The sequence below is a fragment of the Tursiops truncatus genome, chromosome 15 (genome assembly GCF_011762595.2).
Source record: "Tursiops truncatus isolate mTurTru1 chromosome 15, mTurTru1.mat.Y, whole genome shotgun sequence".
NCBI lineage: Eukaryota > Metazoa > Chordata > Mammalia > Artiodactyla > Delphinidae > Tursiops > Tursiops truncatus.
The window spans coordinates 67,044,753-67,116,841 of NC_047048.1; the positions used below are offsets into that span (position 1 = coordinate 67,044,753).

General features: G+C 42.0%; 3 long non-coding RNA genes across 3 annotated transcripts in view; 1 reads left to right on the forward strand and 2 right to left on the reverse strand.

The window, feature by feature from the left end:
- The window catches only part of LOC141276612 (uncharacterized), a 4,269-nt gene extending 205 nt beyond the window's left edge, over positions 1-4,064 (reverse strand). The window contains exons 1-2 of the long non-coding RNA XR_012326508.1: positions 4,000-4,064; positions 621-674 (exon numbers count right to left, since the gene is read on the reverse strand). This is a non-coding gene — a long non-coding RNA (uncharacterized lncRNA). The remainder of the gene's footprint in view (positions 1-620; positions 675-3,999) is intronic.
- Positions 4,065-13,862: 9,798 nt separating this feature from the next.
- LOC141276613 (uncharacterized) lies at positions 13,863-26,294 on the forward strand. The gene is made up of 3 exons (XR_012326509.1): positions 13,863-14,155; positions 24,588-25,021; positions 26,189-26,294. It is a non-coding gene; the product is annotated as an uncharacterized lncRNA (long non-coding RNA).
- A 15,961-nt stretch (positions 26,295-42,255) lies between these two features.
- LOC141276614 (uncharacterized) lies at positions 42,256-43,986 on the reverse strand. The gene is made up of 2 exons (XR_012326510.1): positions 43,881-43,986; positions 42,256-42,532 (listed from the first exon to the last, which is right to left on the reverse strand). It is a non-coding gene; the product is annotated as an uncharacterized lncRNA (long non-coding RNA).
- Between the last annotated feature and the right edge of the window lie 28,103 nt (positions 43,987-72,089).

Sequence of the window (72,089 nt, forward strand, 5' to 3'; positions counted from 1 at the left end):
CTAATGCCCCATCCTGACCTCCAGTTCATTTGGCTTGGGCCCTGACACCTGTCCGCTCTCTCCCCGCACATCAATGCCATTCCCCAAACTAGGCAGCCTGCCCAGAGCCTGACCTGGCTTGGCTGTCACTCCTAGGAGACGCCCGCTGTCCTCTTGGGCCGCCAGATCAGACTTTTTTAGACTTTCTTTCCAAACTGGCTCATGTCCTGATCACCATGCCCCTTTCTCGTCATTCAATACAAGCCCTGCCCCAACCTGGTTACGTCCTTTCTCAATAAGCCTGAGCTTCTGAATCGCCAACCTGACCCCGGTCAAGGCTTGATATTGGGGACCTTCGAATTCCAAGCTCCCTGCTTTATAGATGAGGATCTGTGGCTTAGGGAGGGGAAGTACATTCCCCCATGTCACACCCTGAGTGTGTGACAGATGTAGGAAATATAACCCCAGGCCCTGAGAAACATTTGTCTTGGAATATTGTTACGATTCCAAAGAGCTATGGCTTAGTTTCTTCAGCTTGTCCTCGTACAACCTCTGAAAGAACTTCTTTCTGAGACCATACTTAGCAGGTAATTCCTTCCCACCAAGTAGTCAAGATCCTCAGATGTAAATATCCTTCTCACCTCTGGTGTTCAGGAGTTGTCAGAGCGTTACAGTCTGTCAGTAGCCTGTGGTGGCTGAAACAGAGAAAGAGAATAATCACTGGGATCCTCGAAGCAGAAAAAAACATCAAGTTCTTCCCTTGGTTTTCTGTGAGCTGGTGAAATCAGGTAGAGGACCAAGGTATCCACAGAATTGTTTCAAATCTCCGCAGTGTTTTGGCCCTTTGTCAGAGCCTATTAACTGACACACTGAGATATTTGACACATCCATAGGAGCCCTTGTGGTCATTTCCAGAATGGCCAGGAGATGTGCCAGGCAAATGTACAGAAAGCCCTGATTTAGGAGGGCTGTGGTCCACTGGGGCTTGGGGGCCCTTCCATATTTGACTCTGTGCTGCCACTGTGTTCACAATCCTGGGCATTTCCACATCTGGCCGTCTTCTGAATTAGGCCAAAATAAAGCACCAGAGGAAGGAGTCTTGGACTTGAAATAATTTTGAGTACTGCTTCCTCCATCTATTGGTATGTGGTTTCTCCCCCATGTATTTCACATAACTCCCAGGGACTGCAGTGTCATTCTCCAAGAAAGAGAGAAAGAAAGGAAGAAAGGAAGGATGGAAGGAAGGAAGGAAGGAAGGAAGGAAGAAAGAAAGAAAGAAAGAAAGAAAGAAAGAAAGAAAGAAAGAAAGAAAGAAAGAAAGAAAGAAAGGAAGGAAAGGAAGAAAACAATTCTGTCTTGCTCTGCACACAGACTTCAAACATCCAGCTACACCAACTATGCAAAGGTGCTTTTGCATGTTGCAAAAAGTCCAACAAAAATGTCAACTTCCTCTTCTAATATGCAGCACAGATCCTCCAAAGACAGCAGAAGATAGAGGATGTCAAATGCGAATGGGTAGTGGGAATACAGAGTCTCAAACGTTCAGTTTCTCATCTGCAACAAGGAAGCAAGAGTAGTATCACCTTATAAGGATGCTTTAAGATTCAGAAGATAATGATGGGCTATGGTGACTATTTTAAAATACGAGTCATGGTTTGAAAACATGGACTCTGGAACATGCCTTGCTACTGCAGCTGATCTTGGGAGGCACTATAGTCTCTATAACTCCCCTGAAATGACGAGGCGAGGACCTTGCCTGAATTCAGAAGTGTTTTGGAGATAAGTTTGTAAGGTTCCAAGGGGTCTTTTCTAAATGCCTTAGGTTAACTGAAGGGAATGAACAGGCGAGAAATAACCAGACAACTTAGGGCACAGAGCAGACCAGCCATCACACCTCCCCATCAAGGAGGTGATCTTGAACCCCTGAAACTCTGGACCACCCTAAGGATATCAAGACTCCTCAAAGGCTGAAACTAAAGTGGAGAGACTGGGAGGTCCCTTCTATGTCTCCTAAAATGGAATTTTCTAGTTAGGCATGGCCTGGTCCCTATATGGTTAACACTGGCTGTGCCTCCTTTCTTCAGGGGACACTAGGCCCACCCACAGGGACATAGATTTACCAAACAGGCTAGAAGGGATGATTATCAACGTTCTGCAGCACAGAACTTAGACACACACAGTGAGGAGCAAGAGAAAGGTGGGTTCCCCAAAAAAGTGCTATACTGATGCAAGAGGCTAGGATCAACTAGGTATTCTTTTAATCTTCCCTGCAAGAAACAAAAACGGAGAAAATATCTCCATAGAGAGAAAACCTACATCTCAACAAAATATATAAATTATTAGATGTTAGAACCAAAAAGCTGGAAAAAAAGGAAATCAGTCCTCCAATTTAGGACTAAGCCACACTCATGCCCCCGGAGAGAAGATGACCTGGCAGGAGGAGACTTTGAGAAGACAGAGGCCCTGTGGAAGGATTGTTCTAGAACATATGAGAAATCCTTGGTCTCACTTCACTTCCCCACACCCTAGCTGGGCTGCGTTGGGGTCTATGCATATATGTATGTATATGTCTGTCTGTCTTTACAGCGGAGACAAGATAAAGGGAGAAAAGCGTTCCTGCCATGGGACTTTACCCACATCCCCACATAACATTCATAATAATGACCCCATCACTCATCAGAGATGCTCCCCAGGCCAGACCTCACCAGCCTGGCAGCTCTTTGATCCCTCAGCCAGCTCTGGCTGTAATTGCAAACACCCTTCCCTCGGGACCTGTCCGCTGATGTGAAGACACTCGGGCTTTGCTGGTGTCTGTAAATGCAAGTTCAAGGGGACTTTTTTACATCAGAAGTAAAAACATGAGAGTCAAGAGACAGGTCCCCTGCGCCCTGTAGAAGATCACAGTCAAGAAGTGGGAGGCAATTACTCTGAAGGTGGGAAAAATAATTTGAAGGCAGCAGAACAGACACAAAGTAATTACCACCCAGACACAGCACAGGCAAAGAGGCCCTTGCTTCTAGGGAAATAAGAAGTGAGCAGACCGAGCTGGGAAGAGAGGCCTGGCTCTCCTAAGTGGGGTGAAAGGTCAGTGCTTACTTCCTGATAGGAAGGTAGGCAGAGATAGAAAATGACCCCCCAAATGCCCTTAATGAGGTTGTGAGCCATGCTAGTTACAGGCTTTTATCTTTTTCTCAACTTTTCTATTCTGTTTTAGAGGAAACGTGTGTGTGTGTGTGTGTGTGTGTGTGTTCTGAGATGATGGAAGGGGCATGAAGACTTGGGGAAAAGAAGAACAAGAAAGAGACTTTGAAAATACTGCATACTGTCTGATTCTAATTATATGACCTTCTAGAAGAGGTAAAACTACAGAGATGGGAAAAAGGATCAGTGGTTGCCAGGGGTTTGGGGAGAGGAGGGAAAGATGAGTAGGTGGAACTCCAGAGATTTTAGGGCAGTGAAAGTCTTCTATTTGATCCTGTATTCATGGATACATGCCATTATGCAATTAGCAAAACTCATAGAATACACAACACAATGAGTGAACTATAGGCTTTTGTTAATAATAAGGTATTAATATTGACTCATCAGTTGCAACAAATATACCACCCTCGTGCAAAATGTTAATAAGGGAAACTGCATGGCAGGGGAGAGGGGTATGTAATAACACTCTGTACTTTCTGCTGAACTTTTCTGTAAACTAAAAACTACTTTAAAAAAGAAAGTCTAGTAATTAGAGAGAGAGAGAGAGAGAGAGACAGAGAGAGATGTAGGTGGGAATGTGGGATTAAACATTTAAACAGTCCCTCCCTATCCAGACAAAATGTTGGCAGTCTTGTAACCAGAAGAAAGTAGGACATTAGGTTCCAAGAAATACACTCAAAGTAAAAGATTAGAAGTGTCTGAAACTCAACTGTGTTGTAATCTGATTTCACTAAAATCCAGAAAATAACTAAAATTCTCCTGCCCCAGCAAAGAAAAAGAGAGAGAGAATGTCACAGGGAACATGACGTCCATGCTTACTGAATTCTCTCCGGTGAAGGGCTGGTTGAATGTGCTCGTTGTTTGTTCATTTCATCCTCATCCATTACCTGCAACTACTTTTATAAAATAAAATAAAAATCAGTTACTAGATCATGAACTTGGATACCAAATACTTATTAAAGTTTATGAATGCTTATACTCAGCTTCTGTGCTTCTCTTATAGAGGGCTGGTAACGAAAGTCCACAGACAAGCTCCAGTCAGAGGCAGATCACACTTTGAGAAGCGCTGCATTAGAGGAGAATGAATCTACCAGAAACCCAGGCACTCCACAATCCCAGGCAGTCAACAAAAGAAAAGAAACCCAGCCAGGAAACGTGGTATTTACCAACAAGTTTTCTTGAAGACCGAGGGCGCCATCCCTTGCTTGGATGGTCACAGTGTCCTCTAGCCTTGCTCCCTTCCAGTCCATTTCACTCAGAGCCATGGAGATATCATTCTCAAGTGCAAGCATGATCGTGTCACTTTCTTACCTGGCCTCGGGTAGGTTTCTGATCTCTCAGGATGACCTGGGCACTGTTCAGCATCTCACTCATAGCAAACTGGCCCCTACTTGCCTCAGTCCTGGGGTTTGAGGAAGGAGGGATGGGATTTGATCCAAGTAATCACACCCAAAAGTCAATACCCTAGTCCACTAACATCTGTTACCAAGTAAGTGTATGTCTGATTTTAAAAGCATAGAGTCAAGGGTAAGTACTTAACTAACTCTGATGATGGGGGAGGGGTGGTGAGAAGGCTCTGGGAACATTCACCAAAGGAATTTTTTTTCAGATAAATGAAGGCATCCCAGGTGGAAGGACCAGCACCAATAAAAGCATGGAGTCATGGGAAAGCTTGGAGTATCTAGGGACCCTCAAGAAATTCTATGTATTTGATAGTCAGAGAAGAGTTCTGAGTCTTCTTCCAGTAAAGGGAATGGCAATAATTACTGGAGAAAGCCTCGAGGTTTACTTGCTCTGAGTATCTGGCATGAAGATGAGCTTTTCTTGCCTCAAATTGAAATAGAAGACACTTATTCTAAGAACTTGCCAGAAACTAGGAAAAATCTATTGAGGAAAGAGAAATTTCTGAGTTTTTTGAGCAAGAAGATTTAACCTTTACATCAATCCTTTTCTCCCCATTTTACAGATGAGCAGACTGAGGCTCAGAGAGAACAGCTGATCTCAGCCAGTCACACAAAAGTATGCAACACACCTGACTTTCAAACCAAGGTCTACCTGCCACTGAAAGATGTGCGTTTTGCACAAGGTACTGTTTATGTGCAAGGAAGGTGGTTATTGAGAGGAAAGAGGAGAGTAGAAGGCAAAGAGAAGCACATTTTAATTCTATGTTTGCAAATATGTATTAAAGTTGGGCTACTTCATAAGAATTGACTTTTGCAGAGTGTTTACTGTGTCAGACACTGTTAGGTGCTTTGTATGTTTCATTCACTTAATTCCTGCAGAGATTCTGCAAGGTAGATGTGGCATATTTTATTAATGTTTCCAACTATACACTCTCTCCCATGGTCATATGACTCATTGTGCCTCTTTGTAGATAGAATATATTTTCCTCTCCTAATAACAGATTGGGCCATGTGACTTTCTTAGGCCAATGGAATGAGAACAGATGTGCTATTTGCCCTGTCTAAGAAGCTCTCAGAGGCTTACACATTTCTGCCTTCTCTTTTGCTCTCTCCTTCTGTCCCAAGAATAGCTCACAGCCTAATCCTAGAATGAGAAAGCACATGGAGCAGAGGCATAGCAGGGGACATACAGCTGAATGACAAATAAAAGTTTCTTGTAGGTCAATGAGATATTGGGGATGCTTGTTACATCAGCCAAGCTGACTAATACAATTGCCATTTTACAAATGAGGAATTGAAGCTGGGAGACACATCTTTCCCTAGCTCACACAACTTGTAGAGGTAACACCTAAATTTAGACCCATTTCTATTGGATTTAAAAACCTGCACCTTTTTAATTAGAGTTTCAAAACTGCCATACAAAGTCCAGGGAGTTTAAAGTAACTCATATAAAGGTACTTCCCAGGAAACCAGAGCACTGTCTCTGGAATCCCCATTCTTTCTATGGTTCCTGTGGCTTCTCCATCCTCCAAATCCCTGCCAGAAGCTCTGCACTCTCTGTGAATTGCTCCTTGGTTTACTCCCTGGCCAGTGTCCCTTCTTCCTTCTCTTCACTTCCTTAGCACTTCCAGTTCACGCCCCTTGGCCAGACAGAAGCTCGATAATAGATGCTTGTGCTTAGAAAACAGACACAAACCAATATGGTATTATACACAGAAGAATGACACAATAAACAACTAATTAATGGAGCATAGGGGAAATGAGTATTTGATCTGTAAGGAGCAAATTTCAGCATGCAACCTCCACTCTGTTACTTCTGTGATTTAGAAAATGGAAATACAAACGCTGACACTACCACCTATTCTTAGCCACCATCATCTCCTACCTCACATCCTGTAACAACCTCATGAGTGGTCTCCCTGCTCCTATTATTCCCCCACAGACCCTTCTCCACACTGCAGTTAGGGTGAGCTTCTAAAAATGGTCACAACAGTCCTGGCTTAAAACATTTTGATGGTTTCTTTTTTTTTTTTCAGAAGATGTTGGGGGTTGGAGTTTATTAATTAATTTATTTTTGCTGTGTTGGGTCTTTGTTTCTGTGCGAGGGCTTTCTCTAGTTGTGGCAAGCGGGGGCCACTCTTCATCGTGGTGCACAGACCTCTCACTATCACGGCCTCTCTTGTTGCGGAGCACAGGCTCCAGACGCGCCGGCTCAGTAGTTGTGGCTCACGGGCCTAGTTGCCCCACGGCATGTGGGATCCTCCCAGACCAGGGCTCGAACCCGTGTCCCCTGCATTAGCAGGCAGATTCTCAACCACTGCACCACCAGGGAAGCCCATTTTGATGGTTTCTTACAGCTCTCGGAAGCAAATCCTAAATGACCTGGCTCCTGCCAACCTCTCCTAATTCATCTCATAGTTTTCTCTTCCTTGTTTATTATGTGCTAGACATAATGATATCCTTTTAGTCATCAAGGGCCAATTTACTTTCCCCTAGCTTATAGTCTTTCCATGTGGGAGTCTTTCTAGATGCTTCCATCTCATCTTTATGGTCTTGGCTGAAACATCAGAAATGATGCTATATAAGGGTCTACCAAATCCTTTTCCATGTCCCTCTTCTAAGTCACCCAAGAAATGTACTTTCCAGCCTGCTGGTCATTCATTCAGTGTGATCATGTGACTACTTCTAGGCAAATGAAATGTAGGGTGATGTGTATCTAGCAGTCGGGCTGTACTACCCTTCAGCCTCCTTCTTCCCCTGCCTCGAATCCAGACCACACCATCTACTTATATCTCTACCATTACAATGTCTTTGCTTCATGGGTAACATTTGTCATCTTCTTAAACTTTCTTCTTAATTTATGGTTACCAGGTCCTTTTCTGTCTTCCAAGCCAGACTCCAAGCTCTAAGAGGGCAGGGCCTTTGTCCATCCTGTTCATAGTTGTATCACAGTGTTCAGCATAGTGTTAGCCACAATAGATGCTCGATTAATATTTCTGAAATATGTAATATTTCAGAATATTATGTATTAAATAAATATGTAATATGTACATTATAAATATGTATATGTATATATACATATTTATATGTATTTACATGTATTTACATGTATATGTAAATATGTATAAATATAATATAAATATTATAAACATGTAATATTACATATAAATATGTAATATGATAGAATAAGTGAATAGCCTTAGGCATAAAAATCACACAGGTAGGCAGAACAGGAGTGACCTGTAAGAACAGACATGAGTCAAAGTAGATGGAGGGTGAGAAGGCACTCCACTCCATGAGTAAAAACATTTCCTTATAACATCAGCATGACACTGGAACTGTTAGTAAGGGTCTGAGATGCCAGAGTTAGGATATCACCCACCTTCTGCATCGGCACCCCAAAATTATTGCATACATTCAGCATGTACTTATTGGGCTTAGACTACATGCCAGATTTTGGCTGGGTTTTGCCATTAAGGTATAAATAAATCTCTATCCCTTCCCTCAAGGATCCAGAGGGAGAGACAGACATGGAAACAAATAATTAAAAATAAAATATGACCCATAGTACGACAGAGGGCTGGGCGAGAGGAGACTGAAGTAGAGAAAACAGAAGGAACACCTCTGTCTATGGATTCACAAAGGCTGAGGAGACAACCTCTCCACTGGACCTAAATAAAAGTACAAGTTTCCCAGGAAGACATAGTGGGAAGGGCATCATAGGCAGAGGGAAGAGTATATGCAAGGCATGGAGTCATAAATAGCCTCACAAATCAGGAAAGGCAAGAAGTTCTGGTGATTAAAGCATGAGGTGAGGATATCTTATACGTCCTTGAATGTGTGGAGTTGCCTTTTGCATTTAAAAGACACATGGGAAAGAGACACGATAAAAAATTTACACACAGAGAAAAAATTAATCTACTGGTGAACAGTAAAAGACTTAAAAAAAAAAGACTTACTGATTGTGTTGGGATATTTTGTTTTGTTTGTTTGTTCAAACTGAAAATAGAGATAATTTCTGAGGTCTGATCTCATTGGGGTTCTTTTTAAAATGTATTACTCAAGCATTGTTATACCAGCAAAACAGAAAACTCAAAATTAGAAAACAATGACCCAGAATACCTCCTCCCTAATAACCACATGTGTTCATATTTCCATATTACTTCAAGGCTTCACTTTGACTGGCCCATCCCTCTCTCAGGGGACAAAACAAATGGGAACAGGATAGGACTGCATTTTAATCATGGTAGAACACCGCAGGGCCCCTTGAAGGAGATACTTGGAATTCCTGTCCCTGGAGGACTTAGACTAGAGATTGATTATGTATAAACCTGCCTGAAAGAGGGCTGCCATTGTCCACTCTTCAAGGTATGGATTTCTAGAATATGGAGAGTCAGCGTAAGTCTCTAGTTTATAGATTTTTAAATCGTGGCTGCAGACTTATGACGTTCCCAGTGATGGTCAGGATCTGAGGCAAGGGAAGAAGGAAGCTGGAGGATGATACAACCTGGATTGCTACATACACATCACTTCCACCTGACATTTCATGTAGGGGGACGGAGGTCCATGGAGGGTCTTTGGGGATCCAAACATCAACTGAAATTGTACACCAAAATTTTCCTAAGTATACATGTACATTTTCCAGAGCGAGCGTCCTCTGCTTATCAGAGACTTGGTGTGTGATTTAAGTCTGATTTTTGTTTGTTTGTTTTCTGTCTATTCCCCAGACCACATTGGGTGAACACATTTCTCACTCATTCTGAGTCCCAGGATCTGAACAAGGCTGACTCCTGGTTCTTGGCAAAGGATTGAGCTGTTTCCTATGTAGCCCTTCAGAAAGTTCCACTGGGGACTTCCCTGGTGGCGCAGTTGTTAAGAATCTGCCTGCCAATGCTGGGGACATGGGTTCGATCCCTGGTCCGGGAAGATCCCACAGGCTGCAGAGCAACTGAGCCCGTGTGCCACAGCTACTGAGCCCACGTGCTGCAACTGCGCACCTAGAGCCCATGCTCCGCAGCAAGAGAAGCCACTGCAATGAGAAGCCCATGCACCACGATGAGAAGCCCACGTACCACAACGAAGAGTAGCTCCCGCTTGACGCAACTAGAGAAAGCCTGCATGCAACAACGAAGACCCACCGCAGCCAAAAATAAATAAAATTAATTTTTTTAAAAACAGTCCCTCTGTTCCTACTTCCAAAACACACCTCAAATATGTCATGTGTCTGCATTTCCATCACCTAACCTCTGGCCAGACCACCATCATCATCTCTCACCAGAACAAATGCAACAGAGTTCAAGCAGTTCTCCTTGGTTTCACCCCTCCACTGCTTCAATCTAATTTTCATAAAGTGTCTTGAGGGACTTTTTTTTATTAACTATTTTTTTTAAATTGAAGTATAATTAACTTACAATGTTCTGTTAGTTTCAGGTGTACAGCAAAATGATTCAGAATCTGAAAAGGAGTATATACATATCCCTTTTCAGATTCTTTTCCATTATAGGTTATTACAAGATATTGAATATAGTTCCATGTGTTATACAGTAGGTCCTAGTTACTTACCCATTTTATATATAGTAGTGCATATACGTTAATCCCAATCTCCTAATTTATCTCTCGCCACCACCACCACCTTCCCCCACTGCTATCCCCTTTGGTATCCATAAGTTTTTTTCTATGTCTATGAGTCTGTTTTTGTTTTGTAAATAAGTTCATTTATATTATTTTTTTAGATTCCACATGTAAGTGATGTTATATGATGTTTTTCCCTTCTGACTTACTTCACTTAATATGATAATCTCTAGGTCTGTCCATGTTGCTGAAATGGCATTATTTCATTCTTTTTTATGGCTGAGTAATATTCCATTATGTATATATATAATACATTCTCTTTATCCATTCAACTATCAATGGATGTTTAGGTTGCTTCCATTCTTGGCTATTGTAAATAGTGCAGCTATGAACATTGGAGTGCATGTATCTTTTCAAATTAGAGTTTTCTCCAGATGCTCAGTAGTGGGATTGCTGGCTCATATGGTAGTTCTATTTTTAGTTTTTTAGGAAACCTCCATAATGTTCTCCATAGTGACTGCACCAACTTACATTCCCACCAACAGTGTAGGAGGGTTCCCTTTTCTCCACACCCTCTCCAGCATTTATTATTTGTAGACTTTTTGATGATGGACATTCTAACTGGTGTGAGGTGATACCTCATTGTAGTTTTGATTTGCATTTCTCTAATAATTAGCGATATTGAGCATCTTTTGAGGGACTTTTTTTAACGAAGAAAATTATGTCAGCACCATACGGAAAATTCTCAGGCAGTTTCTCATAGGCCTCCACTATAACGCAAGTTCCTCAGTTTGGCTCAAAAAGCCCTTTTAACCCATCTCCTTCCCACTTCTACAACCTTATCTGATGCCACCTTCCGCCTCACTCACTAGGATCCTACTGGGATGGACTCACTTCTGTTCCTGAACTTGCCCAGCGATTTCTCCCCTGAAGAGCCCCACACGTGTTGTTCTATCTTCTGGAATGCTCTCTTCCTCTCTTCATATGGTTAGCACCTTGGCATTAGTTTGGTAGCTCTTAGCTTCAAAATATCTCCTCCACAGACACATCTCCACTGACCTTCCTATCTTGGCAGATCCCCATTCTCACCATGTTTATTTTTCGATTATGAAGTCTTATTCATTTGTCAAAATAGTTATTTTTACAATGTATTTTATGCTTGCTTGTTTTTTTGTCTGTTGTCACTTCTAGATGCTAAGCTCCATGGGGGCATAGGCATTGACTTTTCTCTTCGTGGACACATGCCCTGTCCCTGACACAATACCTGCCACATAGGAGGTTGAACGGTTGCATGGATAGAGCACTAGATGAATGAATGAATGAATGAAGAAAAAAAAGAGAGCCTTAAAAGCATCGTCATGCCACATCTTTATGCATAGAACTAAAGTCACAACACCACTATGCCAGGTTCTCAGGTATGCTGAGATGGCAATGGTGGTCAGTGGGATTGAGAGTTAGCGAGAGCTGAGGAGGGTGTGCTGAGGACCATTAGAGGTTGCCCCTTAGTGGGTGTGCCTCCAAGTCCCTTGGAGCTTTCAAGGGGTTCAAGTGGATTTCCAGCTCCCACAATCTGTATTTATAAGACTGAAGGTCAACATGTCTGTTTTTAAAATTTGGCCAAAACTGCAGAAAGTTTCTGTGTGTGTGGGGGGGGGGGGCGTGTATGTGTGTGTATGCATGCACACAAACACACAGAAGGCTGGAAGTGCTAAAAATTACACCTTCGGCAACAGGCTTCAAGCAGCAACCTTGGCATCCAATGTGTTGATACCACGGCTCCCTCACTCCTCATGTGGGATGACTGAAATGCATGTATTACACAGTGCTCCAGACTTTCCCCACAGGGGTAGGCTCCAATCCCCCCCGATGTTAACTGGTGCGATACTACACTCTATCCTGCTGCCTTCATTTCTTTGTCTCATTCCCCCATTTCCTTATTAGGGAGGGTTGGACCTCCCTAATAAACGACTTGTCCTGGAATCTTGGTCTTGGGGTCTGCTTCTGGGAGAACCCACCCCAAGACAAATCCTCAGCATAGCACTAGGTTCTTTCTAACCCTCAGTATTAAATGGCTCAGCTATTAGGGGTTACAGGAGAAGCCTACACCTCACCTCAGTGGGAGAAACCTCACTCCCTGCCACCCAAACACTGACATTGCTCATCAGAGTGAACTATCAGCCTGGGTCAGCCAGCAAAGCCCAGTCCTTTCCGCATGTATCACCAGCCAGGCTACCTCCATGTGCTGTGAGCTCAGTGCCTGCTGAGGGAGACCACCAAGGCGCTCCTCCAAGGTACGACCCTCCAGCCTCCAGGGAAGGCAACTACAGGCCTGTGAATAAACCTGTCTCTTCAGGTAAGGCAAGAAGCTTCCCTAACCTGCCCTGGCTGCCAGAACATGCCTGGCCAGTTGCTTCTTTGGTCCAGATGCCAATCAAAGGTGAAGTCAGGACACTTTGTCCAAAACTTGGATTCAGCGCCTCAACTGGACACTCCCATGACTCTGTCTGTACATTTCTTTTCACCTCTTGCCCATTTGGAAGCCTCAGAAGTCACTCCCTGGAACTTTATCTCCCATGGAAAGAATTGCAGGAGGGATCACCACCAAAGACTCTTCAATTTTGCAGGCAGGTTTGCAAACTCTGCAAACTCTGAGCCCAGCCCAACCATCCTGGATGCACAGTCTTTACTCCCTTGAGAAGCTCTAAGGCTGGATTCAGGCTGAGCACTTGCAGACACAGGCTCTGAAGAATCACAGAAGTTCTTCGCAAACTTCAGCCTCAGGTCTTCTGGGTTCTCCCAGTGTTCATGGAAACAGAGCCACGAACTCTTTGAGCCAACTGGCTGGTTCCTGGCCACCATGCGTCTTTTCAACTATGAGGGCAGGAACTTTTCCATAGTGTAAATGCAGAGACTTAAATAAAGAAAATCTCGGGCTTCCCTGGTGGCGCAGTGGTTGAGAGTCCGCCTGCCGATGCAGGGGACGCAGGTTCATGCCCCGGTCCGGGAAGATCCCACATGCCGGGGGGTGGCTGGGCCCGTGAGCCATGGCCGCTGAGCCTGTGCGTCCGGAGACTGTGCTCCGCAGCGGGAGGGACTGCAACAGTGAGAGGCATCTCTTTGATTCCTCTATAGTTTGAAGGCGTCACGGCTTTAATTTTGATCGTGAAAACACTCATGTTAGCAAACACTTTTGAAACTTCCCTTTCACAGCCTGATTCCAGTTGGTCACCCCTCTTTCACTTACTCCCTAAACAACGCTCCTTGTCCATTTCTTGGTCTGCCCTATAGATAGATAATGTAAATTAAACTGAATCATATTTTACTTACATAAATTTAACATCTATTTCTTGTCCAGCAATGCTTGAAGTATTGTACGGTTACTAAGAGAGAAAGCTCCTGGGGTCAGATTACCTGGCTCCGTATCTTTGTACTGCCTCTTCCTCGCTCTGAAATCTTGGCCAGGCTAGTTAACCCCTCTGGTGTAGTTTTAAAACATGGTACCCAGTTCTTTGACTCTTCCCCCATTGAAAGTTGAAGATTATGTTCCTTCCCCTCAAGTCTGAGTGGACTTAGGACTGCTTAGAGATCTATAGAGTTTAATAGAAGTAACGCTATGTCACAGTTCCAAGGTTAGATCATAAAAGGCCAAGCAACTTCTTCCTGGTTTCTAGGAACACTCACCCTGGGACTCCTGGGCCACCATATAAGAAGCCTGACTACCCTGAGACCACCACGTTGGAGTGGCCATGGTAGATGCTCCAGTCTACATTTCCAGCTGAGCCCAGCCTTTGGCCAACCCAGCCCAGGGACCAGGCATGGGAGTGAAGAAGCCATCCTGGAAGTCTTAGAAGCCGTCTATTCCAAACCCCAGCTGTTTGGATTACTCCAGCCACGCACGAAATCCCAGGAGAGGCTCCAGACCTCATGGAACAGCGGAATACTGCCCTGCTGTGTCCTGCCCAAATTCCTGATCCACAGACTCTACGAATCCACTAAGACAGGTGTTTTTTTTATGCCATTAAGTTGTGTGATAGTTTGTTATGTGGCAATAGCTAAGCAGAACATACCCTAATCCTCAGTTTCCTTATCTGTAAAATGGTTCCATTAAGGTGGCCGCCTTGTTGAGTTCTATGAAAAGTAAATGATGGCCATGCATCTGGCAAACTGGAAGCACTCAAATGATGGTAATTATTATTATCATCACTTTCACCGTTTCAGTTAATTGAAGAATATATGGGTTAAATATATTTGATGAGAATCCCCCAATTATTTTTTTTGCGCAAACAGCCTCTCCTAATTAGATGAATAAGAGATATTCATGGAAAAGAGCCCAATTTTCAGCTAAAAATAATTCGTCTGCAAGGTTGCAGAATGTTATTAGTTTTTTTAAAGATGCTAACATGGATTTGGTACACGTATTTGTGTTGGGAGGTGGTATGTGCGTGTAGCTGTGACTCCACGTTTGTTTGACATCTTCCCCAGGAAGAAGCTTACAAATTGATTGACGTAGACATAACAAGAGGCACAGGGATCGTGCAGATATACACAGCCATACACTCACGGATGCCACTGCAGCATGCAGAGGACCCAAAGTGGTAACTGACACCCCCATTAGTGGGCTTCATCCTTCCCTTCCAAGCTTAAACGCTTTTATTTTCTCATCCACAGATCAATAGGGCTGGCAGGAAAGTGTCTGTCTTCCATGTCAGAACAGTGAGACCCCAGCAGGTCAGAGGGCCCCAGCCCCTCCTTGGGGTCCTTACACCCAGCCTAGCTGAGCAGGAGTCCGAGACGCAGGCTGGACCACACTTGAGCATCCAGCCGTCAGCGTACAAAATCAGATCTGATCGGGCCTGCGGAAGATAAATGAGCTGGAGTCCCCCAGCTCCAGATTTGGTCATCTCTTTATGAGCTCTGAAGGGCCTATTAGCAGCTCTGACGAAGACTGGGTGAGATGAAGTCGGCCTTGAACAACGTTAGCTGGCAGAATCAAATCAGTCCCAGTCCCCCTGGGGAGAAGGAGACTGGCGGGCTTTCAGACACAGCATCCTCTCCTCTCCATTGCCCAGAAGGTTTATATAAACACTCAGTGGGGGGGAAAAAAAAAACAGGTAAGCACTTTTTTTCCAGTAGAATCGCCTAAGAATTTCCTCATATATCTAATAGCTTCTCCTCGGGCAATTTGACCTCCCCGCTTAGACAGGTGTGCTCTTATTTTCCCTCTCAGAGTCTCTACTTAGGAGGGGCTGTCACCATCTAGAGAGGCCAGCTGAAGCCAGCTCCCTCGTCACCGCTTCTGAACCCTGCATCCCACTCAATTCTTTAGAAACTGGACTGGTCTTCAGGGTGCTGAGGCCATGTGGGGTGGGGGATACAGGACAGGGACTGGAGGTCCAGCTCTTCGTCGCTGGGAGACTGTGGGCTGTCGACCCTCTCCAGCCATAGTTAACTCTTCTGTAAAATGGGACAGTTTGTTGCATCCCAGGGTGGCTGCCATGAGGAGCAAATGGAATCATGGAATCATGTGTTTACAGCTGATGAGACATTCATTAAAGATCCCTCAGTCCTTCCCCTCTTAGCCAGCGTAACTGATCAAGGGGCATCTAGAGAAGACAAACAGCTCCACCAAGGTAATTAAGATAATTAAAAGGTAATTAAATCTAGGACAAGATTTGGGGAGAAGGAAACACCTTCCTGAAGAAAATGCAGGCCATACGTGGGACTGAGTGAACTGATGAGGATGATTATAATTTTTGTAACTTTCAGTTTGAATTAAAAAAAAGAAAAAATCCCACAAGGACTCAGAGGCAAAAAATATACAAATCAATTTTCACTACAAAGTAAAGGAGCTGTTACAGTGGAGGATTCCTGGACTGAATGTCAATATTATGACATAGTGTGAGTGTGTTTCGTGTTTGGTAATTGCAATCATTGTTCCTTCTGTTGTGGTCATCCATTTACGATGCTTGGTGTCAGTTTATTTCTCTCTTGTAAAAATAAAATACAGTGTGTATGTGTGAAAAAAAAGAAAAGAAAATGCAGGCCTATTAATGAATACATTGCCCCTACCCTACATCTCAGGTCACATGATATATAGACCAAAGAAGACTTAGGTATGAATGCTGACTTCCCAGCTGTGTGACCTTGGTCTGGTCATTTACCCTCTCTGATCCTCCATTTTTAGCTGTAGAATTGGTACAATAATACTATTTATGTTGGAAGGTTGTTGAAAGAAAAGTATGCATAATTCCTGACTGAGTAGCTGACACCAACATCACACTCCATAAATATCAGTTACCTTCTCCTCTCTTTTCTTGTTTCCGTCTGTGGAATGTGAGATGTTTGCCCTCCTGCCTTGCCCCACACCCTTGCTTCTCACTGTGTGTCTGTCTCTTTACCTTCCTTTATTCTTTACCCACTCTGGGGCTACTTGCCTCTCTCAGGCTTCTTGCTCAGAAATCCCTCCAGCCCTCTATTATTCAGACATATGGCAGTCTTAATCCTCCTCATGCTATAAGTTGTGATTATGCGTCTAACTCCCTTACTTAATTGTGAGCTCCCTGAGGTTGGGGACTGTCTCTTATTGATCAAATAATGATTGATTGAGAGGTTTTAAGTATTTGCTTTTTAAATCCAGAGACCACTATTTGTGTGCCAAAAAATAGGAGTGAGCAGAGAGTGAGACAGACAAGGAACCTGCCCTCTTAAGACTTAAATTCAAGGGGGGCTGGGGGGAGGGAGACAGAAACCAAAACCAAAGTACAAGTAAACAATAAGATAATTAATATTTGTAATATGTCCTTCCAAAGATGGAAACCAAAGGATTGAGATGAAGTGGAAGTGGCTTTTGATGGGAAAATCTTTCCAAGGAGGCTCCATTCAACCAGGATGTCACATGAGACACAAAGGGTAACATCTGAGGGGCTCCATTGTTGACAGAAAGAATGAAGAAACACAGTCTTGGCCAAAAGCCAAGGCGAGAGAATTTCTTCAGGGAGAAGGAATAGGATATGCAAAGGTCCTGAGGCAGGGAAGAGCTTGGTGGCTCTCGGAATAAAAGGAAATTATCGTACCCAGAGCAGACCGTGTATGGTGAACCCGAGGAAGCAGGTTACAGGGCTCAGTAGGACAAAGTAAGGTATTGAGATTAGAGGTCGGCAAACTACGGCCCTCAGGCCAAGATTGGCCTGCTGTCTGTTTCCATAAATCATGTTTTGTTAGAACACAGCCACACCCATCCATATCTATACACATCTACATGCCGTCTATGGCTGCTCTCAGGCTAAATGGCATGGCCAAGTACGTGCAACAGACACCTCATAGCCCACAAAGCCAGGAAACACATACTCTCTGGCCCTTTACAGAAAAAGTCCGCTGATGCAAAAAAGTTTGAGGATGCAGAAAGAAGCCAGTGTGAAGGGTTTTTAACCGAGGAGGGATTTATCTGATCAGACACTCAGTGCCTGGTGCCGACTAGCTTCTCAAACGTGCTTGTTGAAGGAGTGAGTGGATACTTAGATGAATAACCCTTCATTATCCACAGCCATATAATACAATTCCCTCTGGAAGCACAAATAATTGGGGGTTTACGGGACTGAGTGGGCGGCCCCCAATCTATCCATCCGGGGAGACTCCGTTTTTCACAGCGCTAGCAGCTGAAGGATACTTAGAAAATTGAATGTTTGATGCAGCTTCAAATTGGAAATAGCAGTGTGGTTTTCACCACAGGGAACCCTCTTAATGTAAATCCAACCCAATTACACACACGCAGGCAGGCGCCGAGTTTGCAGTAAGACTGAGTTTTGCCCAGCAGCAAACTAGGCACAGCTTGGGAGAGGGAAAGGAGGGCTGCCGGAGAGGGTGCAAGAGCTGCAGAAGGCACTTCCCCCCGCCAACCCAGGAGTCACTCGTGTGACTCACGTGTGGGGGGTTGCTGGGTGGCTTACAGAACCCCAGAGGAAAAGGATAGAGTGGTTTATGCAAAGGCACGCCAAGCTGCACCCGGCAATTGCAACATCACGAATGGGGGAAATTGCTTGAAAATCGTAACTAACTTTTGGACCCTGAAAGCCATTCCTCTGGCCAGTTACTGATGACCAAAGCCTTAGGGAAAGTTGAGACTGGGGCTTTTTTTTTCTCGATCAGTGGCAACAAGCTTTGTGGGTTGTATGCAAGACTAGACGTGTAGAATGATGGGTGTTCTCAGGCTGAGGTAGGCTGGACACAGAATTGGGTAGATTAAACATCTGTGCTGTGGTCATGGGGGTTCTTATGAGGGTAATGCCTTTCTGAGTGCTACAGGGTCCCCCATTCAATGCCCACTTCCTGAAATATAGACATGGGGGCCCTTGCCACCACCTGCTAAGTATCCAGGGTTCCACTGGATTCTCCTAAGAACCTATGTTAGTCAGTTTGGGCTACCATAACAAACTACCACAAACTGGCTGGCTTTAAAACAACAGAAATTTATTTTCTTTCAGTTCTGGAGCCTAGAAGTCTCAAATCAAAGTGCAGGCAGGGTCATACTTTCTCCCAAGACTTGAAGGGAGGATCATCCTTATCTCTTTCCTAGCTTCTGTTGGTGGCTGGCCATCCTTGGTGTTCCTTGGTTTGTAGTTGCATTATTCTCCTCTCTACCTCCATGGGCACATGGCCTTCTCCCCGTGGGTCTCTGTGTCTGAATTTCCCAATCACTGGATTAGGGACCACCCTAATTCAATATGACCCCATCTGAACTTGATTATATCTGCAAAGACTCTATTTCCTAATAAGGTCATATTCACATAGGTGCCAGTGGTTAGTGTTTGAACATATATTTCAGGAGACATAATTCTACCCATGATAGAGTTGTAGGTCAAGGTCCTGTGGAAGGCTCCTATAGAAGGAAGAACCCACCCATGGCGTGGATTAGACATTATTCTCACTGGCTAGAGAGGGCATTTGGAGAAGGTAGTTGTGTTCCCACTAGTATGAAGGCTCTGGGTGTGGGTAATCTTGAGTGTCCAGCAGACCAGACCAGCTCATGGAAGACTTGACCTCCAACCCAACACAAGTGCTGGGCACCCAAATCAACCCCTTCCCAGAGGTCCTCTTCTCAGCTCTTTCTCTAGCACCTCCCCAGACAGACACCTCACTTTCTATCTTTTGCTGACCCTCTACTCCCCTGTGCTCCCCAGCCTATCTGCCTCTTACCCACATCAAAGGCTAATTCTCTTCTTTCCCTCTGCAGCTTTTGGTGGCTCATGGAAGAGTCAAATGATGCTCAAAACATGAGCTTAAATGGTTTTCCCTTCATCAAAGGTAGGAAGGGCTCCATTTTTTTAAAGTCATAATAAAAATAATAATAAACACTGATTTACCTTCCTGGAGTGAAAACATTTTTCTTCCATCTTAGAAAAGGCATCTTTCTGCCCAAGACATGTCTGATCGACAATGTCTGATGCAGCAAAGAAAAACTAGATTGAGTGCCACAGTAATGAAGGTTTGAAGTTCCTATGCCCCTGCCAACCTTTGACAAGTAGTGTAGTCAGCACCTAAACTCTGAAATGTACAGAGAGGGAACTCCGTGAAAGGCCTATAGCTTAATTTCAAATGGAAACCTCCACTCAAAGCTAAAGGCTCAGGGAAAAAAAAAACATCCGCATCAGCTTGTCTCAAGCTGTAATGTGAACACAGGTCACCTGGAGCTCTTGTTAAAATGCAGATTCTGTTCTCTAGTTAGGTCTGGGCTGGGGCCTGAGAGTCTGCTGTTCTCACAAGATCTTAGATGCTGCTGTTGCTGCTTGTCGCCTGACCACACCTCGAGTATCAAGGATCTATATAATTGCTCACCCTGGAGCATCTGTATCCAAGTCATGAGACAGCCAACAGCCATGCTGATCCCTCTTAGTCAATATAGGAAATCATCCAAGAAAAATGGTTCCCATGAGAGTCTACAAAGCTACCTTCAGCTTGAACAACAAGTGAGGGTTTGTAAATATGGTTATGTTTTCCTAAATTGGCATTCATGCCAACCAAGTTTCTACCAGTAACTACACAATTTCTATAAAATCCTATGATTCTAGGAAAAATAAAAATTTTGTCATTTTACAATGATCCTGATTATGGCAGGAAGTGGGAGAAAGGTTTCATATTGAGGTCTGCGTCCATGCAGATGTATTGGACCCTCACTAAAACCCTACAGGAAAGGTGAAGAAACTGAGGCCCAGGGAAGCGAAATCCAAAATTGGCTCTAAGCGCCAAAATTATTTCACTGGAACGCATCGGTCCTCATGGTCCCTGTTGATTGGTTCCTCATTGGTTTTCCCTCTCTGATGCTCAAGCCTGATTTCTCCTTGTGCGGACCCGATTAGAGTTAGACAGCAAGCAAGTTTGCATCCTCACTTTCTCTGAACCTCAGCTTGCTCCCATTAAAACTGATAACTGGGCTTCCCCGGTGGTGCAGTGGTTAAGAATCCGCCTGCCAATGCAGGGGACATGGGTTCGAGCCCTGGTCCGGGAAGATCCCACATGCCATGGAGCAACTAAGCCCATGCGCCACAACTATTGAGCCTGCACTGTAGAACCCGTGAGCCACAACTACTGAAGCCCGCTTACCTACAGCCCGTGCTCTGCAACAAGAGAAGCCACCGCAATGAGAAGCCCACGCACCGCAACGAAGAGTAGCCCCCTCTCGCCACAACTACAGAAAGCCTGCACACAGCAAGGAAGACCCAACGCAGCCCAAAATAAATAAAATAAAATAAATTAATTAAAAAAAAAACAGGGTAACCATAGGGTCTACTCCATAGAGCTGACAGGAGAATCAACCTGAGGGGAATCACCCTGCATGGATCCCATAAAAAGGAGCACAAAGCCTATCCCACTCCCTCCACTCAACCATGGAGGCAGAAGGAAAGGAAGGGCAGGAGCCCCAAATCACTGTTCTGGTCCCAGAAATCCACTGCCCAGTCATTTCCTGCATGTGCTAACTTCCCCTCCATGGTGCTCAGTTACAAGACTCCTCGCCCATGACAGCAGGGAAGGGAGTGGCCAGAGCTGACATAAAATTGTGACTAACTTCTAAATAAACCACGGGGGTGCCGGGATTAGGATTTCCACCCCCGTTCCATAACTCCTTGACCTTTTCTGAGTGGGGATGTTGGGGAAATGACCAAGGAAGTGGTGACTTGTATGTATCTGGGGTATCTGAAAGTTCTTATTCCTTCTAAACCTGCACAGGGTGGAGTTTACTGGTTAATATCTCAGCTCCAGAACCCAGCCTGGAATCCTGATTCTAACATTCCAGGTATATGACCTGGGTCAAAGCTCTTAGCCTTTCTGTGCCTCAGTTTCCTCATCCGTAAATGTCATAATGTTATTGTAAAGGGCAAGTGAAGGAACTCATATCATACACTTACTTTTTTTCCTGGCTCATAGTAAACATTCGATAAATAATAGTGATCACTATTATTTTTATTTTGTTATCATCATTGGCAGCTCTCCCTGCCAATATAGCTTAAACCTTTTCCCTGTAACTCCTGTCTTTTCACAGTCTGGGTTTCGAGAATCAAACACTGTTTGATTTCTCTTTCTCTTCTCTCCCCCAGTAAACATAGTCAGAGTTCTGGAGTTTTTTGTGAGGGTTTTTTGTTGTTGTTGTTGTATTTATTTTAATTTGGCAAAAGACAAATACTAATTTTTTCCAAACTTACTGAGATATAATTGACAAGTAACATTTATATATTTAAGGTATACAACACAATGATTGATATATGTATACCCAGCATTTTCAAATGGAATAGCCACTGGAAATAAATTCCCTCGAGTTCTGTAATAGTTTAATCTTGAAAAAAAGAGCAAGGAAGTCTGATTTAAAATGCTAAATCTTACAGGGAGGTGGTATGTTGCAGGAACGTGGTAGAAGATTCTGAGGTTTTACTTGTGCTCAATGGGGGAAAAAAGATGATTAACTGGTAATGTCCAATATGGCCACAAAAGTGGGAAATTGGCAACAAGACAAACATGCAGCTCATTTGCTTTCCCTGTGGTGTAGAAGACAGAGAACCAGCCTTGGAGTCAAAGGAGTTGATTGGCCCCTTAATGGATGGTGTGGCTTTGAAAAAGTTAATCAATATTCCAGGTCCAAATCCCTCATTTTTATGAATGGGGGCTGCTCTGAATATTCAGAATTAATACACATAATTTAGTTTTAGGCATAGCATAGGGACTAATGGTATCAAATCTCTCCTACTCTCTACTTCCACCTCCATCTCTCCTTCTCTTTTTCTCTCACCCTCCCTCCCTCTTGCTTTTTCCCTTTATACTCTCTGAACACTGGCCAGTCATCCCATTCTTTCGCCCCTCACTTTCTCTGATGACCTATCCCCACACAATTTCCACTTGAACGGGAATATTTCAGTCCTTCCCCCTGAGTCCGTGTGTTGGCCTCCAGTTCTGAACCCACAGGATCAGGGAATCTCATCACATTGCTGGTGGCTTGCCCTCCACATCCTTGCACAAAATAATGTTGCTAGAGCTTAACCCCTCAAAGTCTTCACTAGCTATTCTAAAAAACAGGCCATTCAATCGCCATTACTGATCGACTAAACTCCTCCTACCTGTCAGCTCCTTTTTGGTCACTGGGGATAGAGACATGAAAGAGATCTTCTTGTACTGGATACATGGAGTCATTAAATTACCTTAGGGGCTGAAGGCAAAATTCTTAGAAGAGGTCACAGCTGAACTGGGTCTTAAAACTTATTTCAGCAGAGCAGGGAGGGTTTATGAAAGGCACAGGGATTCCCAAGCATAAAAGCATAGAACCCCAGAATTGGGTGCATTCTAATACTACCAGCTCCCCTTGGAGTGCCTTCTCCCCACTCCCAAGACCATCCTGCCCCTCACTCCCACCCCATTTCCTAGAATACTTCTATGCTTCCATCCCATAATCCAGGTTTACATCTTTCACCCGAATCACGTCTCCCAGCATGAGTTACTTATCCTGTGTTCCAGCCTCTCTGGCTTAATTACCATCTAATCCAACAACCCAGCCCAGTGAATTTCAACGAGTAACCCAAAAGGAACACCCACATAACACCCTGGAGAGCTTATTAAAAATGCAGTGTCCGTGGCTTCACCCATGATCTTCTGAGTCAGAACAGCAGGGAGGAGACTACAGGAGTCTACATTTTCAGAAGATCTCCCCACGACTTCACTGCACACCCAAGATGGAGAACTGCAGCCTCCGTCCTTGCTAAGGTCACATGAGTTAATAACGGCTTCTCCTTCCTGGGAATTTATTGAGCACCTTCTATAGGCCAACCATTCTGTGAAAAATGTTCATATACATCAACTCTTTAAAAGTGATCATGCCATTAATTTGTGCCCTGTTTGAGCCAGGTTCAAATATCATTGCCTTTAATTCTCCCAACAACTGTGTTGATAGGTGCATTGAATAAGAATAAACTCTTCAAGAAATCTTTTCCTCCTAAATAGTTTGAAGTTAGGAAGCAATACAAATAGCTCTGGTGTGTGCATATCTCTGTGCCTCCAAGACTGACCATGTAGATCCACCCAGTCTGGACAAAGAGCAGAGAAGAAGGGAAGAGCAGAGAAGAAGGGAAGAGCAGAGAAGAAGGGAAAGAGCAGAGAAGAAGGGAAAGAGCAGAGAAGAAGGGAAAGAGCAGAGAAGAAGGGAAGCCACCACGCACAGCAATGTGTCTTGGGTGGGCCTAAAAGGACTCAGACATTGTCTCCTGAACTTTCATTTTGGTCTGTGGGCTTAAGTTTTTTGTTTTTTTTTTAACATCTTTATTGGGGTATAATTGCTTTACAATGGTGTGTTAGTTTCTGCTTTATAACAAAGTGAATCAGTCATACATAAATATATGTTCCCATATGTCTTCCCTCTTGCGTCTCCCTCCCTCCCACCCTCCCTATCCCACCCCTCCAGGCTGTCACAAAGCACCGAGCCAATATCCCTGTGCCATGCGGCTGCTTCCCACTAGCTATCTACCTTACTACGTTTGTTAGTGTGTTGGGCTTAAGTTTTGACAAATGAAGCAGTCAGATAATGGCAGGGAATGTTCTTAACAACCCTCTGCCCAAGCATGTAGGGTATATGGTGCCTGGTATAGGGTTCTTGAATAAGAGATTTGCATTTAAAACAAGACTCTGTCACTCATTTTCTGAAAGAACTTGAGTGAGTCAGGAGAGATCTGAATGGTAGAGGATTTACCCCTAAGGGTTTTAGGAGAATTCAAAGAGATACTACATGCAATGCATTCAGCATACTCCAGGGTTTCAATACGAGGATGATGGAAGACTTCACAGCCCCTCACTCTGAATTCAAACCCAGCCTCATTTCTGCCTGTGCTCAGAGAATCCCTAGACCCCATTTCCCCTTTTGCAGACCCTGATCTTCTGTTTTCTCTTCTCTGTTTTCCCCTGAAGCTCAGACCTGCTCAGCAGGGAGGTGAACTGCTAGACAAGAGGCCCTCATCACTTGGGCATCACCATGAAGTGGGAGAAGTCCCCTGGGACTACCTGCACAGCATGAAGTGGGCTTCAGGAGTTGGAGGCCGAATAAAGTGGGATGAGGAACCGGGTCTCACCAACAGGCTGCCTTCAGCCTGGCTTTACAGAAATTGTGACGCTGAGCCTCACAACGTTGACAGGAGGGTTGGTTACAAATGAGTGACTTGGGGAGGGTTTCAGTCATTTCCAGTGGGGATGGAAGAGCCTGGCTGAGCTGGAAGTGGAGCTGAGTGTGGTGCCAGGAAAGCAGAAAGAACTCCTGGTATTTGCCAAGAAAGAACACACCCCCATCCCTAAACCCCCAACATACATACCAATGCAGGTCATAAGGGTGGCCCGTATCCATGATGGTAGGTATCCTGTCCACCTCATCTACCACTCTAGCCAACCCAAAGAAGAGTTGAATGAATGAATGAATCTAAAGGACCAGAAGGACTCTCAGCCTTGGTTGCAGAAGGATCCTCCCAATTCTGAAATTTCAGCCAGGAGTGGCCTTCTCACACATTTTGGGGGGAAAGAAAATAAAGTTGATGCCTCCTAGTGTCAAGCACGCCGCTAGGAAACTTACACCCATTCTTCCACTTAATCTCCTCTTAGCAGTTCTGCTAGGCTTACATCCCCAACTTTGTTTTATTCAGAGGAGCCTGGCCTACGTCAGAGAAGTTAAGTGACTTGCCCAACATCACACAGAAAGAATAGGTAGAGCAGGGTTATGAATCCGTGAAGCTCTCCCTACAGTGCTGGTGCTCTTTTTCATCATACCACTTCAAGGCACTGGAGACTCCTCTGCACACCTTACCAGTCAAGAGGATTCACTTCACCCTTCTCCTCTATTTATAGCTTAGAGAGAACTAAAGGGATTTTTGTTTGTCTTTGTTTTATTGGACCCTTTTCACCTACTTAAACCCTAGACCAGCTCTATCCAATAGAAATATAATGCCAAATATACAAGTTTTAAATTGTTACTGGTCACATTAAAAAGAAAGCCAACAGAAACAAGGCGAAATCTATACTAATGATGTATTTTGTTTAATCCAATATATCCCAAATATTGTCACTTCAACATGTAAGCAATGTGGGAAATTATTAGTAAGCTATATCATACTAAGTTTTTGGATATTCAGTGTGTACTTTACCCTCCAGCACATCTCAACTTGATAAGCCAGTTTTCAAGTGTCCGATAGGCCCTGTGGGACAGAGAACCCCTGCATGTATAAGACAGGGTATTGTGTTGAGGATGGAACAGAAAAGAGCCCTAAGGAGCCTGCAGCACTGTCCCTGGAGTCCTGGCCTCGTGGACCCCTGCTACAGGTGGCCTTGGGTGGCTAGAGCCTGGTAGGGTGACCCCCAACTGCAGGCTGTCTCCTGTTCATGTTCCCGGGGAGGATCAGAGAGACCCCTGAGTTGGCAGGTTGTAGGGCCACCCATTTCCCCACTGGAGTCTCAAATCAACCCAAGTGGTCCTCCCCTGGAGTGTGTGGTTTGTCCCTGTGCTGTCCCTGCCTTTCCTTCTTCAGGTCTGGGCAACCAGAGCCCCATGGGAACCCAGCACTACAGGCTGTCACTTGGCCCAGACCAGCAGGAGGGCTGTGAAGCGGGGATCGTGCGCCAGAGCCAGCAAGGTAGGGATTCCTTCCTCCCCACCGCGTGTTTGCCCTGTCTTCCATATTGGAAGCTCTCGCTCGCCCCTGTCTCAGGCCTGGCTGGGCTCCCTTTTGAGTGTCTTCAGCTCGACAGGAAAGCTGCCAGGCTGGGCCAAGGAGGCTGGAACGACTCTGTCCCTTTGTTAGAGACAGGAAGTGCCTGAGGCCCATTTGCTGAACTACCATCCACTCCCAACGGGCACCTGGCAGCTAACAGATTAATCACAGCAATGGATTATGTTTCCTGAGCACTTACTATAGCCCCAGAATCTGAGCAAAGCCCTTGACACAGATTATCTCATTCAGTCCATTCTCTACCTGGCAGCCTGACCCAGCTTTTTGAAACACAAAACTGATCGTACAACCTTCTTGCTTCAAAGACTTCAGTGAATTCCCAGTGCTCAGAGCAAAGACCCAAACGCTCAGCATGGCCTCTGAGCAGGCCAGGCTCCTGCTGGCCCCTGAAGCCCATCTGGCCCTCCCCCCCCTCCCCTCTGGCCTCCCACAACCATCCTTGCCAGCTGACAGGGGACTCGGCAGGGCTGGGGGCTCGCTTTGAGACAGTAGCAGGAGTTTGTGGGCTGGCTCTGCTATTGACAGGCTGCCCCCACCTCCTCGGTTGTCATCCAGGGTGGATCACACGAAGCGGCCAATTACTATTCACTGTGACTTTACACGTGGCATACCAGCACAGACACACGCCTGCAACACTGCTCTTTCTGCTCTGAAGCTTCTTCAACCTTGCTCAGATGCTAACTTGCCAGAAATCCCCAGTGGATTCTCCCAAATGTAGGCAGCATCACCACCTTCCTGGGCGACAGAAGAGCGCACCTCTCTGAATTCAAGGGACGCTTGATGCCCAGGACCCAGATGCAACTTGCTCTGGAGGACATGCCACGATGCCTCCTGTCACCTGTGCAGAAAGCACTTTCCCTTCCCCTGTCTCACCTCACCCTCCTCCAGGATCCTGAGACAGCCAAGCCAGTCCCTAGTCACTTATGATATCCATGTCACAGATGAGGAAACTGAAGCTCAGAGATGGGAAACAACTTGCTCGAGATCATACAGTCAAGAAGCAACAGAATCGTGCTTTGAACGTGTGTTCAAATGTGCGTTCATCTTTGAAGGAAAGATGACATCTGAGCTGGAGAGGCTCTGCTGGAGGGGCAAGCCTACACACCTGAGCCCCACCCTCTTGGAGAGCTGCAGGGGAGGGAGCCACAGGGTCCAGAGGCAGAGGGTTTGCCTCCCAGCCTTTGCTAATGTGAGAGAAGACTCAGTCTTCTCTCCTGGCAACTCCATACTGCCTGCTAGGGTTCTTAACTCTTCCTTTACATCCCAAGTTTTGAGTTTAGTGTCCTCACTTTCCCACCAAACACCTCCCGGCTACACCAGGGTCAGAGTGATCCACCGAAAGGAAGGTGATTGCCAGCGTTGGTCCCTCAGAGGCCCCCCAAGCAGCAGACCAAGTGCTGCTCTCTCCATCCTTAAGTCGTTTCCAGGCTGACTCTCTCTCAATGGCCCAGAGCCCCAGTGAAGACTGTAGCATCTTTCACCTGGGCTCAGGTCCCAGCCCTCCCTGGCCTCCCAGCCTCCAGAGGACCCCGGGTCCTTCTATGCAGAGCTGGGACCACATGCATGGTGAAAGGTGGCACTGCAGCAGTGTGGCTGTTGAGACCCCCAGCCCCACATCCCCTGCAAGGTTTGGACCCACAGGGGCTGGGTTTGGGGCTCTGATCCGCCATGGGCTCACTGAGCTCAGTTCTGGGGCTCAGTTTCTTTGTCTATTCTTTGAGAGTCGTTCTATCTGTTCTAATTAGAGTGGTTATGAGAATTAAAAGGGTTACTAAGTAGAATAAAGTCAGGTACTTAGTATATACTATTTTTTACCTCCCTTTCTAGAGCCTCAGGGGCTGCTACTCTACGCCCATCACTACACAAATTGCTCCTGATGTGCTCCTGCCTCCAAGCTTCCTCTCCTCTCCAAGTCACGCCTCAAAACTGAAACCCTCATAATTGAATCTGCCCTCGCTACCCAACCAGCCACTGATGATTCCTAACACACTGGTGATCATCTGTCTGGGGTTCTTATTCTGGAGCTCCTCCATCTCCTATCTCTCAGATTATTCCCTCACACCCACTAACCCCAGGCCCATGGTCTAGCTTACCCCACGCTCAGGATCCTGAGACCCCAGACTCTACTCCTCTACCTGGGGAGGGAGGGGATTCCCAAGCTCTTGCCTTATATTCATTCTACATCATCTGTAGCCCTGTCTCTCCATGTCTTCCTCTGACCACCTGCATGGCATCACCCAGGAGCTGGTGTTAAATGTAGATTCCTGGGCCCCACCCCAGGGTGCTACATTTTTAACAAACTCACCAGATGATCCGCAAGTCCGTGAAGTCTGAGAGCCACTAATCCAGAAGCCCTTGTCATGTGATACAGCCTGATGCCCTCAGTGGCTGAGTCTGACCTTCTCCATCCTCATCTTCCCCACGTGCCCGTGACATGCCACTCAAGCCCCACACCCAGGAACCCTCTCCTTCTCTCTCCTTTGGGGCATGTCTGTACTTTCTCCCAGGGGCAGCTCCCTTGCCACTGCCTCTAGGAAGCCTCCTTGGCTCCAGAAACCTGAGCCACTCGTGCCTTTCTCTGTGCAGTTCGTAGCAATTTGCTTATCTTTGCATGATGTGGACGACCTTCCTCTGTGGGCCTGGGCATCTGGAGCCACCCAGGCAGGGTCTTCTACTTCAGATTAGATGGGAGGGTGGGAAGAGGGTCAGATAATGGTCTGAAAATAAGGTGGGCCTTTCTGAGCAGCCGTGGTGCATATTTGCCTTTATGGATGGCTTGCACGACGCCATCCATGCAATGTTGTCACTCAGATCTGACAGGTGAGGAGACTGGAGCTCGTGAAAGCTTAAGTGATGACTGTGATGCTGATAAATGTCAGAGCCAGGCCTCAACCTCAGCTCCACCCATCTGCAGGGGTATTGTGAAGACTGAGCACCGGAGACAGTGGCCATCAAACGGCTAAAGATAAGCCAAAGACCTCGATTCCTCCCCAGGCCTGTAGGGTCCCTGAGGACCCCTCTTTGCCCACAGCACATCTGTGACTCTGAGCCAGGCCTTTGATGCAGGGTGACCCTGCTCTGAACACCAGTGTCACCATCAGAAGTGTGGGATCTATTCACCACTTAGATGTACGGACTTGCTTTATACTCCTACAGAAATGCAATACAAAATGAATGCATCCATCAAAATTCTGTGTGATTTCCCTCTTTATGATGGGGAAGGAAGGGTTGACCAGAGAGGTGGAGGGCAGAGGGGGAGGAGAAGTTAACTTGACGTTGGGTTTCAATTTTTGAGTTACTAATCTAATTAGTGACAGTTTACCCTGTTAGACGTACGGCTTTCCAAAAATTAGAAATATCTTTTCTTTCCAAAAGGCTGTTGGAGAGGAGATAATTACCCCAGTACAAGCTGTGCTTATTCTCATAATTCTCTTTCTTTTTTTTTTTTAAACACAACAACATTTCCTACATGTGTTCAATGAAGCTGAAAATGCTATTTTGATAATGGGCTCACAGAACATTTAATAGGCCTGGATGACAATGTGAGACTTTCTTAAGAAAAGGGAAGGCAATGAAAAGCTATTACAGGAGTCAGTAATGGGAACTGGAGGTCTGCCGTAGACATCACTGCAGTTCTCAGTTTTGCCGTTTTCTTAATAAGGCTCTTTGGTGATCACCTCTGAAGTATGATCTCAACAGAACCCAGAGCCCTTGGCCCTGTCCTTCCTCAACCTGACCCTCCCCGTTACCGAGATTGAAATCTCCTTCCTGACCCTCGCCCCGCCGCCATTCCATAAAAATTGACTGAGTACCTACCATGGGCCAATTTCCCTATTATGTGCTGGCAGTAAATTAAAAATAATCTTTGTCCCTTCATGTCACAGCCCCAAGGAAGGCAGATAAGAAAAGAGAAGAGCGAGCCCACATGATGGGTTCCCTGAGAGGGCAGCAAAGCGCTCCGCGGAAGCAACTCAAGTTTCTGGTCTCAAGAGATGAGTAGGACCTTCCCAGTGTGAGAAACCAAGCCTCATTATCTGGCTTCAATTGTATACCCATCCCTGGACCCACTCCTGAGGCCAGAAGTATGAAAAACACTCTGGCCACACGATGACAATACCCTTCCTTGAAAATAACAATGAAGTCAACCCTTGGGAAACCCCTGGGAGACTGACTACAGGGGAAATACATTTCCTCAAAGAGTGCTGTGGTCCTCTTACCAGAAACAGGGGCAATAGAGGCTGAACGGGCTACAATAGCAGTTGTCCACTAAGCAGGTAGCCACATACTACCCCCACCAGAAGCCATGCCATTTCTATGCTGTGCAGATATAGGAATCCACAACTCCTAGAACTTGAGCCCAAAGGGAGTTACTCTCAGGCAGGTCAGCCTCAATAATGCTCTGTGTCCTAAACCAAAGGTCCTGATTCTCCCTAGGATAAGGGATGCTTGCCTGTCTGAGGTTCATGGGCTTGGTTGTTCTCCCGGGCAAGAAGAGGAGAAAATTACCTTGCCATTCTATCTGACTTCCTAGAATAATAATAATAATGACTGAATGAAGCATCTCAAGAAACTTTCCACCTACATGAATAATAACAATCCAGTGGGGAAATATTACTCTGGAGAAGTGTATAAGTTCTAGAAGCCTTGAGAAAGGAGAGAGAAACTTTGCTACAAAGTGAGTGAGGAGTGGAGTAAACTTACGGAAAAGAGGTTACGCTAGGAGACTGGATATGAACCTTATAGAAATGAATCATGACACATGCGCTGAGGTCAGAAGAACTGATGAGCCATTGTTGATGTTTGCGGATGTTCAAAATACTCTCACACACAAAAGTGAGCCAGTTTTCTATATGAGAAAACTTGCCATCCCAAGAAATAAAGTAAATCCCTAGTTATAAGAGAGGGTAATGGAAACCGCCACCGGGGAGATTCATGAGTGTCTACCGGATTGAAAGGATTATAATGAGGTTGCATATCCACCAGTGGGTGTCAGAATTCCTCGGAGGAAGGTAACTATCTCTGCATGGGGAAAGACTCGATAAGTTTCTTTTTTTGCGGTACACGGGCCTCTCACTGTTGTGGCCTCTCCCCTTGCGGAGCACAGGCTCCGGACGCGCAGGCTCAGCTCAGCGGCCATGGCTCACAGACCCAGCCACTCCGTGGCATGTGGGATCTTCCCGGACCGGGGCACGAACGCGCGTTCTCTGCATCGGCAGGCGAACTCTCAACCACTGCGCCACCAGGGAAGCCCTCGATAAGTTTCTTATAAGAATAGACAACCCTCCACGGCGGGAGAGGCCACAGCAGTGAGAGGCCCGCGTACCGCAAAAAAAAAAAAAAAAAAAAAAAAAAAATCAGTGTGGTTCAGAACAAAGATTGCATATGAAGAGCAGGAGGTCGTGAATCCAAGAGATGGTGAGGATTCAGGGAGATCTTGAGGAGGACCACAGAAGTGGGCATTTGAGGCTGTCTTATCCCAGTCCCAGGGGTTGGCCGACATCTGGGTTACAGGAATCAAAAATGAAGAAATGAATGAATTACTGTTTGTTCAAGGTCCTCTTCACGGTACTATAAAGTATCTTTGGAAATATCTGGGTACTTTTATCTCTTTTTTTCTAGATAGTACACTTAGTACCTTTAACTTCATGCATATAACCAGGGCTTCCAAACACTTCCTTCATTCGGAGAGACAATTCTTTCTGTCTCATGTTATTCTATTTACATCAGTGGGTTTTCTACGGCAGCATTTGCTCCAAAACTTACTGTAACACCTCTGATCATTTAGCATGTCTCCTTAGCCCTGAAGAACTGCAGAAAATCAAGAAGATGGAGAAGCCACAGTGGAGACTGAGAGGAGGATTTCAGGGAAGGCTGGGAAGAAAGCAAGGCTTTGTTCTCACAGGGCAGGAATGTGACCGCCCAGCCCCTGAGCTCCACCAGGGCAGGAATCCTATCTGTCTGATCTATTCTCGTGCCCTCAGAACTTGGGGAAATGTCTGGGAAAATGCATAGGTACTCAATAAATATTTCTCAAATGAATAAATAAACTCTACAGAGCTCAATGAATTCAGTATTATGACTCATAGAGATGAAGAAACTGAGGTAAAATGGATTTCTCCAAGTCCCAGAATCCCAGGGCCGGGAAAGTGATTCTAGTGGGCTTGGCTGCAAAGCCTGCATCATTTTCAGTCTCACACATGGCTCTTTCTTCCTATTTAAAGAATTGTGCTTCTTGTTGCCTTGACCCCCCACTTGCTGTTTGCCATGATCGAATCCTCAGCCCTTTGCAACACTTAAAGCTGTGGTTCTCCACCATTAGAAGGCATTAGAATCATACAGAGAGCTGGACAAACCTGCAGGTTTCTGGGCTCCACTCCCAGAAATACTGATCCCGTCGGCCTCGGTGAGAGCTGGGCATCTGTAGGCTTAACCCAGGTCCATTACATGACTAATGCCTTTATGGGAAAACAGTTTGGGTGGTGCAGCCAGATCCTTGCAGAACCCCTTTATCCGTTTGTGTGTGTCCCTTGGCGCCTGTGGTTTTCTCAGGGGACCACCCTTGTGCTACTTGAGCCCACTTTGTCCGATTGCACAGAAAGCTGGAAGTTCCTAGGAAAGTGTGTCCTCCCTGAGAACTTTTAATGTGACTGTGGTGTGCAATTGCATGAAAACTCAACTTCCTTACTTCAAATCAGGATACCTCTGAGGTTTAACTAAGAATCCAGTATCATTGCTGGATCAAGCCGTAGTCAACCTCGTAGGACTTTGCCTGAGCTCACACTCTTGCTTGATCCCCTGCCCATTCCTGTCTGATTTGACCCTCTCTTCCCAGTTTCCCTTCATAAGTTACCTGCTAATGAATCCTCATCTCAGAGTCTGCTTCTGAGCATCTGACCTAAGACACACTTCCTGGCTTCAATCCTTCATTGTTTATGCCCTGCCTATGCACCTTCCCAGAGCTTGGTCTTTCAGAAAACTGAATATAAATAACTCAACCCCAATCAACACAGCTTGAAGCTTAAAAGTGGGTTCTCCCTCACTCCCAGGGGGCCATACGGATTTTGAGTTAACAGTCTTTGACACGGGGGAGGCAAGCTGGAGGGCAGAAGGAGTCGTGCCTCTTCCAGGAAGACAGAAATCCTTATACCCACGCTTAGCGTCGACAGAGTTGGGTCTGAACTGCTATTGGGAGCTGATGCAACACCATGCATCACCTTATGTGAGAGCTCCCCTTCTATCTGGCAAACCTGGAATCAGACCCATGTGCAATGAGTCCACTGGGCTTAGCCCCTATTTCTCTCCCGTCCCCTGTAGGAGAGATGCACTTGACATCCTCATCAAGACCCAGAAGTTTATCTGTCATTATTTTCCGTGCTTTCAAAAAAGAATAGAGAGAAGAAAAGTACATCTATTTCTTCATAGGGAACTGCGTGACTGAATGACACATCTCTCTGTTGTGAAACCCAAGCTACTGTCATAAAAGATCTAGAAGAAAAAAAAGGGAAGAGAGGGACAAGATGGCCTGAAGAGGAAGCACTCGCTATGTATTTACATTTCTATGGAAACGGCCTTGGGCAGACGTGGCCTTGGTCCTCTGTGGTCAGAGGGACGTGAAGTCAGGTGCCTAGCAGCTGGTCGGAGGCTGCTGCAGCAGCAATTTGCAGGGGATGGGATGGCACAAGAGAACAGACTCCAAAGGCCTCTAAACCTGATATCAACAGGAACCAGGAACTCATGGGTTTCTCTCTCCGAATGTCTAACAAGTCTTGTGACAATCTCCTCCCATATGCACTTGCAAATGGGCCCCATCTTCATTTCCCCCTCCCTCTAAAAAGACCATGCCATGGAACAGGGGATGCAGACATCAGAGAGACCTGCTACAGGACCAGGGTCTGGCAGAGAAGGAGGAAAGTGTTTCATTTGCACTCAGTGGAACAGGTAGAGTTGATTCCAGTAATGCAAGGATGGTTGTATATTATTAGCGTCAATCATACAGATTAGCAGATTAAAGAAGAAGACACCATAACATCACTTTGAGAACTGCTAGAAACAAAACAAAATAGTTAGTAAGGGTTCATTCCTGATTAGGAAAAAAACAAACAAACAAAATTTACTACCATAAAAATAGGAAAAAAATGTAGAATACAATAATGCTACTAGAGTTTGATAACTAAATCATACCTAATGATAAAATACCAGAATCATCCCCACTGATGCAAAACAGGAGAAGAAGCAGTTGACAAATATAATTATAGTTTAGCATTGTCCTAGAAGTCCTACTCCCCACAATGAGAAAAAAAAAGGAGGTTTAACTATGGATAATGAATGTGCAAAAGTACCACTATTTGCAGATAATCCTATCTATATGGAAAATCCAAGAGACAAATAAAAAATTGGTAAGATATTTAAGAAAAGTAGAAAGATATATGGCTTAATATACACATATGTTGAATGTCGACTGTGGTCTTTCGTAGCATGATGTACACTATTTAATTCTCACTACAAACTAGCAATGTGGGTATAGCCTTCTGTTCTTACAGATGACACAACTCAGCCTCAGAGAGGTTTAGTATCTTAGTCAAGGTCACACAGCTTCTAACCACTGGAATAGCTGACTCCGTCTCAACTCACATTCTTCATGTACTAGTCCAAACTGACTTTTATTATTAGTATGAATGTTACTATATTAGCAATATTAATTTTTAAATGACCCTTTAGTAATTACTTTTTATGTGTCATGACTGTACGATGAATGAATGAACTCCATCTCCCCAAAGACTGGCAAATATTCCTTGTAGTTTCCATGATTAATGTACATTTCTTCAATGTGTAAAAGATTAATACCATCAATTGCTCACTTTCCCCAAATAGTATTTGTCACGTGTAATCCATGAACAGAAAAGTATATCATTTGGAACCAGAATAGATCAAAAAAAAAAATGAAAACACTAAAATTTATAGATGCTTCACCTGATCTCCCTAGAAAATTTTCAAGACAAATATTATTTGTATAATTCAAATAAAAGAGGCTGATTTACAGGTACAAACTACTGCACATAAAATATATAGATAAGCAACAAGGATTTACTGTAGAGCACAGGGAACTATATTCAATACCTTGTAATAATCTATAAAGGAAAAGAATCTGAAAAAAATATGTGTATATAAAACTGAATCACTTGACTGTACCTGAAACTCACACAATATTGTAAATCAACTACACTTTACTAAAAAATAAATTGATTTTAAAAAGGAGGTTGAGAAAGACAGAAAATTTTGCCCAACATCTCATAGTCAGAGGCGAGACTCAAACCCAGATCTGTCTGCCACCTCCTGCCGCTCTTCCACGGATTAGATGTCACTTTCTAGTCACATATGTCAATTCTCATAGGAAGCGTACTTCACTAGACATCAGGGGTCCATCTCTTCCTAGAGCGAAACTCAGCGTTTGGCCCAGAGAAGATGGGACATCCTTTCCCTACTCAGACATAGTTACTCAAAGCCACACCATTAGGACCCACTGCCATCTATGGACCACTTACTATGTGTCAGACACTTTATTTGCACAACTTCATTTTATGCCCATGGCAGCCTTGATAGGAAATACTGTTACTGTTCCCATTTTACAGCTGAGAAAGCTGAGACTAAGAGAGAAGAGGTACCTTCCCCAAGGTCACACACTTAGTAAGCAGCAGAGCTAAGATTCACATCCAGAGCCATCCTAAGTCAAAATCAATTGATACATGCATTCCATGGTCATCCTCAGTGCAAGGGCAAATTTGCTCAAAATTAATCTCCATTTCCATCCCTAACCCCTGCATCACACAGATTCCTGAGGCCTATACCCAGAGGTTCTGATTCACAAGGTCTGGGGAAAACTCAGAAAGCTGCAGCTTCACAAACCTACCAGGAGACTGGTAGGGTCTCATGGGGAGGGTCTCATTGTTAATCATGGTTAATTAAATCTCTTGGGCCAGTATTTAGTTAGGAAGACCCACCACCAGACAAGGAGTGAATCGAGTCCACTCTGCTTTTCTCCGGCCTTTTTTTTTTTTTTAACATCTTTATTGGAGTATAATTGTTTACAATGGTGTGTTAGTTTCTGCTTTATAACAAAGTGAATCAGTTATACATATACATATGTTCCCATATCTCCTCCCTCTTGCGTCTCCCTCCCTCCCACCCTCCCTATCCCACCCCTCTAGGTGGTCACAAAGCACCGAGCTGATCTCCCTGTGCTATGCGGCTGCTTCCCACTAGCTATGGATTTTACGTTTGGTAGTGTATATATGTCCATGCCACTCTCTTCCTTTGTCCCAGTTTACCCTTCCCCCTCCCCATATTCTCTGGCCTTTTAATAGCTTTTTGAGTTCTCTCTTCATGAATGGCCAGAGCCTGTAATTGGGGGACGAGAAAGAGAATGAAATGTCTACTCTGCAACGACTACTTCTTGGAAGACATCAGGAACTAAAGCCACAACTTATATCTTGCCTGAGGATGTGGAAGGTTCCTTTACCTGCTCATCTGGGATGGCCAGTTAGAGAGCTGAACAAATAAGCTGACCCAGAGAAGTTAGGAGAGGAAGGGGGAGGAAATAGTTTTCCTAGGGCTTGGGTGAGCTGCCAGCCTGTATCAAATATGCCCGATCTATTTGGCAAGATCTGCTGATAAACAACCTTCCGTGCTCTCTCCTGCTGAAGAATTCCTGATATGAACCATGGCATGTCCACATCCTTCCTGTAATCCACCTTCTGTGTGAAGCAGAAACTTCTCCTGGTAGGAAAGCCTGCCTGTCCATCTCAGCTGCCAGGTTGGCGTTAGAATAGTGGAATATTGTAAGCTGCAACCCTCCCTGAGAGATGCCGCCACGTCGTGCGTTGCACTGGGTCTGCTGTTTCCAGCCAAACAAGCTGCGTGTGTGGTTTACTGCCTTCCATGGCATGTCCGGAAGGAGGAAAAAAGTGTCCCCACCCCTTCCAGAGTCCCCTGCTTGACTCTCCTCCCTTCTCTGGGGAATTTCAGCTCACTGAACCTGGTCCTTTGCTTTCAGGAAGGCCAGGAATATTCTGTGGAAGGGGAAGGTTAAGGAAGATAGAATGCATGTTGGTGCAAAGAACTGCTTTTGGATGGTTGTCTATTAAAACCTTGTGAGCATGCAGTATGTCCATAACAAGTCTACACTGGCAATAGTTCTTGTTGAACTATTTCTAGCTTTTGATGGCTTTCAGCTCTGCACAACTGATCTGTCTAGAGCTGGAGAAGAAGACAAGGCCCCGACTCTAAAAGCTCAAAGGTTTCTGGATGCACCCCCCTGCCAAAATGCATGCCGAATATATACAGACGGTTCTTTTTCTAACGAGAAACTGAAACCCACAGCCCTCCATAACAGTTACTACCTTTCCAAATAGACTTTGCACTCAGAGAATCAAGGTTAATGATAAACATCAGAGTGGGGTGGAAATCAGACACTCTGTTTCTCTGGTGAGTCTGGTGAGAGTGTGGCTCATACATTCATTCATTCATGCAGTCACTAAGTCAACAAATACTTATTAAACAACCGCAGATGAACAAGATTCATGTCCATTCAGCACAATGAGGGTTTGATAGGTGATGCAGAGTTGCTGTTGGACCACAGAGACAAGATTTAATCTAGTCTAACCGTAGAGAGTCAGGGGTGGCTTCCCTAAGGAGCTAACACCTAAGCTGAGAGCACATGCAGAGGCCAGGGGGCAGGCGGACCAGACCTGAGGAGCTGGAGGAAGTTCAGGAAGCTACAGGGTAGCGTGTGAAGTCTCGTTAATGCTGCAAGGGAGGTTTTACGTCATATGGAGGCCAATGGGGGGGTCACTGAGATATTTTAAAAGGGGAATAGGATGAACAGCATGTAGGCTTAGAAAGGCCACCTGGCAGCAGAGTGCAGACTCGATGGGAAAACTGATCCAGGTACCAGGATCCTAGTGTGAAGTCTTTACAGTGACCTGAGAGACAAGGATAACACAGCTATGTGATATCAATGGAATGAAGAGAACTGGATGAATTTTAACTTATTTTAGAGATATGATATTTTTTAAAATCTGGGCATAGAGATTCATTTTCATGTTAGATGGTGTGGTAGGCTGAATACGAGCCCCTCAAAGATGTTCACATTCGAATACCTGGAACCTGTGAATATGTGACTTTATTTTTTTTTTTAACATTTTTATTGGAGTACAATTGCTTTACAATGGTGTTAGTTTCTGCTTTATAACAAAGCGAATCAGTTATACATATACATATATCCCCATATCTCTTCTCTCTTGCGTCTCCCTCCCACCCTTCCTATCCCACCCCTCTAGCTGGTCACAAAGCACCGAGTTGATCTCCCTGTGCTATGCGGCTGCTTCCCACTAGCTATCTGTTTTACATTTGGTAGTGTATATATGTCCATGCCACTCTCTCACTTTGTCCCAGCTTACCCTTCCCCCTACCCGTGTCCTCAAGTCCATCCTCTAGTAGGTCTGTGTCTTTATTCCCGTTTTGCCCCTAGGTTCTTCATGACCATTTTTTTTTTTAGATTCCATATATATGTGTTAGCATACAGTATTTGTTTTTCTCTTTCTGACTTACTTCACTCAGTATGACAGACTCTAGGTCCATCCACCTCACTACAAATAACTCAATTTCCTTTCTTTTTATGGCTGAGTAATATTCCATTGTATATATGTGCCACATCTTCTTTATCCATTCATCTGTTGATGGACACTTAGGTTGCTTCCAAGTCCTGGCTATTGTAAATAATATCAACTTACATTCCCACCAATAGTGCAAGAGGATTCCTTTTTCTCCACACCCTCTCCAGCATTTGTTGTTTGTAGAGTTTTTGATGATGGCCATTCTGACTGGCGTGAGATGATATCGCATTGTAGTTTTGATTTGCATGTGACTTTATATAGCAAAAGAGACTTTGAAGATGCAGTTTAGAATCCTGAGATGGGGAAATGATGCTAAATTATCCAGTCTGGCTCAAGCTACTCACAAACATCTTTATAAGGGAAAAGGGGAGAATCAGAGTCAAAGAAAGAGAGATTTGAAGATGCTTTGCTGCTGGCTTTGAAGACAGAGGAAGGGACCAGGACCCAAGGAATGCAGGTGGCTTCTAGAAGTTGGAAAAGGCAAGGAAACTGATTCTCCTCTGAAGCTTCCAGAAGGAATGCAGCTCTACCAAGTCATTTTGGGTTTCTGATGTCCAGAGCTTTAAAGTAATAAATTATGTTGTTTTATGTCACTAAGTTTGTGATAATTTGTTATAGCATAATAGGAAACATAAAGAAAAAGTAACTAAGACTTTGCCCAATAGGTATTTAGTAATTATGTGTTTAATTAATGAATAAATGAGGCTTAGAAAGGTACAATAGAGCCCCTAAAGTAACAAGGCTTATAAGTCCTCAAGCTCACACTTAAAGTTTGAAATGGTCCTTAGCTGATAAGGGTAGTATGAGATATGGGGACAGGAGAAGGGAGACTGGTTTTCACTGTGTAACTCATTATACTGTCTGAGTTCACCATGAGCACATGCTAAACATGTATTTTTTAAAAGTTAATGACCCTTGTCTTCAAGTCCAGGGGATAAGACAGGTATAGAGATCAAAATGGAAGAAAAAGTGATCAGTAACCACAACTCAATATCTGTTGGATGTGCTCCATTCACTAAATCTGAATTCTGGTTCCTACCCGCTCAAGCCACTCTCTGCCCACTCTCTTTCTCTTCCCCACCAAATGTTTCAACACTGACTAGTTTACACATGTACTACCCTCTCCCTTCTTCACCCCATAAAATTTTCCTTATACTCTACCTCAGACAAAATACTCAGCTGTTCATCCTCATAGGGATATGGCTTTACATCATGGACAGGACATGCCTTTTAGAGACATGAGCCCTAGGTTTGAATCCCACCCCCCACCCCCCAGCAGGATGACCAAGAAAAAATGTAAACTCCCTGAACCTCAGTTTCCCCATCTGTGAAATGGGCATCATGATATATTATGGGGATTTGTTTGTTTCTTTGTTTTGATAAAGAACTCAATCAAGCAATATGTGTCAACCATTTGGCTCAGTATCCAATACTAAATAAATATTAGGTCAATTTCCTTCTGTGTCTTTAGGTTTCTTCCTCTTTCCACAGGAGTCCAAGCTCTCGTCTGAGGTCTTATCCTCTTCAAACTTTCTTTGGTATATGACAACTTTGATTTCTCTTTCTTAACCTCTTGGTTTTTTTCTCTCTCATTTTTTTATTTTTATTTTTTAATTCCATAATTTGATATACATCCAGCAAGACACAACAACTGCTCTGGTTCTGTCCATGGCCTGAACCAGTTTGCTCCACAGTCCCCCTCCCCAAGGGCTCAAACCAGAGCACTTCACCCACTTCATCCCAGAAAAGACTTCCCTGATCACCTGAATTTGTATAGCCTTGTCCAACCCCCATGTCTTCCCTAGCCCATCCCCCATATTATTTCCAAGGACATATCTAATTACTTGCCTTCTCTTCCCACTAGAATGCAAGGTTCATGTCCTTGTCTGTCTCCTTCCTACTCTTAACACAGAGTCTGACATATAGTAGAAGCCTAATAAATACATTGGATTTATGGAATGAATGAATGAATATACACCTCACTAGGACATGCCAGATGCAGGGAAAGCCTACTGTGGAGTTCAAGGATCTCTGAGAATGGTCTTCCCAGAATGATGGTGGGAATCCTATAAAAGGGTGTGTCCAAATATACAAACACATTGGATGGGATAGGAGAGAATGAAGATTGCTTAACCATCTGTGTTAGAATCCTGGCTCGACTGGTGAGTGATTGGTTTCCAAAGAAAAAGACATTTCTTCACCTGGTGATGAACGCAGCCACAGGCAGCTTGCAGTAGAGGTGAGAGGTAATTTCCATATCACCCACTTGCAGAGGGCTCCTGACAGTGGCGGGGGGGAGGTCCCTGTGTGGGATGGGCACCCAGCCAAGGCCACATGCACTGTAACCTGTCAACACTATAAACAGGAAGCAGAAGGATCTGCCATGAAGCTTCAGGCTCAGAGTTGGGCCAGGCTGCATCCACCACGCCGGGGGGAAGATGAGGTCCTGGAAGGCCATAGACTCAGATGCTTCATAGGTCTCTGCTCTGCATTTGGGATGGGGAAGATTTCTGTAAAATTGTGCAACTGGAGGTTATCTTAGGTATATGAGATACTTAGGGCTGGGCTCCTAGGACCACCCTTCCATTCTGAGTAGGTTGCTTAATATCACGAAGCCTGGGTTTTAACATGGGAATCATAAAACCGTCATCATTATGAGGATTAAATAGGATAACATATGTAAAACACCAATACGGTGTTTAGGACTGAGTAAGCCTTCAATAAATGTTAACTTCTGCTCTTCCCAGGGCTACTCTCTTTCCATACTTTTCCTTATATTTAAGAATTGTTCATATGCATCCTTATCTATCCCATATCCTTCTCTATTCATCCATCCATCTATTCAGCCAGTCAGAAAAAATTTGGCCTAATTGTCAGGGTTGAGGTTGGATCTCTGGATTTCCATAACTATCCAGGTGAGCTAGTCTACTGACCAAGTATTTTAAAACAGCATATTATATACTATTGTTCTTACTCAATAGATCTGTAAGAGCAATTATACTGGTGTCTGAGCCATATTAGAATTATCTGACAATCCATTCATTTAATAAATATTGCCTTTGTTCAACAACTGTGGGTCAGGTGCTCTGCCATGTCCTAAGGGATATAATACCCCCAGGAAGCTGGTAGTCAATGGAGAGACAACCCAGGAAATAGATGATTATAGTACAGCATGAGGAAATGTTGTAAAGTGAATATATGCTAAGTATTTTATATAATTTGTGTCATCCTACTAAAGTTTATTTTTTGAACAATGAATCATTTGGGGTGCCTTTAAAAGGAAAAAGCTCAGGGCTTCCCTGGTGGCGCAGTGGTTGAGAGTCCGCCTGCCGATGCAGGGGACACGGGTTCGTGCCCCGGTCCGGGAAGATCCCACATGCCGCGGAGTGGCTGGGTCCGTGAGCCATGGCCGCTGAGCCTGCATATCTGGAGCCTGTGCTCCACAACGGGATAGGCCACAGCAGTGAGAGGCCTGCATACGGCCAAAAAAAAAATAGAAAAAGCTCAGGTTTTGCCTTATTGTGATATTGACACATTTACTATTTAGCCACTACTCTCACTCACTCCCTACCCCTCACCCTACCACACACATCAGCTTTTCCTACATGTGAGTTCATCTTCTAGGCTTGTGGTCTTCAACCAGGGGCAGTTTTGCCCCCCACCCACCCCAGGAGACATTCGGCAATGTCACAACCTTGGGTAGGAGTGCTAATGCATCTAGCGTGTAGAGGCCAGAGATGCTGGTAAATATCCTACAATGCACTCCACACACCACCGCCAACAACAAAGACTTCTCCAGCCCAGAATGTCAATAGTGCCAAGATTGGGAAACCCTGTCCTAAACGCAGAGACTTACATACAAGTACAAACATGTCCATGTCATGGCTGGACCCAAAGGTCATTCTGTTTAGCCAACTCTCTAAACTCTGCTCATAGATGTCCAGGTACCAGTCTGATTCTAGAAATCTCTTATCTTTCAACAGTTTTGACAGACATTTACTGGACAACGTCTTATGAAGTTAACACTTTCATATCCATTCTCCCACTTGCAGAGTATTGCAAAATTCCATTTTACTAATGAGGAAGCTGAAACTCAGAGGAGTTAAGTCATTTGCCAAAGTTACACAGCTGGAAATTGCTGAGTCAGAGTTCAAGCCTAAGTGTCACTAAATCATGCTCAGATGTCTTTCTTCTGGCCACTAACACTTCATCTTCTTTTGAATAGGTTTGTCTTAAATTAGTTTTCTCCGTCTGGAGGGCCCCAAGCTGACTTGCTGAATGTCAGAGCTCAAAGGAGCACTCCTGTCTGATCAGCTTCCCTCGACTGAGATACAGAGAGCACCATGCTAAAGGGGAGAAACGCTTGCTGCTGCCACGGAAGAAGCTTCTAGCTCAAAGTATGTCTTTATTCCATTTTTTTAATTTTGTGTTTGCACAATTTTGAACAGTTTCAGATCTCTTCTCCCAGCCCTGATGTCTATTACTGTGGAAAGAGTCATCTCCAGGTCTTCTAGATTCAAGAGAAGAGACTTCCCTGGGAGGGTGGACCTTGAAGAACCTCTGAACCCAAGTCCCCAGCACCCCAGCACCTTCATTCCAGAGATGTTCCCTTGATCTTACAACAGGACAACACTGCTGTAGCTGCCCCATCTGAAGTCTGCCTGCCTCGGGAGCCACCATTGCTCCCAGTACCACTGAGTAAAACCTTTAACTCTTTCCTGCCCACCAAGTGCAAGTAACACAACTAAATACACAGGCACATAGTAAGTACACAGTTAATCTTGAAGATAAGGAAACAAACAACAAATAAACATTCATACCTGAAAGCATTGCTGTTCTTAGTGGACTTACATTTTAAAGGCTTTCCTTTTGTTTATTCATCCAGTCATTCAATGAATAATTACTAGTTTGCTATGAACGTCTATCCCTGTGCTCAGTGCTAGAGAGAAAAGGATGAGTAAAAGCAGGTCAGGTCCCGCCCTCACAGAGCTTGCTGTCTGGCAGCACTGGATTTTGGTCAAGTCCTTTTAAATGCATAATTATGAAACATAATAAAGGATCTGAGAAAGCAAGCAGCATGGGGTCTCTGAGAGTGTTTATCAAGAGAACCTCATTCAGTCTAGCCAGGCTGGGCAGGGAAATGTTCCATAAGGAGGACTTGCAAACTGCAGCTTAAGGAAGATTCTCCAATGTGAGTGCATTCCAGAGCTGGAGTAGTTGACAAAGAATGGCATTCTGAGTGGGAGAGACCCCCTGGAGTGTCACTCGTCCCACCTGTTAGTGACACCCTTTGCAAAGAGGTGGAGCTAGGCTGACTTTCCAGTTTTCCAGGAACATACCTTGGAGCACTGCTCTTCAAACTTTTTGCTTGTTTACTCTCCAAAACGACTCTGGAAACTTTGGTGCCTCCTGGCAAAGGATAGTATTTTGGGTACATTGGGAATGTGGACATTTTTAAGCAAAACTGTGAAACATTTTTTAAAATGTAGTCTGGGGTATTTAAAACTCATCGTAATTTCATAACCACATCATCCATGAAAAAAATGAATAAGCGCTCTTGTAACAATCAGATAGTTTACATTTTTCTTTTTCTCCATAAACTGATAGTTTCATTTCACTTCCCACACAGACGTTTAAGCTCGTGTAATATATTTTGATGCTTAAAAACCTTTAATTGATCGTATTTATCTGGTGCAAAAATATGTATATAAATTTACTTTTAAACTTTGTAATTCCTAGAGCTATATGGTGCTAAGTATTAAAAAGAATTTCTCCTCCATGTAGATATCATTTTTATAATTACTAAAACATGGATTAAAATAACCCATGTAAAATACATTACAAATTTTGATAACTATTTATTAAGGAGAAATAACACAATTGTATTGGAAATGTATCTTTTAATGAGGCTGTTGATGTTTCTGAAGATGAGTATGACTAATTACATGAAAGATACATTTAGTATCATTCTATTCCCCTTTTTGTTTATTTGTTTTGTAGATGTTAAATGTTTAGAAAATGTGTTCACAAAAGAAAGTACATAGAAATGGAAGCTTCTTCTCCAACCATCGTTGCTCAAGTTATTATTACAAGTGAGTTAGGTAACAAAAATCACACAGTGATCTAGCATCAAAAAATATTTTTAGGGCTTCCCTGGTGGCACAGTGGTTGAGAGTCCACTTGATGATGCAGGGGACATGGGTTCGTGCGCCGGTCTGGGAAGGTCCCACGTGCCGCAGAGCGTCTGGGCCCGTGAGCCATGGCCGCTGAGCCTGCGCGTCCGGAGCCTGTGCTCCGCAACGGGAGAAGCCACAACAGTGAGAGGCCCGCATATTTTTAATGTTTTGAATTATCCTTTTGTTTGGTTCCCTGTAAGTTTTTCTTGTTAGTATAATGCACCATAATAAGAATCTCAATAAGTAAAAGGTATGTTATTTTTTGTTTTTCATGGGAAATGGGAGATTGTGAAATAAAAAGGAGAAATTCAAGGACCAATTCAGTTGGACCAAATATTAGAAAAGGGTTCATATGGAAGTTGATGATCCAAAACCAAAATTCTTTATGTATCACTTGGAAAAAATGTCTATAAATCTTCAGAGGTATATATACTTCAGTTTAAAGACCATGGGCTTTGAGGATCAAATAACACTCCACTCAACTGATAATACCCTTGGTTTCATTCCAACATGCTGACCTCCCAATGTGTGGAGAGAGGCCACCTGGGCGGGTGTTACTCAAACCCCCCTGGCCTTCTTCAGGCTGAGGGCTCACTCCTGGGTTCTTCAGGATGTATGCCAGTGCAAGGTAAGGTCCCTCCCTGGGAATTAAATGCCAGGAAGGGAACAGGTTGCATGAAATGAAAATGGATAGCACAACTTGATCTTGGAGGTCAAGGAAAGCTTAACTGAAAAAGTGACATCCAATCTAAGATATAACAGATGAATAGAAGTCTACAGGGCCATAGAGGGAAATAGAAGATGGTGAACACTTCAGGCAGACACAAGGATACATGAAAAAGGACTGAAAAGGGGAAGGGTATGAGGGGCCCTGTAAGTTGGGAGGAAGAGGTCCCACTGAAAATTTATTTTCAGTGCAACGGGAAGCCATCAAAAGTTTTTAAAGATTTTCACTTCACTGAGGTATCTCTGGGAACTAATCATGCCCAAGAAAGAAGCACAAATCCAGAAAGGAGGTGGACTGGCCAGCCAAGAGCAGGAAACGACTGTCACCTCCTGCATTCTAGACAGTAGATCTTGCTTCATGCAACCTAAGGTACTTGCTTGACTCTTTGCAGCCCCTTCTCACTGAACGCCAGCCCCTGATGTCTCCCTCTATCTCGGTGCTGTTTAGTTACTTCTCCGTAACCCTGTCCGTGAACATTTTGGCTTTCCGGTTCCAGAACAGGACTTCACAGTTATCCTTGAGCCCCAAGAGAATTCCAAGTTTTGAGAAGACAATTGAGCCTGGCTCTCCCTACTTTTCACTATGGCCACAAACTTGCAACCAGCTTCTGGGGCTTCTGTAGATTGAGTGCCAAAGCCTATTGCCTCCTCTTCTACTGCTGGCTTACGCATGGGTATCAGAGCAGACCCCTTTTTACAAATTTTCTAAGATATGAAACAGTTATAATTAAAAAATAAGATTTTCAAGGTGCTGTGAAGACCTCCATCTCCATATCTGTATCTCTATTCCTCTCTTTATCTCTCTCTATCTCTACCCATCATATATACTTACCAAATGTGGATTTACATTTTCCTCCTCCATAAGAGTTAGATAAAATCAGTCAAACCCCCACTGCACTTCCAGAGCTCTGTAAAAACCCCACAACTTCCCTAGAGAACCTCCCACTTCTACCGAACACTTCACTTTGGAGCATCCTCAGCCCATTAGTGTTTATCCCCATTCATTCTGCACCAACTCATGGAACTCTTTTAAATTCCCATCTAATTAAACATTAATTCAAAGTGTGAATGTATAAAAATCCTTGATAATAAATTTAGGACGATGCAAGGATTCACATTATACAACACAAACAGCTGGAAGTTGAATCTGAATTGGTTAAAACCAATTTACTAAAAATTACTAAAACTCTAAAACTTGAGCACCAGGCTTCCACCTTATCACTTGGCATACTTCTTGTCTTGACATATTTCTTTCTTTGTTCTCTCTTCCCAAACCAAATTAGTGGTCACTTTCCTTCTTTGATGAACATGATGCCTGATTTGGGTTTCATCTTATCCCCAAAGGTCTTCTCTTGATCCCGTTCCTTTCCTAAGCAGAGTGCTGGTGCGAGCTCTTAACATAATAAGTATTTTCACCTGAGGACAGATATGATCATGGGACTTGATATAATACATATGATATATTGATATGATAATGTAACATAACACATCTTTGAGTTAATCACAATATACCCACAATGAACACTTTATAGCCCCAAGTAAATATGCACATTAATAAAAATAATTGTGAAATATGTGTTTGACCCACTAAAAGCTCCTTTTGGACAGGATAGTGCTCCAGATTGAACTGCTTCCATGTTTTATAAAATAGGATGAAAAAAATTCCAAATTCATAGAATGTGGATAAGTATTAAGTGACAAAATAATATGTTGTGGAATAAGTCTGGAATGGCCTGGGTTGGGGGGTGGGGGGCTGCTGGAAGCGGGGAACAGATTTTTTTCTTTCCTGTAAAATTTCCTAGAAGTCCTTATTATATCACGTGAGCATTCTTATACATGTCCATGATATGTTTACAAAGTTTTCCAAATATATTTGACTGTAGAACACTATTACCTAGAGAATCTTGCTGGCTGGTGTTCTGTAGAATACGCTTCAGAAAACACAGTAGCTAGAGCATGACTCAAATTGTCTCCACCTCCTAGTGCCTTGGGATTCTCAGACCCCAACTAAACTTGTTAGCGAATCCCCTTTCTTGGCAAGAACACCCCTTATTCCATCTTCTACCTTCAGTCATCCTCTCTGGCCATCTCCAGTGCAAAAGTATTTGGTCCAAGTTCCAGTGATCTAGACTGATAACCTCTGTGTCTTAAAAGCCCATTGAAAACATGAAGTAGACTCAATGAATAACTCACTAGAGCAAATTGAATTGAATTGGAGAATTTGAGGTCCTTACAACTGTAATAGGGAAAAATAAATCTGAGTCCATTTTGGATCTGTTTCTTTAACCTTTGTATTTTATTGCTTTTGCTACAAGTTATGAATGTTGCCTATAACCTGAAATACACAGGATAGCCCATTCTCAAGGTTCTGACCTTTAAAGGTATAACACTTTTCCATTCATATAGAGATAAAAAGTTGCAGAACAGAGAATAACATTTATATTGTTGGAGGTTTATAAGAACAGCTGGGCAGCTGCAAGAACAAAGGATTCCAGGACCAAGAAGTTTGCAACAACCAATCACACCTGCTCCTCTTTTAGTGTAAAAGAAGCCTGAATTCTAACTCGGGTAAGATGGGTCTTTGGGACACTCGGCCACCATCTTCTCAGTCTGCTGCTTTTCCAAATAAAGTCGCAATTCCTTTCCTCAACAACTCGTCTCTCGATTTATTAGCCTGGCATTTGGCAAGCAGTATGAGCTTGGACTCAGTAACCCAATCAGAAACCAAATCTCAATCAACTTTCTGGCTAGCTTATGGGAAGCACTTAATAAACAGTTGTTAAATGAATGAACAGCAACTAACATACAGTAGGTACTCTAAACTGTGACTCCCTTCACCCTTTTCCTAAAACAGAAAATAAAGCATTGCTTGAGTTTGCAGAGTGTAGTTCAGGGACTGATCTTAAGGCACTTATTGCAAACAATCGTTGGTGCTCACAGCCTCCACACACCATCAGACCTGTCTTTGTGCTTGTGAACCTGATAGCCATGGGGCAAAGCATTCTAATACTCCCACATCTTTCTGATTTCTTACAGCTGCATTGGCCTTTGACCTGTTTGCACCCAGTCCAAGTTCTAGGTAAATGACTGAGGATAATTCTTCTCCATTTTTTTTTTTCACAAGTTCTTGACCAGTGAAGATGAGGAGCTTCAGAGATGAACTGGGGAAGTAAAATGTAACTTGAACATCTGAAGAAAACCACTTTAGTTTCTAAATGCATTGACTTTCCATGAGTTACAGTAAAAAAAAAAAAAAGAGAGAGAGAGAAAAGCACATCTTGGAAACTGCTGTGGGTCCACATTTGTACTTTGAAGCCCTCCAGCCCAAGAAAGTCCTGAAAAACATGTCCCAGAAAAATGAATATAGGCAGCAGGATGAAAGGGGTCCTCCCAGACCACATCCATGTGTCCTCTCCTAGCTCTTTAGTTGGGCATTGAAGTTTCTTCCCCTCTGGTCTGCTTAAAAAGACATTTTGTTCTTGAACAGAAAATGTCTGGGCAGGAAACCTACACCATGACTGCTGGTACCTGGTCTTGGGGCAGAAAAAGAGATCACAATCACTTCCTCACCTTGGTATCCAGAGAGGTTAGGATCCTTCCCGACTGGCTTTTATCATCTTCTCTGGAAAACTGAGCCATGACTTCTAATGACCCACCCCCCATCTTTGGCCACCTTTGGCCAACTGTCTGTAGGCATGTCCATGGGAGGTTATAGGAGGCAGAAAATATAAATACTCCCCTGAGGATCTCAGACCTGTTTACCACAAAAAAGACTTGAGATTTGGATTTGCATTTCTGATCCATTGATCCTTTGGGTTCCTTCCCCTCTAGCTCTGTCTGAGGAGTGATATACAAGAACGCAAACTTTGGTCAAACAGTCCTAGGATCCCGGGAGATCCTAAAATATTCTAGATACAGTAATCTGCAATAAATGTACAAAGCTGAATAAGACAAAGCTCTGCTCTTGAAATGCTTCCAGTCTATTGGGAGAGGAAGGTGGTCTAAGAAAATGTTTTACAACATACTATGAAAAGAACATTTTAGAGGGAGACATGAATCTGGATTAACCTCACCTGTGGTCCTCAGGAGAGCTAGACAGAGATGGCAATGTTTTAAGTGGATTTGGAGTATGAGTAGGTGTTTTAGTTAGAGTTGGCTATTTTATTTTACAGGAACAAAAATTCTCTAAGTGTAAATGGATAAACACAATAAAAGTTTACTCCCTGCTTGTGTAAAGTCTAATTCAGATGTTCCTAGTCAGGCAGCTCTCTTCTCTGCAGTGATCTAAGATCCTAGGCTACATCGTTTAATCAGTTCTACTGTTTTTTAGGGCCTCAGAATTCTTCTTCTGGATTTTCACTGGATCCTCTTCGTCTTCACAATGAAGATACTGGATATAGACATCTCAAGAGACTTCAGGGGCCAGCCAAAAATTGCCTTACATCACTGCTATCCACATTATGCTAGCCAGAAATAGTCACATGGCTCCACCTAACTGCAAAGGAAGCTGGGAAATGTATTTTTCCTGTAAGCCAAAGGGGGTAGAAAAATGGGTCTAGTTAATTCATAGTACTGATTGTGCCAGAGTAGGATTTACCAAGGAGAAAGGGAAAGACATGTCATGGAAGCTTTAAAAATGCAGGTGTGTGGTTACCCAATGTGAGCACTAAGTAGAACAGTCTCTCAAGAAAAATATATTTGGAAACCAGCAAGGAAAACCAACGATAAGGCTTGAGATTCTGTGAAAGACGGTTGCAAAGGGTAAAGTGGAAAGTTGGTCCAGGGGTCAGCTGAGATATAAGCTAAGCTATCCGACTGGGGCCAATTCTTTCCTGAGGAGCCCATGTGGCCTTCTTTCCTTGCACAAAGGGACAAGTCCCCAGAGAAGCTCCCACAAAAGATGGCTTGGTCTATTTAAAAACAGAAACGATTCTTTTCTTTTCACATGCAGATCCCAATGCCAGAGACTTAAAGGCCTCCAGGAGAGTCCAGGGCTTACCTCTCAGTGCAGGAGCTTTTACCACTGCCCTGAATCTCATGCAGCTACTCATCCTCGTGTGCGCCTAGAGGGCCTAAAGTCGTGAGTACTTGTGTCCTTGAGTCATGGGTACTGATAGCTTCCAGTTGGATCCCAGATGTTGGGTTCAGAACAGGGAACTTTGAAGATCGCTGGAAGCGTGGTCTGAGATACAGTTCAGGGGCCTTCGCAGGAGAACTCTTTGGAAGAAGATGCAAACCATGGCAACCAGACCTGATGCCTGCACTCTGTCTTCTCATCCATCTTTGGCAGACTTTGAGATCTGACATATTAACTACCTCTAATGCTCAAATGATCTGTCAAAGAGCATTTTTTTAATTTTAAATGATTATTGACTTTAATTTATTTTGATAATACATTATTAGATTATTACAAAATTTTTTCATGTAATACAGAAAAGTATTTTTTTAAAGTTACCAAAAATCTCACCACTTAAAAAATGAGCATTGAAAAGTCATTTTCCTAGATCTTTATTTATATATAAAGGTAGATGGAAGGAAGAGAGAGAGGCATGGAAAGAAGGAGGGAAGAAGAAAGGAAAAGAATATGTTACAATGGACTGTACTTTTTCCTGGTGTGGCACTTTTATATTTAAAAAAAGCAATATTTATTGACTATTCAAAAAAATGCAAATTCAACCTCAAAGAAACTCTTCAACTCATCCTTCATGTTAATAAGAATTCCTAGACTTCCCTTGTGGCACATTTGTTGGGAATCTGCCTGCCAGTGAAGAAGACACGGGTTCAAGCCCTGGTCGGGGAAGATCCCACATGCCGCAGAGCAACTAAGCCCGTGCCTCACAACTACTGAGCCTGTGCTCTACAGCCCACAAGCCACAACTACTGAAGCCCGCGTGCCTAGAGCCCCATGCACCTCAACAAAGAGTAGCTCCTGCTCACTGCAACTAGAGAAAGCCTGCGTGCAGCAACAAAGACCTAACACAACCAAAAATAATAAATAAATTTATTTTTTTAAAAAAGGAATTTCTTCACCTAAGAATTCTTCATACACTAGTCATGGGAACCACTATGCCACCCATCAATCTTCTGACTTTCTAAATTTCTTCATTGACCAAATAGTTCTTGAGGGCCTACCATGAGCTAGGCACTAGGCTAGTGCAGGGCAAAAGCAGTAAGCAAGACCGACACGGTCCATATTCTCACAGAACTTAGGAGCAGAAGGGTGTTTCTTGGAGCAAAGTTCAAGGTCTTAGGGCATCTGTCTTCATGGTGTAGTGTGAGCTCCAGGAATCTGCATTTTCCAAGTTCTCCAGATGATTTGGGTGCCTACTGGAATTGAGAACCACTGTGCTTGTAGAGTTGTGTGTTAGTAGAAAGAACATTGCCCAGAAAAGACATGGCAGGAGTATAGGACTGGCCCAAGTGAGGAATCCAGGTCAAGAGTAGGCAAAGATCAAGGCTGATGGAGCTAGACTGACTACTTTAGATAACCCCATGGTATAATTATGAGTCTAGTCTGATCCATGTGCAGATTAGAGTTACTACTGAAATGGAGAGAAAGCCCTTTTGCAGGTAATGGACTTTGGCAGATGTTCATGGCAGGTTTCATCCTTAGGGTAATCTGGTGGATACATTTTCAAGAATTCTGATGAAGGAATGTAACCCCAACTTTTATGACTATCTGCCAGCAGTGACTTCTTTGTGCCCTGGCAATTGTCCTGAGGACTTAGACTCTTTAGCACAAAGATTCTCAGAGGAAGAAACAGTGAACTGCCAAGGATTAGGGTCAACTTCCCACTAGAATCTGAGTGCTCTCCTTGAAATATGCAGCTAAAAAAAAAATTGTTTTTCCTTCTCTATTTGGTTGAAATGTTAATATCCAAACTAATGTGCAGGAGAGGTTAAGACCCAATGTTTATCCAGGGACCATCCAAAGAAAGGTTTAGGTGAGAGGGGAATTGTGCTTTCCACATTTAAACAACTCTGCTTAACATGGTAACATGAGACCAGGCGGGGAATCCACCCACGGGATTCATACAATTATGTAAATTGAATTAACACACTATTTGGAGAATATATTATATTCAGATGGCAACACTCAGTTTTTAATCACCCTCTAGCCTTTTAAAGATACATGTTTCTAGAAATATAGATCAATGGAACAGGATAGAAAGCCCAGAGATAAACCCACGCACATATGGTCGCCTTATATTTGATAAAGGAGACAAGAGTATACAGTGGAGAAAAGACAGCTGCTTTAATAAGTGGTGCTGGGAAAACTGGACAGCTACATGTAAAAGAATGAAATTAGAACACTCCCTAACACCATACACAAAAATAAACTCAAAATATAAGACCAGACACTATGAAACTCTTAGAGGAAAACACAGGAAGAACACTCTTTGACATAAATCACAGCAAGATCTTTTTTGACCCACCTCCTAGAGAAATGGAAATAAAAACAAAAATAAACAAATGGGACCTAATGAAACTTAAAAGCTTTTGCACAGCAAAGAAAAACATAAACAACATGAAAAGACAACCCCCAGAATGGGAGAAAATATTTGCAAACAAAGCAACTGACAAAGGGTTAATCTTGAAAATTTACAAGCAGCTCATGCAGCTCAATATCAAAAGAACAAACAACCCAATGCAAAAATGGGCAGAAGACCTAAATAGACATTTCTCCAAAGAAGACATACAGATTGCCAACAAACACATGAAAGGATGCTCAACATCACTAATCATTAGAGAAATGCAAATCAAAACTTCAATGAGGTATCTCCTCACACCAGTCAGAATGGCCATCATCAAAAAATCTACAAACAACAAATGCTGGAGAGGGTGTGGAGAAAAGGGAACCCTCTTTCACTGTTGGTGGGAATGTAAATTGATACAGCCACTATGGAGAACAGTATGGAGGTTCCTTAAAAACTAAAAATAGAACTGCCATATAAGCCAGCAATCCCACTACTGAGCATATACCCTGAGAAAACCATAATTCAAAAAGAGTTATGTATCACAATGTTCATTGCAGCTCTATTTACAATAGCCAGGACATGGAAGCAACCTAAGTGTCCATCGACAGATGAATGGATAAAGAAGATGTGGCACATATATACAATGGAATATTACTCAGCCATAAAAAGAAATGAAATTGAGTTATATGTAGTGAGGTGGATGGACCTAGAGACTGTCATACAGAGTGAAGTAAGTCAGAAAGAGAAAAACAAATACCATATGCTAACACATATATATGGAATCTAAAAAAAAAGAGTGGTCCTGAAGAACCTAGGGGCAGGACAGGAATAAAGATGCAGACGTAGAAAATGGACTTGAGGATACAGGGTGGGGGAAGGGTAAGCTGGGACAAAGCGAGAGAGTGGCATGGACATATATACACTACCAAATGTAAAACAGATAGCTAGTGGGAAGCAGCCACATAGCACAGGGAGATCAGCTTGGTGCTTTGTGACCACCTGGAGGGGTGGGATAGGGAGGGTGGGAGGGAGACGCAAGAGGGTGGAGATACGGGGACATATGTATATGTTTAGCTGATTCACTTTGTTATAAAGCAGAAACCAACACACCATTGTAAAGCAATTATATGCCAATAAAGATGTAAAAAAAAAAGATACATGTTTCTAAAGATTAATTATAAATATTATGTCTTAAATGCTGAAGCTGTAGAGGTCTGTATAAACCTCTATTCGATAATAATATTTATTATTGTAATGAGTGAGTGAATGAATGCATGAGAAAAGTAAAATTAAAATATTGGAAATTCGGGCTTCCCTGGTGGCGCAGTGGTTGAGAGTTCGCCTGCCGATGCAGGGGACACGGGTTCGTGCCCCGGTCCGGGAAGATCCCACGTGCCGCAGAGCGGCTGGGCCCGTGAGCCATGGCCACTGAGCCTGCGCATCCGGAGCCTGTGCTCCTCAATGGGAGAGGCCACAACAGTGAGAGGCCCACGTACCGCAAAAAAAAAAAAAAAAAAAAAAATATATATATATATATATATATATATATAGGAAATTCCTTTTTAAAAAACTCTCTGAAATGTTAAATAATTATCGCGAGCACAATAGCTTTTTCATACTAGGCTATAATTTTTGTTTATACATACTGCTAGCAAGAATTAGTATCTCGGGGGTGGTGGGTGGCGGTGGGATAAATTGGGAGATTCGGATTGGCATGTATACACGAATATGTATAAAATAGATAACTAATAAGAGCCTGCTGTATAGCTCAGGGAATTCTACTTCACTTTGCTGTACAGTAGAAATGAATACAACATTGTAAAACAACAATATTCCAATTAAAATTTTTTTAAAAGAATTAGTATATCATTTTTTACTGACATCAGGCTAGGCAAAAGAAAAGTTTAGTGTTTCTAGACTCTAAGAAAATAAATATTGATGGCCACAGGGGGTTTAGTTGATAACCTGATAATGAGGGGAAAAAGGAAAAAGTGATAAAAACCAGATTTAAAATTCTGAAGTCACCGATGTCTGGTGGCACTTGGTATAGAGACAAGCAGCCTGAATATCCTCTAGTACAGGGGTCCCCAACCCCAATATCTTCTAGTACAGGGGTCCCTCTAGTACACGGTACCAGTCCATGGCCTGTTAAGAACCAGGCCGCACAGCAGGGGGTGAGCGGTGCACAAGTGAGTGAAGCTTCATCTGTATGAAGCTTCCGGCTCCCCGTCGCTCACATTCCCATCTAAGCTCTGCTTCCTGTCACAGCAGTGGTGGCATTAGATTCTCATAGGAGCGTGAGCCCTACTGTGAACTGCGCATGCGAGGGATCTAGGGTGCACACTCCTTATGAGAATCTAATGCCTGATGATCCGAGGTGCAGCTGAGGCGGTGATGCTAGCACCGGGGAGAGGCTGCAAATACAGATTATCATTAGCAGAGAGGTTTGACTGCACAGAGACCATAACAAATAAATTGCCTGCAGACTCATATCAAAATCCTACCAGTAAGTGGCAAGTGAAAACAAGCTCAGGGCTCCCACTGACTCTGCATTACGGTGAGGTATATAATTATTTAATTATATATTATAATGTAATAATAATAGAAATAAAGTGCACAATAAACGTAATGCACTTGAATCATCCTGACACCATCCTACCCCACCCCACCCCCGGTCCGTGGAAAAACTGTCTTCCACAAAACTGGTCCCTGGTGCCAGAAAGGTTGGGAACCACTGCTCTAGTAGATTTGACTACATCACACACTGTAATAATTAATATTCAGGTTATCAAGAAAGTTTTGTGATGTAGCCGTATATTCTAATTCAAAAGACAGGGAGATGTATATACAATTAATATATCCTTCATGGTTATTTTTGAAAGTTTTGGTATTTTATGGGTTTGGCTTCCTTCATGGGTAAAATGCACTTGGCCAGAAAAGCTCTTTCTCCAATGACTAAGGTTGCCAGGTTTAGCAAATAAAAGTTCGGGACGTGCAGTTAAATTTGAATTTCAACAAAACAACTAATCACTTTTGGTATAAATAAATCAGATCCAATATTTGGGGTTTACTTACGTCCTATGCGATATTTGGTACACACTTATACTAAAAAAACATTGCTGTTTATTTGAAATTTACTGTAATTGGGTATCCTGTATTTTATCTGGCAACCCTACCAGTGACTCAGAAGGAACCCAGTGTTACATCTCAGAGTTAGTACATTCTGGAATTGTTGCATTTGAGAAAGCCTGGCTGATTCTATGAGTCAGCTCTACAGAGCTTTTCAAAAGAAATCTGTAAACTTTAGGATAAAATAACCTCCTAAAACATTAGCCTACCCCTGAAAGTCTCAAGTCAAGCTAGATTAAAGCTTGAAATAGACCTGCAGGTATGCAAATAGAGATAAGCTCTAGGACAATAGGTTATAAGGAGTAAATTAACTCATTATGGTCCCTTGCAAAATCACCTCCTTTGAACTGAATTCTATTGTGAAAACTTTGGCTCTTACTAATGGAAGCCCCAGGAAAGAGTATCGTGACAGTCGTTACTGCAACTGCCACAGAATGTTGTTGAGGACACTGTGCTCTGCTGTCCCCCTTCAGGCCTGACCTGCCCGCAAGTCTTGTCCAACTCTCCTGGGCTGCTCCCTTTTCTAGAAACCTCCCTTTTAGCCCGAATTCTGTTTCTGTAATTGTCTGTGTTGTCCTCTCGCTAGATTCTTTAAAGGACTGGGAATGTATCTTTTGACTTTGTATTCCTAGTGGTAGAACATTGCCTGGCCTGCAGTAAGTACACAATATGTGTTTGAAAGGATGGCAGAGAGGATAGCTGGATGGATGGATGAATGATTGATGGTTAGATGGACGGATTATACAGTTGAAAATATTACATTGTGTTTACAGAAAGGAAATAATTAACTCTTCTACTTGTATAAGAATATTTATATTCACTTTATTCATATTAGGTAAAAACTGAAAAATTCAATGTGTCCAAATAGGAGAATGGATAAACAAACTGTGGTATATTTAATCAATGGAATTCTACTTAGCAATAAAAAGGAATGAACTACTAATACACAACAGGGATAAACTTCAAAAATATTAATATTATGCTAAGTAATAGAAGACACACAAAAGAATACATACTATATGATTCCATTTATGTGAAGATCTCAACAGGAAAAAATGATTTAGGGTGGAAAAACATATGAAAAATTTGTCTGGGAGGCGGAAGTGGGTAGGGATTGACTGGGAAGGGACATGAGAAAACTTTCTGGGTAATGATATTGTTAAATATTTTGATAGTTATTTGGGTTGCCTACGTGCATTTATTTGTCAAAATACAAAAAATGTACACTTGATATTAATGTGTTTCACTGTAATAAATTTTACCTCATAAGAAGAAAAGTCTGTAGACAAATATTGAACTCTGGCTACATTCAGAAGTATTTAGGAGAAGTAGAATAATATTTGCAATTTGCTTTGAAATGCACCAAAAAATAGAATGGATTGATGGCTAGAAAGAAGAATACATCAATATAAGACAAAGCAGGTACAACAAAATGTTAATGGTAGAATGTAGTAGTGAGTATACAGGTGTCCAGTGTAAAATGCTTTCAGTTTTGCTATGTTTGAAATTTTTCATAATAAAATGTCGGGATAAAAAGAAACTTCTGGTTCACCTATCAGCAGGCTTCATTTAGAAAGAACTCTGATGTTCTCTAAAGATGTTTGAGAACTTTTCTCAGGGTGAGCAAATTACATCTGAGGCTTTTTGGGGTATTGGTCCCTCTCTCATAAGAACCCCACATACCATTTGGCCAAATTGAGTACACCTGGTGAACATTCTACTTAGTTTATTTTCTATCAACTCCAATGATTCCAGCACTTTCTCCTCTGAAAACATAGTATGTTTACTTAGAAGTAGGAAGAACTCCATCCCCAGGGCTCCTGTCCCTTCTCCTGCATCCATTGGTTTCGATCCTTTACTGTCAGACTGAGGGAGGTGTCAGCATTGATAAAAAGTCGATTAGAGATGACTGACCCCTGAAGTTTGTGCCAGGTGGAGCTGCTCCCTCCTGCAGAAGTAGTGTGTCTAAAGATCACTCTCCCTGACACGTTCCTGTAGCTGCTGAAGGAGAGGATTTACTTGGGGGAAATTTAGGCCTCAGGGGGACTTGAACATCATGCTCACAATTAGAAGTGACATGTGACCCAGGATTAAAAGCTGGCTGCCAGAGAAAGCAGTAAGCTGATTCTTTTGAGTTGGTCAGATTCAGGAAAACTGCCTTTGTAATTCCATCAGTGAAAGGTCCAGAAAGTTTTCAGGGTGATCAGTTAAAAAAAAAAAGAGGTGAAGATAAGGAATCCCTTCTAAAAACAAACAAAAAAATGTCACAGGCTCCCTATAAAGAGAAGACAGAAGGGTAAAGAGCTCAACCACATGGAAATTATCTGTGACTCTGTGTCTCGCTGTGGCTGTAGCACGTGGAAGGTAAGTCACAGTTGGAAACTTCGCTCTCCAACTGCAGAGGCTGCCTCCAACAAGGGAGTCGCACAATCAAGATACTGAATATTCCAGCATTCTCCTCAGGAAGTCTGGATCCTGTGACCTATTTGGGGACAGATTTAAGCTCTATCCACTAATGACCTTGGGTAGTGCATCCCATACACCCGGAGGTATTCAAACTGACCCTGGACAGTATATGAGGGATCGCTAAAGACAATTAAAGGGCAGAGTGGTATTATGGGCGGAAGTGCATCCCCCCAGAACTCACATGTTGAAGTCCCAAACCCCAGTATCTCAAAATGTAACCATATTTGGAGACAAAGTCTTTAAAGACGTGATTAAGTTAAAATGATGTCACTGAGGTGAGACTCTAGTCCAATATGACTGTTGTCCTTACAAGAAGAGGGAGAGACAGCAGGGGCACATGCACAGAGCGACAAACAGTGTGAAGAGCTGGCAAGAGGGCCACCATCTACAAGCCAAGGAGAGAAGCCTCAGAGAAAAACAACGCTCCCGGCACCTTGATCTTGGACTTCCAGCCTCCAGAACTGTGATAAAGTAAATATTTTGTTATGACAGCCCTAGCAAAATAATCGAGGTGGGGCTTGGAGTAAAAGGTTTTCCAAGTTCCATCTTTGAATGTAAGCTGCACAGAGGCAAAATCTGTGGCTTGTTTACTACAGTATTCCAAACACCTATGATACTCATTGACCAATAGGCATTAAATAAATAACAAATAAATAAATTATATTAGATTTTCCAGGGAACTCTGTTATTGGAATTTCACTACCAAGCACAGAGCCATTTAAATTTACAGGTTGGCCCTTGATATACTTCTATGGCATTGATTACAGTGTGCAACTTACTTTGATTTCAGAAAATGTGAAAATACAGGCATTAATAGAGAAAATAGAAGTCTTCTGAAATCCCAATCCTAAGATTTAACTATTATGAGCACTTTTGGTTCATTTTCTTAATTCATAAAAATATATACATAGGTAAGTTTAAGACAAATTGTAAATGCAGTATATTTTCTTCTTTTTTACAGATGATTACATTTTCTTATTTTATTATATATTTTCTCAAATGAGATCTTTAACATATGCATATTATTCCATCATAAGGAGGAAATGTTCAATCATCTAAAAACTGACTGAAACATAACAGAAAGAACGAAGTGAATCTATGTCCAAAAAAATCAACTTTTGAAATTATTTTTAAGGATGCTAAATATTTTCCTGTGTTTTAATTGGATATTCGAATATTTCTTTTTTATTTTATGATTTCTTATTGTTTTATGTTTAGAAAAAATTTCCCCATACCCAATTTTCTCCATAACAGTTAATTACTCACTTCTATTTTCTTTGGGGTATTTCCATTATCAAAACAATATATGTTCATGATACAAATTTTGAAAATATTTGAAAGCTGAAAGAATAAAAAAAGTCATCTATAATATTCTGATCTTTTATTGTTTTCCTTCCCATCAATTAGTAGTGTATATTTTTACATATATGCTATCATATAGTATCTATAAAATGTATATATTAATTTTAAACTTATCTAGATGATTATAAATGAACATCTGATCACTGTATAAAATCTGGAGACTGCACAGTGCTACTCGGAAAAAATAAAAACAACTAAATCCCAATCCCCCAGGCAGAGCCACTGCTAACATTTAGTAAACAATATTTCCTTCCAGGTCTTTGTTGTATGTATTTTTACATAATTACAGATGTGTAATATGCACAAAATTATACTGATTTTAATCATTTTTTCATCTAATATTAATACATATTCATGGTAGAAAATTGTGTATCTAAGTGCATAAAATAGAAAATTAAAATCACTAATAAGAGTACCATTTCAAAGAAAATCACTATTAATAACTTGGCATATTACCTTATAGAGTAATAGTCACATGTCTTATTTGAAATGTAACAAAATATATACATATAAATCATACATATAATATATGAAGTAATATTCATAGGTTTCCTATATAAGGAAATATAAATAGAAGCTTAATGATTAGTATAAACTAATTAAGTCATTTAATGTTTGTTCTTTTCCTCTGTATTTGAGTTTCTCAACTTTGCCCTCCAAATTAGTGACTTGATTTTCTACAGAGCAATTCTACTCTCTACTCTCTCCAATAATGATTTTAATTATCTTTTTGTAAATTAACTTCCTAGGTCAACAGCTCTTTGCAATGTTTTTCTCCATTTATTTTTGTCTTATTATTTTATGCTCACCATTTAGGGCTCATACTGGGTTTTTTGGATTTTTTTGAATTTTTCTGTGGTTTATTTGTTGAAGTTTATTAATTAAACCTTTCATTTTTGATAATTGTGGTTCACATGCAGTTTTAAGAAATAATATAGAGAGATACCATGTACTATGACCAGTTCCCCCCAGCGTTAACATATTGCAAAACCATGTATAATATAATATCCCAACTCTGTATATTTCTTGTTGTTCTTTTTATACCCACACCAACCTCTGTTTTCCTCTCTCTGTCTCTCTTTACACCTGACCCCTGGCCACCATTAATCTGTTCTTCATTTCTATAATTCTGTCATTATAAGAATATTTTATAAATGGAATCATATATCATGCAACCTTTGGAGGTTGGCTTTTTTCACTCAGCATAATTTCCTGGAGATTCAAGCAGGTTTCTGTCTGTGTTTTTGTGTTTTGAAACATTTACATAAATGATACAAAATTGTGGGGAACAAAGTTTAAGGTGGTTCCCATAATCACCACTTCCTGGTATTCATACATTTGTACAATCCCCTCCCGTTGAGTATGAGCAGGACCTGCAACTTCCTTCTAACCCATGGAATGAGGCAAAGGTGATGGGATGTATGTGATTCTGTTTATATGATTATATAGAGGGTAACACTATCTTGCTAGAGTCTCTTTATCCCTTGCTGGCTTTGAAGAAGCATCTGCCATGAGGAAGAGGCTGTGTTCAGGAAGCACACATGACAAAGAATCATGTGTGGCCTCTAGGAGCTGAAGGTGACCTCCTGTAAAAAAAAAAAACCAAACCCTCAGTCTTGCAGCTATAAGGAAATGAATTCTTCCAATATTCTGAAAGAGCTTGGAAGTGAATCCCTCCCCAGTAGAGCCTCTGATGAAACTGCAGCCCTTGCTGATACTTGGGATACAGCTTGGTGAGATACTGAAACAGAGAACCCAGTTAAGCCATGACCACAATTCTGACCTACAGAAACTGCGAAATAATGACACAGTATTATGTGTCACAAAATAACACAAAATAATGTGTTATTTTAAGCCACTAAGTTTGTGGTAAAACCAATACAATAATCTATTGCAACTCTCTTTCCCACTCAATGTTGTTTTTGAGATTTGATATATTAACAGCTTTACAGAATTTCAATACTTATACAAACCACAACTTCTCCATTCCACCCTTCAAAAAGGATGTATTTCCACTTCTTAGACATTAAAAAGCAAATGCTGTAGAGACTACCCTTATAATTCCTCAGTACATATATAACAGCTTCTCTAGAAAATGTATCTTGAAGTAACATAGCTGGGTCCAAGTATATGTGCATCTTCGACATTACTACATATTGCCAATTTGCTCTCAGAAGTGGTTTGGTTGCATACATCTTTTGTAGAGGAGAGCTCCTGATTCCCTACATCTTCACCAACACAGTATAATCACACTAAGTAATTTTTACTGATGTAATCCTTATGAAATGGCAGCGCTTTGTTCCATATCTTTGATTACGATGAGGTTGAGCTTTTCATATGTTAATTGTTTGGGGGGTTTCCTCTTATAAATATCTAAATTAACTATTCATGTCCTTTTCCCTTCTTTCTACTGACCAGCTTTCATTTTTCTTGTTGATTTGTAGGAAGCTCTGTTGTATTCTGGATTTTTAGCCTTTGTTGATTTTGAGTTGATAGTTTGTGAATGATCTTTTAAGTTGGTTTATGATAGTATGTCTATATATTTTTTTTTTAATTTTGAAGTCAAATACATCAAAATTTTTCTTTATACTCTCTACATTTTGAGTCCTGTTAAGAAAATTTCCCTTCAAAATCATAAAGATATTCTAAACATTTTCAAGTTTGCTTTTATTATGAACTTAGAATTTATAGTTTCATAGTGAAGTAAGAATTTACTTTTATCTTTCCTCATGGTTAGCCAATTGTTCAAGCTCCATACATTGAGTAGCTCATTCTTTCTCACTGACATAAATGCTATCTCTGTCAAAGTCCAATTTGATTTTTATATATGTGAATCTGTTTTGATATTCTCTATTTGTTACATCTATCTAATATGTCTATCTGTGAGACAATACCACACTATTTTAATTACTAATATCTTAATAAGTCTTGAAGCCTGGTAAGCTTGGTTCCAAAAATTGTATGTCTTAAATTTTTACTATATTGTTTTTGACTCTTTATTCACCCATATAAACATTAGGATCAATTTATCAAGTCAAATAACAAATAAACAAACAAACAAAATCCTGTTGGGATTGTCACTGAAATTACATTTAACCCAAAAATTAATTTGTGGAGAATTGCCAGCATTATGATATTGAGTTTCCTCTCATTTACACATGGGGGCAGTGGTAGGTAGAATAGTGGTCCTCCAAAGATGTCAGCTTCCTCTGAATATGTTAGGTTGCAAGGCAAAAGGGAATTAAGTTTACAGTGAAATTAAGGTTGCTAATCAGCTGACTTAGAGATGGGGAGATAATTCTGTATTATCTGGTGGGTCCAGAGCAAACACAAGGTTCTTAAATATGGAGGAAAGAAGTAGAAGAGTCAATGTAAGAGTGATGCAAAGTGAGAAAGACTCAATCAGCTGTTGCTGGCTTTGGAGATGTAAGAGGCCATGAGCCAAGAAATACAGGAAACCTCTAGAAGCTGGAAAATGCAAGAAAATAGATTCTAAGAGCATCCAGAAAGGAAGGCTCTGACACCTTGATTTTAGCTCAGTGAGACCCCTTTTGGCCTTCTGACCTGAAGAAGATAAATGATCAATTGTGTTATTTCAAACCCCTATATTTATGGAAATTTGTTACAGCAGCAATAGAAAATCAATACAGGGAGATATTAGGTAGGTAGGTCGGTAGGTAAGTATGTAGGTAGATGGATTACAGATCAGCAACAGGAAACTAACATGTATATGTTTATATTTATGGTAATAGTTGACTATCTATTTGCATTTTGATTAGAGACTATTCTCTTTATGATATGACTTAAATTTATTCAAGACTAGTCTTGAGGCTAAGTATGTGGTCATGATTTTCATCACAGTAACCTCTCATCTGAATTTAGGGAGGGTCTACCACTACATGAGATGATGGATGCGTAAATTAGCTTGATTGTGGTAATCATTCCAAAATATATATGTATATGAAATCATCATATTGTACACCTTAAATATATACAATTTTTATTTGTCACTTTTACATCCATAAAGCTGGAAAATAATGCCATTTATACCAGACACATTCCTTTGATATCTGGCATAAGGCTATGTTGTGTGTGCGTAAGAACATAAGATTTACTAAAAATATGTTGACAAATCTGGAGAATCCAATGGAGTATTATACTCAGTGAATTGTTTTACATAGCATATCATTGACTACTCAACTTATTCTGAAGAAGGGAATCCAAAGTTTTGTCACCATTTTATAGATGGTAAAATAAACAAGGCATGGCTAGGTAAGTGAAAGACATTTCAAAGGCCATTTCCTTTACTCCTTGACCATATTGGTTCATTTCTGCTTTATTTTTTCAGAAGTCTATTTTCCCCCTGACCATGCTGAATTCTCTGATGACTGGTTAATGATGCCAAGTTGGCAACTTGAAACAAAGTAATTTTAAAACCTGCATTCTAATAATGGGAGCCACTCGCTTTTGAACCTATAACTAATTCAAAAGCAATTGAAATCTCCCAAAGAGAGCACATTGTAGTGGGGAGCAATCCCCCAGCCCCCCAGAGGGAGGCAGTGAGTCAGGTCAAGTCCATCAGCTGGGCATGCAGGCAGAAAGACTCCTAAAAGAGAGGGAGAGAGACCAAAATAGAATGGGGATAGAGTTGATCATCCCATAGTCAGGCTACTTGATTGATCCCCTTATAAGTCCATGTTTCCACAAAACATGTTTTGCATTGCATGTTACATTGTTGCATTGCACTATGTGCAAGTGGATGATAGAGAATATGAGGTAGATTCAAAGGTTAGGAAAAGTTTTAAGTGGAAAGTTTTAAGTGGAAAATAAAGAGTCAGGCAAAACTTATACTGGAGAAGAAACAAGCATGAAATACAACGTGATAAAATAGGATACTCATGGAGGTACAATTTGGTGGAGGATACTTGTGCATAGATAGTAGAGGAAGATGAGATTAGAACATGGGACTGGGACTCTGTCATGGTTCAAACAGAAAAGCAGAGCCAACAACCAATGGGTCACCGAAGAAATCAAAGAATAAATTTTTAAAAAACACCTGGAGACAAATGAAAACAAAAACACATGATCCAAAATCTATGAGACAACAAAAGCTGTTCTAAGTGGGAAGTTCATAGCAATACAAGCTAACTTCAGCAAACAAGAACAATCTCAAAAAAATGATCTAAACTTATACCTAAAGTAACTAGAAAAGGAAGAAAAAACAAAGCCCAAAATTAGTAGAAGGAAAGATCGGAGCAGAAATAAGTTGAGACTTTAAAAAGTTTAGAAAAAATTCAATGAAACTAAGAGCTAGTTCTTTGAAAAAATAAAATTGATAAACTTTTATCAGACTCAATAAGAAAAAAAAAAAAAAAAGAGAAACAGCCCAAATAAATAAAATCAGAAATGAAAGAGGAGAAATTAAAACCAACATCACAGAAATACAAAAGGTCATAAGGAATTACTATGTTATACACCAACAAAATGTTATACACCAACAAAATGGACAACCTAGGAGAAATGGATAGATTCCTAGAAATGCACAATTTCTCAAGACTGAACCTGAAAGAAATAGAAAATATAAACTGACCGATTACCAGTAATGAAATTAAATTGGTAATTTAAAAAAAAACCTCCCCCCAAACAAAAGTCCAGGACCAGACTGCTTCACAGGTGAATTCTACCAAACATAAGAATTACCTTATCCTTCTCAAACTATTCCAAAAACTGAAGAAGGAATGCTTTCAAACTCATTTTATGAGGCCAGAATCACCCTGATACCAAAGCCAGACAAAGACGCCACAATAAAAAAGAAAACTACAGGCCAGGATCTCTGATGAATGTAGATGCAAAAACTCAATAAAATACTATCTAAACAAATTCAGCAGCACATTAAAAAGATCATTCATTATGATCAAGTGGGATTTATTCCTGGGACGTAAGGACAGTTTAACATATGCAAATCAATCAATGTGATACATCACATTAATTGAATGAAATGAAAGAATCATACGGCCATCTCAATATATGCAGAAAAGGCATTCAACAAAATTCAACATCCATTGATGATAAAAATTCTTAACAAATTAGGCATAGAAGGAACATGTTTCAACATAATAAAGGCCATAGATGACAAGCCCACAGATAACTTCATACTCAATGGTGAAAGAATGAAAGCTTTTCTTCTATGATCAGGAACAAGGCAAGGGTGCCCACTCTCAATACTTCTATTCAGCATAATATTGGAAGTCCTAGCCAGAGCAATCAGACAAGAAGAAGAAATAAAAAGTATCAGAATTGAAAAGGAAGAAGTAAAATTGTCTCTATTTGAAGATGACATAATTTTATATATAGAAAATCCTAAAGACTCAACCAAAGAACTGTTTGATCTAATCAATAAATTCAGTAAAAGCAGAATACAAACTTAACATAAAAAAATCAGTAGCATTTCTATGTATTCATAAGGGCATTTCTTAAAAAGAAATAAAGAAATCAATCCCATTTACAATAGAATCAAAAAATAAAATGCTTATTAATTAATTTAACTAAGGAGATAAAAGACCTCTATGTTGAAAACTATAAGAAATTGATGAAAGAAATTGAAGACACAAAAAAATGGAAAGGTATCTCATGTTCATGGATTGGAAGAATTAATATTGTTAAAATGTCAATAGTACTGAAAGTCATTAATAGATTCAATGCAATTCCAATCAAGATTCCAAAGGCATTTTTACAGAAGCAGAAAAAACACTCCTATAACTTATATGGAACCATAAATATCCCTGAATAGCCAAGGAAATCCTGAGAAAAAGAACAAAGCAGGAGGTATTACACTTCCTGATTTCAAGATATACTATAAAGCTATAGTCATCAAAACAGTATAGTACTAGCATAAAAACAGACAAATAGACAAATGAAACAGCATCAAGAGCCCAGAAATAAGCCCAAGCATATACAATCAACTAATATTTGACAAGTGAGCCACGAATATTCAATGGAGAAAAGACAATCTCTTCAATAAATGGTACTGGGATAATTGGATATCCGTATGTAAAATAATGAAACTGGACCCATATTTTACACCACTCACAAATAATAAATCAAAATGGATTAAATACTTAAATGCAGGCCCTGACACCATAAAACTCCTAGAAGAAAATATAGAAACAAATCTCCTTGACATGGGTCTTGACAATGACTTTTTGGATATGACACCTAAAGTACAAGCAACAAAATCAAAAATAAACAAGTGGGACTACTTCAAACTAAAAAGCTTCTGCACAAGAAAAGAAACCTTCAATAAAGAGAAAAGACAACCTACAGAATGGAAAATATATTGACAAACCCTGTATCTGTTAAGGGATTAATATTCAAAACATATGAAGAACTCAAAAACTCAGTAGCAAAAAAAAAAAAAAAATTTTTTTAATGGGCAAAGGACCTGAATAGACATTTCTCCAAAGAAGATATATGAAAGGCCTACAGATACATGAAAAGATGCTCAGTATCACTAGTCATTAAGGAAATGCAAATTAAAACCACAGTGAGATATCACCTCACACCTGTTAGAATGTCCATCGCCAAAACGACAAGAGATAACAAATAGTGTGGATGTGGAGAAAATGGAACCCTTGTGTTGGTTGGATTGTAAATCGGCACAGCCGCTATAAAAAACAATATGGAGGATCCAAAAAAATTTAAAATAAAACAAACATATGATCCAGCAATTCCACTTTGGGATATATATCCCAGGTATATTTCCTTGTAATGAAAGGTAATGAAAACATTAACTTGAAAAAATATCTGCACCCCCATGTTCACAGCATCATTATTTATAATAGCCAAGACATGGAAACAACCTAAGTGTCCATCAGTAAATAGATGAATGGATAAAGAAGTTTTTCAGCCATAAAAAATGGTGAAATCTTACCATTTTTGACAACATGGATGGAGCTTGAAGGCATTATGCTAAGTGAAATAAGTCAGACAGAGAAGAACAAAAAACATATGATCTCACTTATATGTGGAATCTAAATTAAAAAAAAAAATAGAAAATAAGATCTGACCTGTGGTTACCAGAGATGGGGAATAGGTAAGGGAGAAGGAATTGAAGGAAGGTGGTCAAAAGGTAGAAACTTCCAGTTATAAGATAAATAAGTACTAAGGATGTCATGTACAACATGACAAATATAATTAACACTGCTGCATGTTACACATGAAAGCTGTTAAGACAGCAAATCCTAGGAGTTCATATCACAAGGAAAAGTTTTTCATTTATTTTTTTCTTCTTTCCTTTTTATTGTATTTTTATGAGAAAATGGATATTAGCTGAACCTATTGTGGTAATCATTCTACAATATATGTAAATCAAACCATCATGTTGTACACCTTAAACTTATGCAGTGATGTATGTCAATTGTTTCTCAATAAAACTGGAAAAGACAGAGAGAGACAGAAGGAGAGGAGATGGAGGTGGACCAATCTTATTCTTCAGTATAATACGGAGACTGTTAAAATATTAGAGATCAAAAACAAGGTAAAGAAAGAAATGAGAGATAACACTGAGTTTTTAAAGCTCCAAGACAAAGAAGGCAGGGATACCATTAACAGTGGCAGCAATTCAGGAAAAGGAGCAAGTTTTAGCAAGAGATAATGAACGTGAAATCACTTCTGGAGCTTGCAGGTGATGGTGTAACCCATCTGGAAGTCAAAAAGTTAGGAGAAAAGTCAGAGGTTTGAGATATACTCTGTGAATCAGCCTCCTTGGTGGTCATAGACCAATGGTTCAGACCACCAAGAGGAAAAGGACCCAGAAAGAGCAGAGGAGTGTCACTGAGAGCCTGAGAGGAGCACTCAGAGAAATAGCAAGATAACCAGGAATGCCAGGTATCCCAGAAATCTGAAAGTGATCGTGATGGTTAATTTTATGTGCCAACATCCCTGGATCATGGAATGCCCTGATATTTGGAAACATTATTTCTGGGTGTGTCTGTGAGGGTGTTTCTGGATGAGATTAGCATCTGAATCAGTGGACTCAGTAAAGCAAATGGCCCTCGACAAGGTGGAAGAGCATCATCCAATCCACTAATGCTTGAAGAGAACAAAGGTGGAGAAAGGAAGAATCATACCCTTTTCTTCTGCCTCACTGCTTGAGCTGGGACATAAGTCTTCTCTTGCCCTGGAACTGAGATTTATACCATCAACTCCCCTAGTTCTCTAGCCTTTGAACTTGGACTGAATTACATCACTGGCTTTTTTCTGGGTCTCCAGCTTGCTAACAACAGGTCACAGGACTTCTCAGCTTCTATAATCATGTGAACCAATTCCTCATATGTGTGTGTGTGTATATATATATATATATATATATATATATATATATATACACATATATATATATGTGTATATATATATATACATATATATATATATACACATGTATACATATATATATTCTATTGGTTCTGTTTCTCTGGAGACAGTTGTCTAATTCAATGATGTTTCAAGAAGACATAGGTAATTACTTCCAAAAATTGAAAGCAAAACCAGGGATAAACTGTGGTTAGAACACCAACTAGGTTGGGGCCAAGAAATGCTGTAGAATAAGAGGTGGGCTTTTTTTAAATCAAGACTCCCCTTAAAGAGTTGAGCTCCCAGGTCTGTAAATAGAGTGGGTAGACAAGATGTGCAAGGTAGGATGTGCTTTACTCCAGAAGAAAAGGAAAATATATTCCAATAGGTGATTTTGTTGATGTTACCCATTAACTATGCTTCCCTGTGTGGGATTTTTGAGGCCACTTAATGAGAGATCCAGATCTGGCTTCTGACACCAATCATGGCAGCAACTTTGAAGACTCTTCACAGAAAACACAAGTATCAAGAGGGACAGTTGCTTAAGATTCTTGAAGAGCTACAGGGCAGTTTTATAGAATCGTGGAAGGTTAAGCATATTGCAAGGAATCAGAATGGACAGAACTCAGCCCAAAGCCAGGATGATGTGGTCTCATTCTGGAAACACTGAGGATATGTTGGAGAAGCTGATGAGATCGCAAAGGTGAGAAACCCTGGGAAAACATCAGGGTCCATGGGATTTCTGTATGCGTTTGTCATCCACCCAAAAGGTACAACCCACCCACTGGTCAGGAAAGCTTCAAGTCTTCTTTTCCTCAAGGGAAACCACATTGTTGAGAAAATCATTCCTCCCTGGAAATTCCTGATACGGATGCCCACTTCTCTAGAAATGATATCTTAATTGACATTTAATCATTTTCATTTCTCAAATTAAATTATCCTCCCAAGTTCCCATCATGGCCAAATCACTCTGCCTTCCTCTGCGTATGTGTGTATGGGTGTGTATGGGTGTGTGGTTTGTGCAAATAAATGTGTACTTGCAGCTATAATGACCTGTGACTTTCCTTCTTGGTCAAAGATAATTGTCACAGTATCAATACTACACATGTGAATAGAGCTGAGAACAACCTTTTGGTATAGGGAAAAAGCACTGGAAAATATCTTCATGCTTGTGTCTAGGGTAGAATTTCCTACATTTTCTCAGTTTATGACATACTTGTCTCAGTAATAATTTCACTGCAACCCTAGGTCAAAAGGAAAACCTATTCCCTTTACTAAATTGTTAGATCCAAACACCTTAATAAGTAGTTATGTTCTAACAACTTAGCAGCCATTTGGAAAAAACAATTCATATAAAGGAAGTCCCCAAATCACCTCCATTATCTGCGCTCTCAATCACTCCATTTCATTCTGTCACTCTTCCCTACCTGAAGCATCCTCCTTCCCAGTTCTTTCCCGACACACAGCTCCTGTCGTCATGACACAACTCAAGCATTACCCTACCCGCTTCTCATGCCCTCCCTCCGCTCTGCCGTGAGAATCGCTCACACCTTCCTCTACGCTTCCAAAAGACTCTGCCCATGCCCTTAACACACAGCATCACAGTTACTCACTGATGATAGACTGCATACCTTAAAGTGAGGGAATATGTTTAATTCATGGCTCTCTCCTCATCTCCTAACAGGGTCTGCCACCTTATATGTGCTTGGTACACGTTTATTCATTGAGTGAATGATGGATGTTACCAAACTCACCAAACAACTTTGAAGTGACAATGTGTGAGAACTCTAGGTGCCAGCATACATATAAATGCACAGCTATCTATACACACACAAGTCTATATATATACTTGCATTTATAATATACATATGCATGTTGACATAAACATCTGCCCACATCCAGGCTGCCTGACTATTGGTTGTGGGTCCTCTTCCTGCACAAAATACAGAGAGACTAAGTGACTTACTCAAGGTCACACAGCTAGTATGTGGTAGAATTAGAATTCAAACTCAGGCAAATTAGCTCTGGGTTCTTAACTGATAGGCTCTCCTGCCTCTCATTCCTCTTGGCTGAAGTTCTTTCTTAGGAGTGTGTCTATAACCCAGAAGTCCTTCCCAAAACAAGTGAAGTGAACCACTTGTGCTTTACCCACACCCTTTTCCCTGCTGCTCAATACTCCCTGAGATACCCATCCGCATAAAATCTATGAATTCAACACGTTCTGCAAATGGGCAAGTAGAGCCCTAATCTATTCCAGGCACAGACGTACTGATCTCAGCAGAGCACGGCCCCTGCCATGGCTGAGAAGGGAAAACAGAGGCATTGCAGACCTTAAGAAGACAAT